Here is a 72,089-nt window from a genome sequence, read left to right as displayed (position 1 = left end):
TTACAAAGAGTGTCGAGAGCGGGAGCCACATTACAAAGAGTGCCGAGAGTGGGAGCCACATTACAAAGAGTGTCGAGAGCGGGAGCCGCATTACAAAGAGTGTCGAGAGCGGGAGCCACATTACAAAGAGTGTCGAGAGCGGGAGCCACATTACAAAGAGTGCCGAGAGCGGGAGCCACATTACAAAGAGTGTCGAGAGTGGGAGCCGCATTACAAAGAGTGCCGAGAGCGGGAGCCACATTACAAAGAGTGTCGAGAGCAGGAGCAGCATTACAAAGAGTGCCGAGAGTGGGAGCCACATTACAAAGAGTGTCGAGAGCGGGAGCCGCATTACAAAGAGTGTCGAGAGCGGGAGCCACATTACAAAGAGTGTCGAGAGCGGGAGCCACATTACAAAGAGTGTCGAGAGCGGGAGCCGCATTACAAAGAGTGTCGAGAGCGGGAGCCACATTACAAAGAGTGTCGAGAGCGGGAGCCACATTACAAAGAGTGCCGAGAGCGGGAGCCACATTACAAAGAGTGTCGAGAGTGGGAGCCGCATTACAAAGAGTGCCGAGAGCGGGAGCCACATTACAAAGAGTGTCGAGAGCAGGAGCAGCATTACAAAGAGTGCCGAGAGCGGGAGCCACATTACAAAGAGCGCCAAGAGCGGGAGCCGCATTACAAAGTGTGTCGAGAGCGGGAGCAGCATTACAAAGAGTGTCGAGAGTGGGAGCCACATTACAAAGAGCGCCAAGAGCGGGAGCCGCATTACAAAGTGTGTCGAGAGCAGGAGACGCATTACAAAGAGCGCTGAGAGCGGGAGCAGCGGAACAAAGAGTGTCGAGAGTGGGAGCAGCATTACAAAGAGTGCCGAGGGCGGGAGCAGCGGAACAAAGAGTACCGAGAGCGGGAGCCGCATTACAAAGAGTGCCGAGAGCGGGAGCCACATTACAAAGAGTGCCGAGAGCGGGAGCCACATTACAAAGAGTGCCGAGAGTGGGAGCCACATTACAAAGAGTGTCGAGAGCGGGAGCCACATTACAAAGAGTGTCGAGAGCGGGAGCCACATTACAAAGAGTGCCGAGAGTGGGAGCCACATTACAAAGAGTGTCGAGAGCGGGAGCCGCATTACAAAGAGTGTCGAGAGCGGGAGCCACATTACAAAGAGTGTCGAGAGCGGGAGCCACATTACAAAGAGTGCCGAGAGCGGGAGCCACATTACAAAGAGTGTCGAGAGTGGGAGCCGCATTACAAAGAGTGCCGAGAGCGGGAGCCACATTACAAAGAGTGTCGAGAGCAGGAGCAGCATTACAAAGAGTGCCGAGAGCGGGAGCCACATTACAAAGAGCGCCAAGAGCGGGAGCCGCATTACAAAGTGTGTCGAGAGCGGGAGCAGCATTACAAAGAGTGTCGAGAGTGGGAGCCACATTACAAAGAGCGCCAAGAGCGGGAGCCGCATTACAAAGTGTGTCGAGAGCAGGAGACGCATTACAAAGAGCGCTGAGAGCGGGAGCAGCGGAACAAAGAGTGTCGAGAGTGGGAGCAGCATTACAAAGAGTGCCGAGGGCGGGAGCAGCGGAACAAAGAGTACCGAGAGCGGGAGCCGCATTACAAAGAGTGCCGAGAGCGGGAGCCACATTACAAAGAGTGCCGAGAGCGGGAGCAGCATTACAAAGAGTGCCGAGAGTGGGAGCAGCATTACAAAGAGTGCCGAGAGTGGGAGCCACATTACAAAGAGTGCCGAGAGCGGGAGCCGCATTACAAAGAGTGCCGAGAGTGGGAGCAGCATTACAAAGTGTGCCGAGAGCGGGAGCCACATTACAAAGAGTGCCGAGAGCGGGAGCCGCATTACAAAGAGTGCCGAGAGCGGTAGCCACATTACAAAGAGTGCCGAGAGCGGGAGCCGCATTACAAAGAGTGCCGAGAGCGGGAGCCACATTACAAAGAGTGCCAAGAGCGGGAGCAGCATTACAAAGAGTGTCGAGAGCGGGAGCCGCATTACAAAGAGTGTCGAGAGCGGGAGCCACATTACAAAGAGTGTCGAGAGCGGGAGCAGCATTACAAAGAGTGCCGAGAGCGGGAGCCACATTACAAAGAGTGCCGAGAGCGGGAGCCACATTACAAAGAGTGCCGAGAGCGGGAGCCACATTACAAAGAGTGCCGAGAGAGGGAGCCGCATTACAAAGAGTGCCGAGAGCGGGAGCAGCATTACAAAGAATGTCGAGAGCGGGAGCCACATTACAAAGAGCGCCGAGAGCGGGAGCCACATTACAAAGAGTGCCGAGAGCGGGAGCCACATTACAAAGAGTGTCGAGAGCGGGAGCCGCATTACAAAGAGCGCCGAGAGCGGGAGCCACATTACAAAGAGTGCCGAGAGCGGGAGCAGCATTACAAAGAGTGCCGAGAGCGGGAGCCACATTACAAAGCGTGCCGAGAGCGGGAGCAGCATTACAAAGAGTGCCGAGAGTGGGAGCCACGTTACAAAGAGTGTCGAGAGCAGGAGCCACATTACAAAGAGTGCCGAGAGCGGGAGCCCCATTACAAAGAGTGTCGAGAGCGGGAGCCACATTACAAAGAGTGTCGAGAGCGGGAGACACATTACAAAGAGTGTCGAGAGCGGGAGCAGCATTACAAAGAGTGCCGAGAGCGGGAGCCACATTACAAAGAGTGCCGAGAGCGGGAGCCGCATTACAAAAAGCGCCGAGAGCGGGAGCCACATTACAAAGAGTGCTGAGAGCGGGAGCCACATTACAAAGAGTGCCGAGAGCGGGAGCCGCATTACAAAGAGTGTCGAGAGCGGGAGCCACATTACAAAGAGTGCCGAGAGCGGGAGCAACGGAACAAAGAGTGTCGAGAGCGGGAGCCGCATTACAAAGAGTGCCGAGAGCGGGAGCCACATTACAAAGAATGTCGAGAGTGGGAGCCGCATTACAAAGAGTGCCGAGAGCGGGAGCCACATTACAAAGAGTGTCGAGAGCAGGAGCAGCATTACAAAGAGTGCCGAGAGCGGGAGCCACATTACAAAGAGCGCCAAGAGCGGGAGCCGCGTTACAAAGTGTGTCGAGAGCGGGAGCAGCATTACAAAGAGTGTCGAGAGTGGGAGCCACATTACAAAGAGTGCCGAGAGCGGGAGCCGCATTACAAAGTGTGTCGAGAGCAGGAGCCGCATTACAAAGAGCGCTGAGAGCGGGAGCAGCGGAACAAAGAGTGTCGAGAGTGGGAGCAGCATTACAAAGAGTGCCGAGGGCGGGAGCAGCGGAACAAAGAGTACCGAGAGCGGGAGCCGCATTACAAAGAGTGCCGAGAGCGGGAGCCACATTACAAAGAGTGCCGAGAGCGGGAGCAGCATTACAAAGAGTGCCGAGAGTGGGAGCAGCATTACAAAGAGTGCCGAGAGTGGGAGCCACATTACAAAGAGTGCCGAGAGCGGGAGCCGCATTACAAAGAGTGCCGAGAGTGGGAGCAGCATTACAAAGTGTGCCGAGAGCGGGAGCCACATTACAAAGAGTGCCGAGAGCGGGAGCCGCATTACAAAGAGTGCCGAGAGCGGTAGCCACATTACAAAGAGTGCCGAGAGCGGGAGCCGCATTACAAAGAGTGCCGAGAGCGGGAGCCACATTACAAAGAGTGCCAAGAGCGGGATCAGCATTACAAAGAGTGTCGAGAGCGGGAGCCGCATTACAAAGAGTGTCGAGAGCGGGAGCCACATTACAAAGAGTGTCGAGAGCGGGAGCAGCATTACAAAGAGTGCCGAGAGCGGGAGCCACATTACAAAGAGTGCCGAGAGCGGGAGCCACATTACAAAGAGTGCCGAGAGCGGGAGCCACATTACAAAGAGTGCCGAGAGAGGGAGCCGCATTACAAAGAGTGCCGAGAGCGGGAGCAGCATTACAAAGAATGTCGAGAGCGGGAGCCACATTACAAAGAGCGCCGAGAGCGGGAGCCACATTACAAAGAGTGCCGAGAGCGGGAGCCACATTACAAAGAGTGTCGAGAGCGGGAGCCGCATTACAAAGAGCACCGAGAGCGGGAGCCACATTACAAAGAGTGCCGAGAGCGGGAGCAGCATTACAAAGAGTGCCGAGAGCGGGAGCCACATTACAAAGAGTGCCGAGAGCGGGAGCAGCATTACAAAGAGTGCCGAGAGTGGGAGCCACGTTACAAAGAGTGTCGAGAGCGGGAGCCACATTACAAAGAGTGCCGAGAGCGGGAGCCACATTACAAAGAGTGTCGAGAGCGGGAGCCACATTACAAAGAGTGTCGAGAGCGGGAGCCACATTACAAAGAGTGTCGAGAGCGGGAGCAGCATTACAAAGAGTGCCGAGAGCGGGAGCCACATTACAAAGAGTGCCGAGAGCGGGAGCCGCATTACAAAGAGCGCCGAGAGCGGGAGCCACATTACAAAGAGTGCTGAGAGCGGGAGCCACATTACAAAGAGTGCCGAGAGCGGGAGCCACATTACAAAGAGTGTCGAGAGCGGGAGCCCCATTACAAAGAGTGCTGAGAGCGGGAGCAGCATTACAAAGAGTGCCGAGAGCAGGAGTAGCATTACAAAGAGCGCCGAGAGCGGGAGCAACGGAACAAAGAGTGTCGAGAGCGGGAGCAGCATTACAAATAGTGTCGAGAGCGGGAGCAGCAGCACAAAGAGTGCCGAGAGCGGGAGCAGCGGAACAAAGAGTGTCGAGAGCGGGAGCCACGTTACAAAGAGTGCCGAGAGCGGGCGCCGCATTACAAAGAGTGCCGAGAGCGGGAGCCGCATTACAAAGCGTGCCGAGAGTGGGAGCCACATTACAAAGAGTGCCGAGAGCGGGAGCCACATTACAAAGAGTGCCGAGAGCGGGAGCCGCATTACAAAGAGTGCCGAGAGCGGGAGCCACATTACAAAGAGTGTCGAGAGCGGGAGCAGTGGAATAAAGGCCTAGAATTTCAGTATTGCCAGTTTTGGGGCGCTAACCTTAGCGCCTGCCCGTAAGTTGCGCCCCGTTGCCGGAAATTCAGTGGCTTCGCTCTAAGAGATTGGTGGAGCGCTAAAAGAGGTGTTCCACTCCAATCTTTAGGCGCTAAGCCGGCGGTCCAGAGGGATAGCGCCCAGGCGGGGCGCAGCGCAGGTGCGGTCATTTTTTGATTGACAGCAGACCCCGTGGCGCCGACCAGCTCTTAAAGGGGGAAGGGACGAATTGGTCTGCTGCCACGCCCTGCACACTGCAGCCTTGCAAAGAGGCCTCAACACTGCTGCTCAGCCCCAGGGAGTCATGGCAACGCCAGAGACGGCCCGTGAGCGTGCCCTGCGCTTCTCAGAGGGTGATCTGGAAATTATGGTCACAGCTCTGGAGCAGAGGTGCAGGATCTTGTTCCCAGAGACTGGGAGGAATCCGAACCACCACGAGTACACCAGAGCCTGGAAGCAGATCGCCCACAGGGTGACGTTCACCGGCGATGCCCCCAGGACCCACAAACAATGTCGTAAAAAATACAATGACCTGACCAGGATTGTCAGGGTGAGTACCCTTTCCAGTCTCCTCCTCATTCTTGCATGTACACCTGACATGATGGGCAAAGGGAGCTCAAAGTCCTCATGGCCAGCCCTCAGCCAGCAGCATTGGGACAGGCATGAGCATCAATTGGCCATTCTGCACTCTACACTCTGGCCAAGCTATTCCACCATGGGAGGCAGTGCACAGGACATCAGGGCTACACTCTGGCCAAGCTATTCCACCATGGGAGGCAGTGGACACTACATCAGTGCTACACTGCGCACTTACAGCCCGTCCTTTCTCTTGCAGGCTCAAGTTGCCTGTAATCACCAGGCCCGTGCCAGGGCCAGGGGAGGATGCACCAAGCTGCAGAAGCTCACTCGGCTGGAGGAGCGCGTGTGTGTGCTCATGGGAGCCCGGCTGATCATGCCCACAGCGTGCGGAGTAGCCGAGCATCCACTGCCCGGCAATGGTAAGGACCTCGCCTTTTGGCCCTCTCGCGTCGCACTTGCGCATCCGAGCTACCTCCTTTGCCACTGTCCCACCAATGCGCTGAATGCCACCAGTCCTAACTCCCTCGCTGACGCCGTCTCCTCACTCTGAAGCTACTCTTGTGCATTCCTGCTTTCAGCTGGTGACGACCAGGACCCTGAAGCTGCCAGTGACAGCCCCTCCGAGCAGGAGGAGGAGGAGGAGGAGGAGCAACAGCAAGCTGGACCATCCGGGGAACACTCAGGTCCCGCAGGAGAGGACGAAATGCTTGACACGTCCTCACTGGACGAGTGCCTGGACGAGCTGTCACAGGGGAATGCAGCTTCTGGGACCAGTGGCGTCCAGCCACCCAGGAGCCGTGCGCGTGGCCCGCGGCCTTCCCCCCAAAGGGGGGAAGGATCAGAGGGGAGTGCTGTTGATCGGCACACTCGCCGCCACCAACGTGGCAAGGTTCCCCTACTTCGGTCCCCTCCTCCCCAGCGGGAGAATCGCGAATCCAGTCCGGACAGCTTCACCTCGGAGGAGGCGCGGAAGCTGGATAAGATGGCTGAGGATTCGCACTGGCGCCACACGGAGCTCATGAGTGTGGTGGGGCGCATGCCTGAGGCCATCGAGTCGCTGGCGACCAGTGTGCGTGAGTTCGGGGCATCAACTTCCACGAGTGGCCGCATGCTGGCTGATGCCGTCAAGACCCTGGCGGGTGTGATGCGGGCACACACCAGGACAACAGGGGCACTCACTGCTGCCACACGCGCTGTCTCAGGCAGGCATCGCCAGGGCAGCCGCCGCGCTGGAGCATCCCAGCGAGCCGCCCCTCGGCTGATTGTTGTGGACCCTGTAGTGCGGGCCCGGCCGAGTGCCAGCGCGCCACAGCACCAGCCAGCGCATCCCAGACGCCAGCTGGCCCACATTGCGCCATCTGTCACCGCCATTCCCCCACTGGGGTGTCAAGGGCAAGCGGCTGGAGCTGATGTTGGCCAGGCTTAGGTGCGCCACTCAGCAGACGGCCCTTCGAGGCCCAAAGGCCGTGTAGGCCGCCCCCGAGCGGCATGTGGCGGAAGGACATCTGAGCCTCAGGCACCTTCCCCCAGCCTCGCAGCAGCCACTGGGCAGAGCTTGCGAAGGAGCAGCAGGCCGGGCAGGGGAGGCAAAAGGCTGGGCAAGGTCTCGCCCTCGCGGGCCACTCAGTAGAGGGTGTGGCCAGCTTTCATTTTATATGGCGGGGGCCATCTTTCTTTTGCCCATGGTTGTTTGGTTCGTGGGCTTATTTTTTGCGTTAGGCCGAGGTTGAGGCCCGGGTTGTTCAAATGTGGAGTGACTCCTCCCCAGTTTGTGGGAGTGAGTCATTTGTTGGGCTTTTTGTGGGGCCCGATGATTGTTTTTGGGGATTCATGTGGGAAGGGGTTTTCATTTTTGTGTAATAAATAGTTATCTTTATTCATGCAGTCTCCATGGTTGTTCTTCTTAGTGTTTGTTGGCTTCGCCGGCTGAGGGCTTGCGGAGCGGCTGCATTCATCTTCCCTCATGGCCCCAAGGCATTCCCTGACAGGGGGCTTAGAAGTACTGTGTAATAAGGTGGCGTCGCGCGGCCCTTGGCCCTGGTCGCTCCCTCCTGGGAACGTACTCCTGCTCCTCCTCCTCCTCCTCATGCTCCTCCTGCTCCTCCTCCTGAGGTGCTGCTCCAACGTCAGGTGGCAGTGCCTGAGTCCTGCAGATAGCCAGGTTGTGTAGCATGCAGCAAACCAGCACAAATTGGGAGACCCGGTCCGGCGAATACTGCAGAGCTCCTCTGGAGTGATCAAGGCAGCGGAACCGCTGCTTGAGGACCCCAATAGTTTGCTCGATGATGTTGCGGGTGGTTTGATGGCTCTCGTTGTAAGCCTCTTCAGCAGCGGTCCTGGGCGCTCGGAGCGGGGTCATGAGCCAGGTACACAAAGGATAGCCTTTGTCCCCGAGTAGCCATCCTCTTGGGGGAGGCTGTGCCTCGAACATGTCATGCACAGTACTCTGCCGCAGGATAAAGGCATCGTGGCTGCTGCCTGGGAAGCTCGCATTGACAGCCATGATGTGCTGCTTGTGGTCACAGACCAGCTGCACATTCAGAGAATGGTAGCCCTTCCTGTTGTGATACTGCTCGCCATGCTCCACAGGGGCCCGCAAAGCCACATGCGTACAGTCAATGGCGCCCTGCACCAAGGGGAAGTCCCCGAGTCTGGCAAATCCCAATGCGCGCTGATGCTGGCTCTCCAGTGCCATGGGGAAGGAGATGAATTGGCTTCTCCTTCTGAACAGTGCTTCGGTCACCTGGCAGATGCAGCGATGTGCGCCGTACTGGGAGATGTTTGCTATGTCCCCAGCAGCGGATTGGAAGGAGCCGGAGGCATAGAAGTTCAATGCCACCGTCACCTTCACTTCCACCGACAGAGACGTCCTGCACCTGAGCTTTGGCCGCAGATCTCGGCGAAGCAGGTGGCAGATCTCTGCAATCACCTCCTTTCGGAATCGGAGCCTTTTAACACATCGTGCGGCACTCATGTTTAGGTAGGAGCACTGCTGGCGGTATAGCCTGACTGGGTAAGGCCTACATGGCCGACGCCTGTAGCCCCCTCTGCCTCTAGCCAGGGCTGCCCCTCTCACAATGCGTCTGCGAGCCCTATCGACATGGAGCTGCAGCTCCGCGTTGGCACCCCATGCAACCCCCATCAAAACCTGGCAAACATTCAAATTTCCAAAAGGCCACTTGCAGCGCTCTGGCCTGAGTCCAAAAATACCTGAGCTCTTGCTGCTTGAAACCAGTTAGCTATCCTCCTTGTTGTGTCTCCAGAAATGCGTTGCACAAGAGTGTTTTCTGAAAAAAGGCTGGCCTTTATACTGGAGAGCACGTCCCCTTTAATTTGCGTCCCCCGGGGCCCGCGCTGGTTGTGTTGCGTTCCTTTTTCCAAATGCTCCGGCCGCCAGCCGCACAATGGGGCGGTCCGACTGAAGTTTGGAATCGGGGCGGCCAAAGGGCGTTGCACGAGGATGTGACGTCATTTTCTGCGCGCGCATCCGGGCGGGCGCTAAACTTTGCGCCGGCGCTAACGGGCAACTTAATTTGGGGCAGGGCGCAAACTGCGCTGCGCACGGGCGCTACACGCATAGCGCCCGAAAATCACTTCTCTTAAGGCGCTAACTGCTGGCGCTAGCAACTGAAAATCTAGCCCTTTGTGTTTAATTCGCGGTGCATTTGTAATAAGGTGAACGAATTGGCTGCGCAAATAGAGGTAAACGAATATGATTTGGTTGGGATTACGGAAACGTGGCTCAAGGATGGCCAAGACTGGGAACTCAACATCCAGGGGTACTCGATATTCAGGAAAGATAGGCAAAAAGTAAAGGGAGGTGGGGTAGCATTACTGGTTAAAGAAGGGATCAATACAATTTTAATGAAGGATATTAGCACTGATGATGTGGAATCTGTATGGGTAGAATTGAGAAATACTAAGGGGAAAAAAACATTAGTGGGAGTGGTAAATAGACCTCCCAACAGTAAGGCGGAGGTTGGGGATGGCATTAAAAGGGAAATTAAAGAAGCGTGCAATAAGGGCACAGCAGTCATCATGGGTGATGTTAATCTACATATAGATTGGGCCAACCAAATTAGTAACAATACTGTGGAGGAGGAATTCCTGGAGTGTTTACGGGATGGTTTCCTGAACCAATATGTCGAGGAACCAACCAGAGATCAGGCCATCTTAGACTGGGTATTATATAACGAAAAAGGATTAATTAGCAATCTTGTTGTACGAGGCCCCTTGGGTCTGAGCGATCATAATATGATCGCATTCTTCATTAAGATGGAGAATGAAGTAGTTGACTCGGAGACTAGGGTCCTCAATTTAAATAAAGGAAACTACGATGGTCTGAGGAGTGAGTTGGGTAGGATTGATTGGGGAATGGCACTCAAAGGGTTGACGGTGGATAGGCAATGGCAAACATTCAAAGACCGAATGGATGAGCTACAGAATTTGTTCATCCCAGTTTGGCATAAAAATAAAACAAAAAAGGTGACTCAACCGTGGCTAACAAGGGAAATTAGGGATAGCATAAGATCCAAGGAGACGACATATAAATTGGCCAGAAAAAACAATAATCCTGAGGATTGGGAGCAGTTTAGGATTCAACAATGGAGGACAAAGGGATTAATTAAGAAAGGGAAAATAGAATATGAGAGTAAGCTAGCTGGGAACATAAAAACTGACTGCAAAAGCTTTTATAGATATGTGAAGAGAAAAAGATTGGTGAAGTCAAGCGTAGGTCCCTTACAGTTAGAATCAGGCGGATTTATAACGGGAAACAAAGAAATGGCAGACCAACTAAATTCATACTTTGGTTCTGTCTTCACAAAGGAGGACACAAATAACCTCCCAGAGATGCCGGGGAACATATGGCCTGATGAAACGGTGGAACTGAAAGAAATCAGTATTTGTAGGGAAATGGTCTTAGGAAAATTGATGGAACTAAAGGCCGATACATCCCCAGTGCCTGATAATCTACATCCCAGGGTACTTAAGGACGTGGCCCTGGAAATAGTAGATGCATTGCTGGTCATCTTCCAAAACTCGATAGACTCTGGAACAGTACCCATGGATTGGAGGGTAGCTAATGTTATCCCACTATTCAAAAAAGGTGGTAGAGAAAAAGCGGGCAATTATAGCCTGTAAGCCTGACTGGTAAGCCTGACATCAATAGTGGGGAAAATGCTAGAATCTATTATAAAAGATGTAATAGCAGAGCACTTGGTAAGCAGTGACAGGATCGGACAAAATCAACATGGATTTACAAAAGGTGAATCATGCTTGACTAATCTACTGGAATTTTTTGAGGATGTAACTGGTAAAATAGATAAGGGAGAACCAGTGGATGTGGTGTATTTGGGCTTTCAGAAGGCTTTCGATAAGGTCCCACATAAAAGATTAGCGGGCAAAATTAAGGCACATGGGATTGGGGGCAAGTTATTGACTTGGAAAGAGAACTGGTTGGCGGACAGAAAGCAAAGAGTTGGAATAAACGGGTCGTTTTCCGAGTGGCAGACAGTGACAAGTGGGGTGCCGCAAGGATCGGTCCTAGGACCCCAGCTGTTCACAATATATATTAATGATCTGGACGAGGGAATTGGATGTAATATCTCCAAATTTGCAGACGACACAAAGCTGGGTGGGAGGGTAAGCAGTGAGGAGGATGTCGTGAAACTCCAGTACGATTTGGACAGATTGGGTGATTGGGCAGAAACATGGCAAATGCACTATAATGTATATAAATGTGAGGTTATCCACTTTGGCGGCAAAAACAGGAAGGCAGATTATTATTTGAATGGCAATAGATTGGGAGAAGGGGAAGTGCAAAGAGACCTGGGTGTACTTGTGCACCAGTCGCTGAAGGTAAGCATGCAGGTGCAGCAGGCGGTTAAGAAGGCAAATGGTATGTTGGCCTTCGTAGCATGAGGGTTCGAGTACAGGAACAAGGATGTCTTGCTACAGTTGTACAGGGCCTTGGTGAGACCGCACCTTGAGTACTGTGCGCAGTTTTGGTCGCCTTACCTGAGGAAGGACGTTCTTGCCATGGAAGGAGTGCAGCGAAGATTCACCAGGCTGATATCTGGGATGGCAGGAATGACGTATGAGGAGAGATTGTGTCGATTGGGCTTATATTCACTGGAGTTTAAAAGATTGAGAGGGGATCTCATCGAAACTTATAAAATTCTGTTAGGCCTGGACAGACTAGATGCAGGAAGGATGTATATGATGGCTGGTGAGTCCAGAACCAGGGGTCATAGTCTAAGGATAAGGGGTAAGCCATTTAGGACTGAAATGAGGAGGAATTTCTTCACCCAGAGAGTGGTGAACCTGTGGAATTCTCTGCCACAGAGGGCGGTGGAGGCCAGTTAATTAAATATATTCAAAAAAGAGTTGGATATATTTCTTAAGGCTAAAGGGATCAAGGGATATGGGGAGAAGGCAGGGGCAGGGTACTGAATTTGAATGATCAGCCATGATCTCATTGAATGTCGGAGCAGGCTCGAAGGGCCGAATGGCCTACTCCTGCTCCTATCTTCTAAGTTTCTATGTTTCTATGAACTGAAATAAATCAGTATTTGTAGGGAAATGGTGTTAGGGAAATTGACGGGTTGGAAGGCCGATAAATCCCCAGGGCCTGATAATCTACATCCTAGGGTATTTAAGGAAGTGGCCCTGGAGATAATGGATGCATTGCTGGTCAACTTCCAGAACGCGATAGATTCTGGGACAGTACCCATGGATTGGAGAGTAGCTAAAGTTACCCCACTATTCAAAAAAGGTGGTAGAGAAAAAGCGGGCAATTATAGACCAGTAAGCTGAACATCGGTAGTGGGGAAAATGTTAGTGTCCTTTATAAAAGATGTAATAGCAGAGCACTTGGAAAACAGTGACCGTATCGGACAAATTCAACATGGATTTACAAAAGGTAAATCGTGCTTTACTAATCTACTGGAATATTTGGAGGATATACCTGGTAAAATAGATAAGGGAGAACCAGTGGATGTGGTGTATTTGGACTTTCAGAAGGCTTTCGATAAGGTCCCGCAAAAGAGGTTTGCTTGCAAAATTAAGGCACATGGGATTGGGGGCAAGGTATTGACTTGGATAGAGAACTGGTTGGCAGAAGGAAAGGAAAGAGTTGGAATAAACGGGTCATTATCCGAGTGGCAGGCAGTGACTATTGGGGTACCACAAGGATCGGTCCTGGAACCCCAGCTGTTCAAAATATATAATAATGATCTGGAAGAGGGAATTGGATATAGTATCTCCAAATTTGCAGATGACACAAAGCTGGCTGGGTGGGTATGTTATGAGGAGGATGTCGTGAAACTCCAGTACGATTTGGACCGTTTGGGTGTTTGGGCAGAAACATGTGCAAATGCACTATAATGTGGATAAATGTGAGGTTTTCCACTTTGGTGGTAAAAACAGGAAGGCAGATTATTATTTGAATGGCAATAGATTGGGAGAATGGGAAGTGCAAAGAGACCTGGGTGTTCCTGTGCACCAGTCGCTGAAGGTAAGCATGCAGGTGCAGCAGGCGGTTAGGAAGGCAAATGCTATGTTGGCCTTCGTAGCAAGAGGGTTCGAGTACAGGAACAAGGATGTCTTGCTGCAGTTGTGCAGGGCCTTGGTGAGACCGCACCTTGAGTATTGTGTGCAGTATTGGTCGCCTTATCTGAGGAAGGACGTTCTTGCCATGGATGGAGTGCAGCGAAGATTCACCAGGCTGATACCTGGGATGGCAGGAATGACGTATGAGGAGAGATTGTGTCGATTGGGCTTGTACTCACTGGAGTTTAGTAGATTGAGAGGGGATCTCATCGAAACCTATAAAATTCTGTCAGGCCTGGAACAGACTAGATGCAGGAAGGATGTTCCCGATGGCCGGGGTGTCCAGGACTAGGGGTCATAGTCTAAGGATAAGGGGTAAGCCATTTAGGACTGAGATGAGGAGGAATTTCTTCACCCAGTGAGTGGTGAAGCTGTGGAATTCTCTGCCACAAAGGGCGGTGGAGGCCTGTTCATTAAATATATTCAAGAAGGAGTTGGATATATTTCTTAAGGATAAAGGGATCAAGGGATATGGGGAGAAGGCGGGGACAGGGTGCTGAATTTGATTGATCAGCCATGATCTCACTGAATGGTGGAGCAGGCTCGAGGGGCCGAATGGCCTACTCCTGCTCCAACCTTCTATGACCGTCTATGACCGTTACTGTGGCTGAGGCTGCTCCCTATTTTTCATGTAGTGCTGGTTAGTTTAAGATAATGATCTGAATAAAATTCGAGTTATTGAATGTAACTATCCTATTGTATTGTGAAAAGCAGAATTTTATTATCGTGAGAGAACCTCTATGTCCGTACATGAATCAACCACATTAACAATTGCTCAATAAAATTTCTGATCATTTTGATTGTCTGGTGGTGATTGTTTATTCGTCTTAGTGAATTTTAAGGGGACAATCTCATTTCATTTTGATAAGGTCCATTCGAAATTATTTTCGCTCAAACAATTTGTTAAGAGGGAATATTATTGGGGTAGACTGTTGCGTTAAAGATAACTAACATCCCTCAACTTGTAGACTGAATTGGTCTGTGGAATATTTTGAGGCACAGGAGGTCCAAAAGATATTAGAATGTCATGATCAAATTGTATTGGATGGTATATTTATCCAGGAATAATTAATGAGATGAAATGGTAATCAATGCGACTTTTCTAACATACTTTTACTTGGCGATTATGGGTGAATTTCAGGAACTCAAAAAGGGATTAGGAAAAGATCTGGGAGTGCATCACTGAGGACCAGGTTACCTGCAGAGATATCAATTGTTATCGAGGTACATTCCATTGAATATCAGGAAAGGTTAACTGTGAATCATTAATTGTAAGGTTTCTCTTGGAGATGCTTTTGTCTTTGCCTATGTATTTGATAGCCTGGCCGTTATCCTAGGCATTGGAACAATGCAAGTGGAGATGAGAAAGAATCCGACTTTTGATAAGGTAACATCAGAGCCCATGAATCTCTTGTATTTGATGTCAAGTGTTGTATGATATTAGAATAATGCTGTATGTGCAAACGTGGCAAGTAGCATGTAGACATGCATGGTGAAGGTGCAAAGAAGAACGGGTCTCAGACATGCTCAGTTATAGGACAACATGAAAAGGTTAATGTGGCTGAGGGAGGTGAGACACCTTTTAAAAGCACTGACACATACTCCATAGCGAAACTGACATTTTAATGAGACAATATAGAGCTACTTGTACGTGTACCTTTCAGAGGGGTTAAATGTAAGAAGAGATTTAGATTTCGGGTTTCTAAAATGCAGGGTTGCATTGCTTTGAGTTAATAATGAAATTGGGATGATTGAAAGCAAGCGGGATATGCTACATAGCAGGAAAATCCATAAGATGCATAATGGGAATGATAGCCAGAATCGCGAGCCTGCTCCACCATTCAGAATGGTCATTGCTGATTTTTTAACTCAACTCCACTTTCCTGCTCTATCCCCATATCCCTTGATTGCCTTAATATCCAAAAATCTATTGATCACTGTCTTGAATATACACAACAGCTGAGCCTACACAATTCTCTGGGGTAGAAAATTCCAAGGACTCCCCAACCTCTGGGTGAAGAAATTTCTCCTCATCTCAGTCGTAAACGACCGATCCATTATTCTGAGATTGTGACCACTGGTTCTAGACTCCCCAGCCAAGGGGAAACATCCTTCCTTCATCTTACCTGAGAAGCCCTCAAGAATTGAGTATTTACAATGAGATCACCTCTCATTCTTCTGATCTACAGAGGACATAGGCCTAATCTACACAATTTCTCCTCATAGAACAATCACCCCATCCCAGGAACCAGTCTGGTGAACCTGCGTTGCACTCCCTCTATGGGATGTATATCCACCCTTATGTAAGGAGAACAAAACTGTGAACAATACTCGAGTTGTAGTCTCACCAGGGCCCTATATAATTGCAGTAATTCTACTTTACTCTTATATTCAAATCCTCTTGCAAAAAAGGCGAAGATACCATTTGCTTTCTTAATTGCTTGTTGTACCTGCATGCTAACTTTCAGTGATTCATGTAACAGGACAGCCACATCAATCTGAACACGAACTTTTCACAATCTCTCATCATTTAAAAATATTCTGCTTTTCTATTTTCCTACCAAAGTGGATAACTTCACATTTATCACAGAATATCACAGAAACCCCACAGTGCAGATAGAGGCCATTTCGGCCCATCGAGCCTGCACTGACACACATCCCACCCGATCCCCGTAACCCCTACACCAACACATATCCCACCCTATCTCCGTAAACCCACGTATTTAATCCCCCTAACACTAAGGGTCAATTTATCATAGCCAATCAACCTAACTCGCACATCTTTGGACTGTGGGAGGAAACCAGAGCACCCGGAGGAAACCCACGCAAACACGGGGAGAATGTGCAAACTCCACACAGACAGTCGCCCGAGGCCGGATTCGAACCCGGGTCCTTGGCGCTGTGAGGCAACAGTGCTAACCACTATGCCACCGTGCTGCCCTCCGTATTAACTTCCACTTGCCATGTTCTTGCCCACTCCCTTCCGCTGTCTATATTCCCTTGAAGCCTCCTTGCATCCTCCTCACCACTTACATTCCCACCTAGCTATATATCATCAGCGAACTTGGTTATATTACATTAGGGCCCTGCATCCAAATCATTGATATAGATTGTGAATAGCTGAGGCCCAAGCAGTGATTCTTGCGGAACCCCACTAGTAAAAGCCTGCCAACCCAAAAATGTCCCGTTTATTCCTACTCTCTGCTTTTCACCCGTGAAGCAATCCTCAATCCATGCAACTATATTACACCCAATCCCATGATCCCTAATTTTGTTTAATAACCTCTTGTGCGGCATCTTATTGAATTGCTTCTGAAAATCCAAAAACAACACATCCACTGGTTCCCCCTTATCTATTCTGCTAGTTACAAACTCAAGCTGCTCTAGCAGAATCGTCCAGCATGATTTCCCTTTCATAAATCCGTGAGGACTGTGCCCAATCCTATTATTAATTTATAAGTGCCCTGTTATCATGTAATTCATGATAGATTCTAACATTTTCCTCCTGCCAATGCCAGGCGAACTGCTCTGTAGTTCCCATTGTTCTCTCTTCCTCTTTTCTTAAATAATAGGGTTACAATTGCTTCCTTCCAGTCAACGGGAAACATTGTAGAATCAATGGTGCTTTGGATGATGACAACCAATGTATTCACTATCTCCATATCCACATGTTTCTCAAATCCCTAAGATGTAAGCCATATGGTTGAGGGGGTTTATCGGCTTTAAGGCCTATTAATTTCTCCTGTATAATTTTCTGCTATTACTTATTTCTTTCTATTCCTCATTCTCGCTAGACCTTTGGTTCTCCATTATAGAGGGGAGGGTTTTTGCGTAATCTTCCATGAAGACAGACAGAGCGTTTGTTTAATTTCTCAGCCATTTCCTTTTTCCCCATTGTAATTTTGCCTGTCTCAGCTTGTAAGGGACCCACGTTTACTTTTGCTAATATGTATCCTTTTTACATAACTAAAGAAGCATTTCCAGTCTGTTTTATTGCACTTGCTAGTTTACTCTCATTCTAATATCTCTTTCTTAATTAATTTATTGGTCCTTGCTTAATTCAAATATCCTCCTGATCCTCAGCCATACTGCCTTTCTGACGACATTATAAACCTCTTCCTTCGAGCTAATACTATTTATAACTCCTCTTGTAAGTCACGGTTGTAGCACCTTTCCTGTGGCGCTTTTCTGCCTTAAAGGAATGTATATTTGTCATAAATTAAGTATTTTTAATGCGAGCCATTGCTTGTCTACCAGCTTAAAATTAAATGTAGTTTCCCAATTTACCTTAGCCAACTCGCCCCTCATACCTCCGTAGATGCTTTGTTCAGATTTAAGAATCCAGTTTCTGATTTAACTAAATTACTTTCAAACTTAGCATAAAATTATATAATATTGTGGTCACTCTTTCCTAAGGGCCCCTTCACCACAATATTGTTAATTAACCCTTTCTCGTTTCACAATACTAGATAAAAAATAGCCTGATTCCTATTTGCTTCCTCAACATTCAGATCTAGAAATCTATCATGCATATATTCCATGAATTCGGCCTTCACACTATTACTGCAAATGTGGTTTACCCAATCTACATGCAGATTAACAATAGTTACTGTAGTACCCTTGTTACGTATGCCCCTAATTTCCTGTTTGTTACTGTGCCCTACATTACTGTCGAGGGGCCTGTAAACAACTCCCAACAATGATTTCTGCCCCTTGCCTTTTCTCAGATACACCAAAACTGATTCCACGTCTCGATTTTCGGAGCTAAGATCATTTCTCTCTAATCGCTTGATCCCATCATTTTTTATCAGGGCTAACCCACGTCCTTTTCCATTTTGACTATCCCTTCCAAAATTTAAGTATCCTGGAATATTTAGTTCCCAAACTTGGCCATCTTGCAAACACATCTCCGTAATGGCTATTATAAAAATCTATCAATTTCTATCTGTGCTATTACTTCATCTATTTTGTTGTGAATGCTTTGTGCATTCAGATGTACCGCCTTTAACCTTGACTTTTTCAATTTTTCCCTGATGTAACCTTAGTTACTGATTACCTTTGTTACTCTCTCTGTCCCTTCCTGAACCACTCTTCGTATTTTAACCCAAAATTCTCCTCTGCCTTGACAGCTCGCTCACTGCTTTAATTTTTTTCCAAATCCAGAATTATCCCACACACCCACTTCATTAGATTAATTTCCTATCTACTACCATGGTTTTTCGCTTTGCCAGGACAATAGTCGAAGCCCAGTTTTAATTGGAGCCCTTCCCAATGGAACAGCCCCATCTTTTTCCAGGTCTGGTGTCAGTGCCCCATGAGCTGAAACCCTTTCCTCTCACACCACTCTTTCAGCCATGCATTTAAACCTCTAATCTGTTTGTAACTATGCCATTTTTAGCGTGGCTCAGTTAACGATTCAGAGATCATTACCTTTGAGGTTTTCCTTTTTAATGCGGAGATGAGCTCCTCGAACTCCCTCAGCAGAAACTAATTCCTGGTTCTCCCTATGTATTTGGTGCCTACGTGGACCACGGCAACTTGTTCCTCCCTCTCCCACTCCAAGTTTTCCTACTGCCACGAGGGGATGTCTTTAAATTTGGCACCATACAGGCAAAATAAACTTCGGAATTCTTGGTTGCGTCTGCAGATAACTGTATCTATCACCCTCAATATACTGTCCCCTACCACAAATAAGTTTCCTTTCACGCCCCCAATTGAATGGCCTCTCGCATCATGGTGCCATCTTCAGCTTGCTCATCCATCTTGCAGGCTTTTCCATCATCCACACAGACAGCAATAACCTCATACGTGTTGGACAAGTGCAACGTCTGAGGTTCATCCAGCACTGCACATATGGTCCCCTTACCCGCCTGAGTTGCAGTCAGACCCTCCTGTACCTGACCAATAGCCTGACCAGTTATGGTACATAACGTTAGGTGTGTGACTGCATCCTGGATGAAAGTGTGCATGTAACTCTCCCCATCCCTTATCTCCACAATATCTGCACCTTAGACTCCAGCTCAAAAACTCTGAGCTAAAGTTCCACAAGCTGAAGGCCCTTTCTGAAAATGTGGTTGCCCAGGTCACAATGCCATCCACAACGTTCCACTCGGGTGTGCTGTAGGGTTAGTGACTGAAAGGACGGAGTAGAGGAATCTTTAATCTGACTATAATCCATTCTGTACCTGCCCTGGGAGGTTTATATGGGACAAGGTAGAGGGAGCTTCACCCTGTATATAACCCAACCTGCATCTGCTCTGGGAGTGTTTGACAGAAAAGTGAAGTTGGAGCTTTACTCTTGAACTAACTTGTGTTATAACTGACCCTGCATATTTTGGTGGGACAGTATTCTGCATCTAACCCATGCTTTAATTGCTCTGGAAAGTGGGATAGGACATTGTAGACTGAACATTAATCAATATCTAACACGTGGTGCACCTGCCCTGGGAGTGCCTAATAGGACACTGTCAAAGTAACTTTACTTGTTATCTAATCTGTGCTCGACCTGCACTGGTTGTATTTGATGGGACAGTATAAAGGGAGCTTTACTCTGCATCTAACCCGCGCTTTCCTTGCTCTGGGAGTGTTTGATGGGACAGTTTAGAGGGAGCTTCACTCTGTATGTATACCGGGCTTTACCAGCCCTGGGAGTGTTGGATGTGATAGTATAGTGGGAGCTCTACTCTGTAATGAATCCGTGCTTTACCTGCCCTGGGATTTTTTGATGCGACATTGTAGACAGTGCTTTACACTCTATCTAATCCGTACTGTACCCGCCATTGTAGTGTGTGATCGGGCAGTGTAGAGGGAGCTTTATTCCATATTTCACACGTGCTCTTTCTGCCCTGGGATTATTTGATGGGGACAGTGTAGAGGTAGTTTTGCTTTGTGTATAACCAGTGCTGTCCCTGCCTTGGGAGTGTTTGATGAGACAATGTAGATGGAGCTTAACTCTGTATCTAACCCAAGCTGTACTTGTCCTGGGAGTGTTTGATGTAACACCGTGTCATTTTGAAATTAACACAGCACTGGAAGATTAATTGCATAGTCCGACACGCAATAAGAACCCGGAATACAAAAATAATACAGCTCTCATCTTTATTTTTAAATGCTGTTGCATTTTTTCAAATCTACCTTTGCCCACTTCCACGACCCTTCGTCACATTCTCTGTCTTACTACGTCCTGTATTTCTCAATCTCGGTCTCTCTGACCATGCTTATACCTCTCTCTCTTCTAACACTGTCGCTGTTCCCTGATCCCTTGTTCTCACTCTCAGTCTTTCTCCCACGTCTCTCGCTCTCTCTCTTCCATTCTCTCTGTCTCTGTCACCTTTCTCTCCATCGCTTACTCTTTCGCTCTCTCTCTCTCATGTATTTCTCTATCTCTTCCCTTATCTCACGGTCTGTTTCCCAATCATTATTTCTCGCTGACTGACTCTCCCTCACTCACCTCTGTTTCTAACTCTCACAACCCCTATGTTTCACACTCCCTATCTCTCACCTTGTCTGTCCATCTCTCTCACTCAATTGCTCATCTTATTTGCCTCTCTCTGTCATCCACTCTCCTTATCTCTTAACCCCTGTGTCTCTCTCTCACCCCCTGTTTCTTTCTTTCACTCTCCCTTTCTCTCACCCTAACTCACTCTTTCTCCAACACTGGAAATGTATCTCTGCAGCAATTACTGTGTATACAATACACAGCGGATAAAAGATACAGTGAGTGAGAAAGAGAGACCATGTGATTGAGGGTGTGAGAGAGAGTGAGCGAGAGAGAGAGAGAGAGAGACAGAGTGAAAAAGAGATAGCGTGAGATAGAGATAGATAGAGAGTGATGTGAGGCAGGCCAGGCGAGTGAGTGAGTGAAGCAGAGACGTGGGGCAGACCAGTACCCAGAGTGAGTAAGTTGTAGATAGAGAGATAAAGACAGAGAGGGGGTAAGTGATGTGAGGCATGCCAGGAGAGAGAGTGTGTCAGATTTTTCTACATGAAACCGATGACAGTCTGTGACTATGAGCAATATGTCTCTATACTGTGTTACTATTTATTGTGGGCTTGTTGGTCTAATGCCATTGCACAAAGAATGTCTCTGCTAGTCTTTTCATGTGTGCACGGTGTTCTGTGATTCACAAGCACAAGCGCTGCGTTAATATTTACAGGGGGTTTCTATCAATCTCATTGTAAATATGAGCACAGGTTCTGGGGCGTATTTTACTGATTATAACAGCATGGTCGGAGTGTGTCAGTAATTGCGTTAATATAAACCTGTAACCACTGTCAGTGAGTTTATATTTTTGAGGTCAGTGGGATTGACTTACAGTTCAAATGATGTCACTGGCGCTGAATTACGATGTACACAGTATGTCAGTGAGTGTGCTTATACTATCCTATCGATTTCTCACTCGAAATGGAGAGCGAAGAAATTGACTCAGAGACTAAGGTCCTGAATTTAAACAAGGGGAATTATGATGCCATGAGACGGGAACTGAGTAGGTCTGATTGGACAACGTTCCTGAGAGGACTGGAGGTAGATAAACAATGGCAAACATTTAAAGATAGAATGACAAAATTGCAAAAATTGTTTATACCAATCTGGCATAAAAGGAAATCTAAAAAGGTGACTCAACCGTGGATAACAGGGGAAATTAGAGACAGCATAAAATCCAAAGATAGGGCGTATAAAATAGCCAAAAAAAGCGCCAGAGCGGAAGATTGGGAACAGTTTAAGATAGAGCAAAGGAGGGCAAAGGGCATGATCAAGAGGGGCAAAATAGCTTACGAAAACAAGCTGGCGGAAAATATAAAAACTAACTCCAAAAGCTTTTATAAATATATCAAAAGGAAAAGACTGGTGAAAACCAAAGTTGGTCCATTGCAGTCAGATACGGGGGAATATATAATGGGAAATAAGGAAATGGCAGATCAACTAAATGCATACTTTGGGTCAGTCTTTACGAAGGAAGACACAAAAAACCTCCCTGGGATATCGGGAAAAATAGGGACATTGGCAAAGGAGGAACTGACGCAAATCAATATCTCTAAGGATATGGTGTTAAGGAAGCTAAAGGGATTGAAGGTGGACAAATCCCCAGGGCCTGATAACATGCATCCTAGGGTACTGAAGGAGGTGGCCCTAGAGATAGCGGATGCATTAAGGATGATTTTTCAGAATTCATTAGACTCGGGAACAGTGCCGATGGATTGGAGGGTAGCTAACGTTACCCCACTATTCAAAAAGGGGGGTAGGGAAAAAGCAGGTAATTACAGACCTGTAAGCCTTACATCAGTTGTGGGCAAAATGCTGGAGTCCATCATTAAGGATGAAATAGCGGAGCACTTAGCAAATGGGGACAGGATAGGACAGAGTCAACATGGATTTACAAAGGGTAAATCGTGCTTGACTAATCTATTGGAATTTTTTGAGGGAGTAACTGGTAGAATAGATGGGGAGAGCCAGTAGATGTGGTGTACCTGGACTTCCAAAAGGCCTTCGATAAGGTCCCACATAAAAGATTAGCATGGAAAATTGAGGCTCATGGGATAAAGGGGAAAGTTTTGGCGTGGATAGGGAACTGGCTGTCAGATAGAAAACAGAGAGTTGGAATAAACGGCTCATTTTGTGAATGGCAGGCAGTAACAAGTGGGGTACCACAGGGATCTGTCCTGGGCCCCCAGCTGTTCACAATTTACATTAATGACCTGGATCAGGGAGTCGGATGCAGCATTTCCAAATTTGCAGACGACACTAAACTAGGAGGTGGGGTGGGCTCAGAGGAAGAGACCAGGAAGCTCCAGAGCGATTTGGACAGACTGGGCGATTGGGCGGATAAATGGCAGATGCACTATAATGTGGACAAGTGCGAAGTTATCCACCTTGGGTGCAGGAACGGGAGGGCAAATTATTATTTAAATGGCAATAGATTGGGAGAGGGGGAAGTACAGAGAGACCTGGGTGTTCTTGTACACCAGTCACTGAAGGCGAGCATGCAGGTGCAACAGGCGGTCAAGAAGGCAAACGGTATGCTGGCCTTCATAGCAAAAGGGTTAGAATACAGGAACAGGGATACCTTGCTGCAGCTGTACAGGGCACTGGTGAGACCACACCTCGAGTACTGTGTACAGTTTTGGTCGCCTCATCTGAGGAAGGATGTTCTTGCCATGGAGGGGGTGCAGCGGCGATTCACCAGGCTGATACCAGGAATGGCGGGAATGACCTATGAGGAGAGACTATGTAGTTTAGGGATGTACACACTGGAGTTTAGAAGATTGAGAGGGGACCTCATAGAAGTGTATAAAATTCTGACAGGTCTAGACAGACTGGATGCAGAAGGAATGTTTCCCTTGGCGGGTGAGAACAGAACTAGAGGACATAATTTAAGGATAAGGGCTAAACCATTTAGGACAGAGATGAGGGGGAATTTCTTCACTCAGAGAGTGGTGAACCTGTGGAACTCATTGCCACAGAGGGCAGTGTACGCCAGCTCATTAAATATATTTAAGAGGGAATTAGATATATTTCTACGGGCAAAAGGGGTTAAGGGTTACGGAGAGAAGGCGGGGACGGGATACTGAATTAAAGGATCAGCCATGATCTCATTAAATGGCGGAGCAGGCACGAAGGGCCGAATGGCCTACTCCTGCTCCTATCTTCTATGTATCTATGTATCTATGTAAGACTGGCCCCACAGGCGAAACTGGGTCAGACAGAATATGAGGCAGGATTAAGTTCTGAAGCTGGAACTTCTTCAGTATTCTCATCCTTTAATTAATTTTACAATTAAATTAAAGGGATATTTCCCCACATTTATCAACTGCTGTTGAAACTAGTCTGTGTCACAGCATGAATAGAAGTGTCTGTGCAGCAATGCACGAGCTGGTGCATTTGACCAAAATCTGGTAAATATATAGGTAGAGATGCAAAATAATCTACCAATCACTGCACCTGGTTATATATAGAATACACCATAAGCACTGATCATAACAGGATGAAATTACACGAAAGAGCAAAGATTAAAATGATGGACTTCCTTCGGCTCACCATCTCTGTGTCTCTGGGACTCTCCCCACTGCTGGGACCACGGAGTCTCCAGCGGGCTCTGCTGGCCACTAAAATGTGCCTGACTGTGACAGCAGTGAGCAGCAGAATCCGAACAATTGGGACCCCCGGGGTGAGAATATGATGAAGGAACTCGATTGCTCCACAGACCGGTGAATACTGAACATCGATTGCAACATCACAAAACCAGGGGACGAGCACATCGCCATATACATCTGTTAAAATAAAATACCAGAAAACGTTTTTTAAACAGCTCAGCAGAATCACTGTTCTTAGAACCACAGCCCACGTTTTGTTGTTGAAGTCATTTTCTTTCAGCTTCTGTAAACAAATGGCCACAAAGCGATCAAAGGTGAAAGTTACAGTGTAACAGACAGAACAGTCTGGAACTGCATAAAGCAGGATGGCGTGGATATTACAGACGGGGATAGAATACACAGGATCAAGCGATTTATTATAAGATATCGAAATCTGCCTCAATATCAGGTCGAGGATAACGAACAGTAGATCCGCCGCTGCCATGGCCACAAGGTAGCGAGTGACACATGTGGAGAGACCACACTTTCCCCGAGACAGGATCGCAATGGTCAATAATTTAAATGTGTGCAAGGGAAATAAACAGGGAAGTTTTACATCAGGCTAGTAGCAAAAGCAGCAGTTTGATAGAATTCGGGTTGAAATCTGCAATTAATTACCGATATTCATTGATATAATGTAATTATGTTAATTTTGAAGCTGTAAATCTTTCTTGTAAGAATAATTAATCAATAAATGAAATGAGATTAAATACATGAAAGTAACAGATGTTTGCTCACTGAGAGATGAAATGATAGATCTACCATTTGCCCAGCACTTAAAAGCATCTGCTGAGGTACCAGTGATGCAAAGGACCAGAACATCTCAGGAATAGATTGGGATGAGCAGATTAGCAAATTTCAGAAATGTAGTGAACTTATTGATTGTGTCCAGGATAGTGTTCTGTTACAATTGGATCTATAACCAACAAGGGGCATGCCATGTTAGATTAATAATGAGTAATGAGCCAGATTTACTTAACAGCCTAACAGTGTGGAACATTTTTTTAATAGTCATCATAACATGATCGAGTTCAATGAATAGAAACACGAAACTGCTACTAAGTTTCTAGGTTTAGGTAAGGTGGACTTCAATGGGATGAATCAGACACTCTCCGCAGTAGACTGGTCAAACCTGTTAATGGATAAATCAATATACAATTATTGGGGATGTTCAAAAATGAATTTAAACTGATACAGAACCAGCTTATACCCCTGAGAGGCAAGAGCTCTATTTGTCAGCAACAGCCCTGGACGACTAATGAGCTACAGGCAGCATGGAAAAAAAAGATCAAATCTATCAAAATTCAAAAATAGCCCACATCCTGGCGAATGGGAAAGATAGAAAGAACAGCACAGTGTCACAAAACAGATATTAAGAGCTAGAAAAGGGAGAATGAAAAGAAAGTTGCAAGGGATATCAAAATCAACACAAATAATGTTAACAATTCTATTAGGAAAAATGTGTAGTCAGGATTATTGTTGAACACTTCACAACTGAACGCAGTGATACTGTCAATGATAATAAGGTAATGGCAGACAGAATGAATGCAGAATTTGTGTCAGTATTTACAGTACAGGAAGAGGATAGCATGCCAGAAATCCCTAGGAAACCAATATTGAATCAGTGACAGGGACTCAATAAAATTAACGTCAATAAAATAACAGTAATAAATAAAAGAATGACTCTAAAGTGTGACACATTCCCAGGAACAGATGGGATCTCAACTCTTTACATTTTTTATTAACGATGTAGATGATGGCATAGAAAGTAATTTAACAAATTTGCGGATGACACTAAGTTAGGCAGCAATGTAGTCAGTATAGGTGAATGCATGAAATTGCAAAGGGATTTCGATAGATTAAATGAATGGGCGAAGATGTGGCAAATGGATTTTAACCTTATCAATTGTGAGGTTTTACATTTAGTATGTAAAAAAGGATAGAAGAGTGTACTTTCTAAATGGTAAAAAGCTAAAAAGGGAGGTGGTCCAAAGAGACGGGGGTGCATCTACGAAGATCATTAAAATGCCACCGACAGGTGGAGAAAATAATCAAAAACGCTAATGGAATGCTGGCCTTTATATCTAAAGCACGAGCATACAATCATGTGGAAGTTATGCTGCAGCTATACAAAGCACGGGTTAGACAACACCTGGATTAATGTGAGCATTTCTGAGCACCACACATTAGGAAGGATATATTGTCTTGGAGGAAGTGCAGCGCATGTATACCAGAATGACACCCGGTCTCCGAAAGTAAAGTTATGGGGATAAATTACACGAATTAGGAATGAATTCCTTAGAATTTAGAAGGTTAATGGGTGATCTCATCGAAGTTTTCAAGATATTAAGATGGAAAGATTGGTAGCTAGGCAGAGACTATTTCCCTTGGTTGGGGATTCTAGAACTAGGGAGCATAGTCTAAAAATTCGAGCCAGACCTTTCAGGAGTGAAATCAGGAAACACTTCTCACACAAAGGGTGGTATAAGTTTGGAACAGTCTTCCACAAATGGAAGTTGATGATAAATCAATTTTTAATTTTAAACCTGAGATTGATAGATTTTTATTAACCAACGTTATTAGGCCTATGGGGCAAAGTCGGGTATATGGAATTGGTCGCAGATCAGCCATGATCTCATTAAATGTCAAAACAGGCTTTAAGGCCAAAATGGATTACTCCTATTCCTATGTTCCGATGTTCTTAGAAAACCTCGTGCCCCGGGTTCAGTCAGCAATTTGAGCAGTGCAGATCGTTTCTGTGCTCTGTGTTGGGGGTGATGAAATCCCGCTTGTTTTCCTGATATATGTTTCCACATTATTTTTTATATAGATCAATAAATGATTGCAACAGCAACATGCAGAAACTGCAAACCTGGCGTGCAATAATTACAGGCAATTGTATTTAATATGTACGATCTAATACGACAAAGTTAAGATAAATACAAGTAAATTGCAGTTATAAAGACAACTAGGCTGTCAGAAGTGCTTTGACGATTGAGTTTTACCTAATTTTTGTTGAAATATACAAATTGTAGCTCATTGAAAGGAAGATTTTACAAATAACATTGCATAGAATGGACTCTGAATTATAATAAATAGTTATCATTGACAGTGAATGCCTCAGTAAATGTATTTATCAACATCGAATTCAGTTAAATTATTCCACAGGCAATGTGCTGCCAAACGCTTTTGTTAAGTATCTGAACACAAACGGATAAAAGTCATCCTGGTATTTCACATGATGGTTTCCAACTTTGTGCAGAGAATATTAGATGAGAAAATATCAAAGGATTGTCTTAACCTCAGCTGGGATTGTTTTTCATGAAGTACAGCAGGAGGCAATAGAGAACCACTCGGGTTCTCACTGAGAGATCGACTGAACTGTCACAGACAGGTATGTGACTCAATTGTAAATTCAAAACAATAATTGCAACTAACTATTGAAATCTGGCTGAATGAACATTTTAGGAGAATCTAAATAACCCTTGTAATTCTATTAGAACTTATAGAATCAGAGCAAATAATGCAGAACTGGAGCTGGTGGAAAAGGAGACAATGATTGGAACTGAATGATCAGCGGATATTTCAGCCATTTAAAGATATGTACATGACCTGCCAGGATTTCCTTCCTATGACTTTGTTTAAATAACCATACCGAGTAATAGACGAATATAAAAGCAAAATACTGCGAATCTGAAATTAAAGCAAAAACATGTTGCAGATTCTCAGCAGGCGAGACACCATCTGTGGAGAGGGAGAAACAGAGTTAACGTTACAGGTCGATGACCTTTGCCTTTAGGTGCTAAGTCTCCTAAACCATGAAAATATTCTTTTGATCTGTTAGATATGTTCAGTGTAGATAGCAGATGGAAATTAATTAAATAAAGTGCCTGAGTCCAATATCTTTACTTGAACACCACATAGAATATTGCAATCTCGGTAACACCATATCACATTCAGAATCAGCAGCTGACAGCGGCGCCGAATGCATGGGGAATGACAAAGAATACGTGAAGAAGGAGAGAAATACAGTTAAGCGTTATTTACAGAATTAACAGATGGATGCTGAGACTAACCGGGGACACCAACAGCAGCGAATGCAGACGGGGTGGGAGACTAAATTAAAAGAACAGTAAATCTGTTAAACCTAATTTACAGAACTAGTTATTAGATATAGATGCCTTAACAGGAGTACCAAATGTAGCGAGGCTGTTCGTGTATTTTTATACAACAACCCATGCATTAACAACAATAAAACAAAAGAAAGATTTGCATTTATACGATTTAGACAACGGAAAAAATTGAAACACAGAATATCATTAATAACTGAGTAACACACTGTAAATATCAAGCATCATATTAAAGTGTAACTAGGTTTATTGAATTCATAACTGGGCATTGATGCTTACTCGGAAGACCAACAATAGCGAGGAGGGGATAGTAAATTTTTCATATTTCATAAAATAAGTATTTTAATCACAAATCTTCACGCCAATTATCAGTAAGGGGCGGGGGAGGGGGCACAAACATGCCTTCCCTTCAGTGTGTCGCTGGTAGTCTTCGTGCTGGAATGTGAGAGGTGACACAGTGAAGGCTCCTTCTTTATAGCAGAGGAAAATCCCTGAGTGTCATCATTAGGCCTCACTGTAACTGGCATCAATTACAGTCATTGAACAAACAGACTCATTGACCCACTGTCATCACAATACTTTACTGCAATACAATCTAGCTAACCATATTGTACACAGTTTTAAATTAAAAGTGAGTGAATGTGAAATAGTTCACCCGAGCATAAAATATCAAGAGAGAACAATTAGAACGGTGTTTCTCTTCCTGTATTGAACAAATCTTGACACCATAAGATGAGAAAGTAACAGACAACATGATGAGTAAAAGAGGAAAGAAAGCTGGATTGCCCCATTCTATTTATCTGATTTATTCAAACCCAGATCATGAGGTTAAAAATAGTCGCCATCAATAAAAATTCTTAAACGGCAGGTTTTTAGAGGTGAACCCAGTGATGGAAAGATCCTAATCGCACAAAACACTGTACTGGCCTCAATCCAGGAATTACATTCCCAGGGCTGACGAGATTACACTGCTCCTGCTTCAATCCAGGAAACATTCTCTGGACCGCCGGGATTACACTGTTGCTGCCTCAGTCCAAGAATATCACTCCCAGGCCGGCTACATTGTTCCCTCCTCAGTCCAAGAATGTTTGCCCTGGGCAGCCTAGATTATACGGCAGCCACTTCATTTCAGGATTTTAAATCTCTGCACCGCCTAGATTACACTGCCAAGCCTCAGTCCGGGAATTTCTTTGCCAGGGAGGCCTACATTACACTGCTCCTATCTGAGTTCAGGAATTTTTTTCTCTGGACCAACTGGATTGTACTGCTCCCGCCTCAATCCAGGAGGTTACTTCTCGGGCCTCCTTGATTACACAGATAACTCGTGATTCAAGGAATTCAATAAACAGGGCAGCCTACATTACACTGCTCCCGCCTCAATACAGTTTTTTTTTAATTTAAAGTCCACCCAGATTAAACAATTCCCATCTGAAACCAGTATTATAATTCTATGGACCACCTGGATTTCGCTGCTCCCGCCTCAGTCAAGTTATGTTTTCAGGGTCCATAGCCTTCGCTATATCCAGTGCGCTCAGCCATTTCTTGACACCACGGGGACTGAATCGAATTGGCTGAAGAATGGCTTCTGTGATAGTGGGGACCTCAGGAGCAGGCCGATATGGATCATCCCCTCGGCTCTTCTGGCTGAAGATGGTTGCAAATGCTTCAGCTTTGTCTTTTGCACTCACTGCTGCGCTCTACCATCATTGAGGATGAGGATATTCATGGAGCCTCCTCCTCCCGTTAGTTGTTTTATCATCCACCACTATTCACGACTGGATTTGGCAGGACTGCAGAACTTTGATCTGATCCGCTGATTGTGGCCTCGCTTAGCCGTGTCAAAAGCATGCTGCTTCTGCTTTTTAGCATGCATGCAGTCCTGCATTGCAGCCTCCCAAGGTTGAACCTCATTTTGACGTACGACTGGTGCTGCTCCTGGCCTGCTCTTCTATGATTCTTATTGAACCAGGGTTGGTCCCCTGGCTTGATGCTATTGGTAGAGTGAGGGATATGCCGGGCCATGAGGTTACAGATTTTGTTGCTGGAGGTGTATCTCTGTAGGAACAGCCTGGGTCAATTTAAGTATGAGTTCTCAGGGTCATTGATAGGAACCTTCTGGGTTAATCTACGACCAGTCTGGTTCTGTTTGGAAGCCGAATAGACCTGTGTAGCAGCTGCTGGGTGTGTGTAGGAGCTCCCTGTTCCTGTGTTGCAGCTCCGTGTGGGCCGCTTGTATCTCACTTGGTCAGTTTAGGAGCTTCATCTCTCTGTGTCGGTGCTTACTGGGTTTGTGTAGGAGCTGCCTGGGTGTGTGGAGGTGCTGAATGGGTCTGTGCAAGAGCTGTCTGGAACAGTGACATTACATGTCTGGGACTATGTTGCAGCTACGGGGTCTGTGTAGGAGCTGTCTGGGTCTCTTTTGGGCCTGTCTGGGCTGTGTAGGAGCTGTATGCGATTGGAAAGCTGAGCTCTCAGTATGTTTAGGGGCTGTCTGGGCGAGGTTTGGGTCTGTCTGATAGCAAAATACTGCAGATGTTGGAAATCCGAAATAACAACAGAAAATGCTGGAAAAACTCAGCAGGTCAGGCAACATCCGTGGAGAGAAATTTGAGTTGACGTTTCGGGTTTGACCCTTCTTCAAAACTGGAGAGAAAAGGAACTAGATCGAAGGCAGGGCTGCGATCGGACAAAAAAAAAGGCAGCCCTGCCTTCGATCTAGTTCCTTTTCTCTCCAGTTTTGAAGAAGGGTCAAACCCGAAACGTCAACTCAAATTTCTCTCCACGGATGTTGCCTGACCTGCTGAGTTTTTCCAGCATTTTCTGTTGTTATTTGGGTCTGCCTGATTCTGATTAGGAGCCATCTAGGTCCATGAAGCAGCTGCTAAAGCTCCATCTGTCTCCAATATAAGCTATCTGTGTTTGTGTAGGTCCCTTCTGTGTCTATGACCCAATTGTCTGTGTCTGTGTTGGAGCGTGTGTGTCTGTGAACGAAGTGTCTGGATGCAATTCAGAACTGCCAGCGTCGTTATATGAGGTTCTAGATCTGTGTACATGCAGCCAATGTCTGCAAAAGTAGCTTTCTGGGCGTGCATAAGCGCAGTCTGGATCTGTGTAGGAGCTATGTAACTGTGCAAAAGTTGTCTGGGTCGTTGTTGCAGCGGTCTGACTCTGTGTTGGAGCTTCCGTGTCATTGTATGATCTCTCTGGGTCAGTGATAAGAACTGGCTGGGTCAATATAGGAACAGCCTGTCTTTGCCTACAACTAATCTTAACTGCCCTCTGAAATGACCTAGCGAGCCAATCAGTTGTAATACACCGCTACAAAACAAAATAATAGGAATAAAACTGGACGGACCTCCCAGCATCAAACTTGGCACCAGCTGCGGACAAGACAACAGCACACCCAGCCCTGTCGAACCTGCAAAGTTCTCCTCACCAACATCTGGGGATTTGTGCCAAAATTGGGAGAGCTCTCCCATAGCCTAGTGAAGCAACAGCCTGACATCGTCCGAGGTGGCTCCTAATGAAAAGCATTTCTTTCATTTACTCATGGATTCAGGTCAATCATGGGCATGGAAACCTCCTGCAGATTACCACCTACCGCCCTCTCTCAGAAGCTGTCTCAGTACTCCTCCATGTTCAACACTACTTGGAAGAAGCACTGAGGGCCGCAAGGGCACAGAATGCATTCAGGCTGTGGAACTTCAATGTCCAGCTACAAGAGCAGGCTCGTTATCACCAGTACTGACCGAGCTGGCCGAGTCCTGAAGGACATAGCGGCCAGTCTGGGCCTGCGACAGGGGGTGAGAGAACCAACATGAGGGAAAATCTTCTTGACCTTGTCTTCACCAATCTAGCAGTCACAGATGCCTCTGTCCATGAGAGTATTGGTAGCAGGCGCCACTGCGTTTATTGTGGAGACAAAGTCCCTTCACACTGAGGACACTCTCCATCGTGTTGTGTGGTGCTACCCCCGTGCTAAATGGGATAGATTCAGAACAGATCGAGCAGCTCAAATCTAGGCTTCCACGAGGCGTTGTGGGCCATCATCATCAGCAGCAGATATGTATTCCACCTCCGTCTGTGGCCTCATGGCCCGGCATATCCCTCACTCCTCCATTACCACCAAGCCAGGGGACCAACCCTGCTTCAATAAGGAGTGTAGAAGAGCACGCCAGAAGCAGCACCAGGCATACCTCAAATTAGGTTCCAACCTGGGGTAGCTGCAACACAGGACTACATGCATGCTAAACAGCAGAAGCAGCATGCTATAGACGGGGCTAAGCAATCTCACAATCAATGGATCAAATCAAAGCCCTGCATTCCTGCCACATCCAGTCGTGAATGTTGGTGGATCATTAAACATCTAACGGGAGCAAGGAGCTTCATGAAGATCCCTATCCTCAAATATTGTGTAGCCCAGTACGCGAGTGTAAAACACAATGCTGAAGCGTTTCCAATCATCTTCAGCCAAAAGTGCCGAGTGGATGATTCATATCGGCATACTCCTGAGGTCGCAACCATCACAGAAGTCAGTCTTTAGCCAATTCGATACACACCACGTGATATCAAGATACGGCTAAGTGAACTGGATACAGCAAAGGCTATGGTGCCAGACAACATTCTGTCTATCGTGCTGTGGGCTTGCGCTCAAGAAATAGCCGCGCCAACAGCAACTGTTCCTGTACAGCTATAATACTGGCATATATCCGAGAATGTGGAAAACTGACTGGGTATGGGCTGTCCACAAAAAGCTGGACAAATCCAACACGGCCAATTACCGCCCCATCAGTCTACTCTCAATCATCAGCAATGTGATGTAAGGTGTCGTCGACAGTCCTATCAAGCAGCACTTACTCACCAATAACCAGTTTGGGTTCCGCCATGAACTTTCGGCTCCTTACCTCATTACAGCCTTGTTACAAACATGGACAAAGGAGCTGAATTCCAGCGGTGAGGTGAGAGTGACTGCACTGAACATCATGGCAGCATTTGAACGATTGCGAAATCAAAGAGCCCTAGTAAAGCTGAAGTCAATGGGAATCTGGGGGAAAAATCTCCTCTGTCTGGAATTATAACTAGCACAATGGAAAATGGTTGTAGTGGTTAAAGATCAATCGTCACAATCCCAGGGCATTGCTGCAGGAGTTCATCAGTGCATTGTCCTCGGCCCAACGATCTTCTGTTGGTTTAGCAATGAACTTCCCTCCTTCATAAGGGCAGAAATGGGGATGATCGCTGAAGACAGCACAGTGTTCAGTGTCACTCCGAACTCTTCAGATAATGACGTAGTCCATGCCCACATGCAACAAGACATGGACGACGTTCAGGCTTGAGCTTTTAAGTGGCTGGTAACATTCACACCACAGAAGTGCCAGGCAATGACTATCTCCTACAAGCGAGAGTATAACCACCACCCCTTGATATTCAATGGCATTGCCATCACTGAATCCCCCGCCATCAGCTTCATGGGGGTCACCATTGACCAGAAACTTAACTGGACCAGCCACATATAGCTGTGGCAACAATTGCATATCAGGGGCTAGGTATTCTGCAGCGAGTCTCTTACCTCCTGACTCCCGAATGCCTTTCCACCATCTGCAAGGCACAATTACTGAGTGTTTTGGAATTCTTTCCACTTGTCTTGATGCAGCTCCAAAAAACTCAGTAATCTCGACACTATCCAGACATCTGCTTAATTGGTGCCCCCTCCACCAGTTTAAACATTCACCCCCTCCAACACCATCGTATCATGTCTGCAGTATGTGCCATCTATTCGCATGTCAGCAATGCGCACAACCCGTGAACAAAAATAAAGGTTATAGATGCTGGATCCATATGCCGGAGTTGGTAGAAGTCAAATAATGCATACAGAAATTCGTGGGGAACCAATGGACCAATGGTCAATGGTATAATGAGGATGACAAATCCATATAATTAGAGAAAAAGTATCGTAGAAACTAATGGGACTAAAAGTTGACAGCTCCCCTGGACCTGATGGCCTACATTCTAGAGTTCTACAAGAGGTGGGTGCAGAGATAGTGGATGCATTGGTTTTGATCTTCCAAAATTTCCTAGATTCTAGAAAGATCACAGCAGATTGGAAGGTCGCAAATGTAACACCGCTTTCCAAGACAGGAGCTAGAATGAAAACAGGGAACTGCAGACATCAGTTGTCGGGAAAATGCTGAAATCCATTGATAAGAAAGTAGTGTGAGGGCTCTTAGAAACATGATTTGACAGCATCAACAAGTTTTTATGAATGGGAAATCGTGTTTGACAAATTTATTCCAGTGCTTTGAGGATGTAACTAGCAGGGTTTATAATGGGGAACAAGTGGATGTAGTTTATGTGGAATTCCAAAAGGCATTCAAAAAGGTGCCACGTAACGGTTATTACACAAGATAAGGGCTCATGCTGTTGGGGTTAACATAATAGCATGGATACCGGATTGTTTAATGGACAGAATTAGAGTATTGGGATAAACAGGTATTTTTCAGGTTGGCAGGCTGTAACTAGTGGGGTGCTGCAAGGATCAGTGCTTGGGCCTCAGCTACTTACAATCTATATTAATGACCTAGATGAAGGTTCCGAGTGTAATGTATCCAATTTTGCTGATGATACAAAGCAAGGTGGGACAGTAAGCTGTGAGGGGAACACAGAGTCTGCAAAGAGATATAGATCGACTAAGTGAGTGGGCATTAAGGTGGCAGATGGAATACTATGTAGGGACATGTGAGGTTATTCACTTTGGTAGGAAGAATAGGAAAACAAAACATTTTTACAATGCTAAGAACATTTTTAAAGTTTGTGTTCAGGGAGTTTTGGATGTCCTCGTGCAAGGAGCACAGAAATCTAGCATGCAGGTACAGCAAGCAATAAGGAAGGCAAATGGCATTTTGGTCTTCACTGCAAGTGAGTAAGGAAGTCTTGCTACAAGTGTACAGGGCCTTGGTGAGACCATACCTGGAGTACTGTGCACAGTTTCGCTCTCCTTATCTAAGGAAAGATATATTTGCCTTGGAGGTGGTGAAGCGAAGGTTCACTAGATTGCTTCCTAGGATGAGAGGGCTGTCCTATGATGAGGGATTGTGTGGAATGGGTCTATATTCACTGAAGTTTAAAAGAATGAGTGGTGATCTCATTGAACTGACAAGGTTCTGAAGGAGATTGACAGGGTAGATGCTGATACGTTGTCTCCTCTGGCTGGAGTGTCTAGAACTACGGGGCATAGTCTCAGTATAAATGCTGGGTCGGTTCATTGGAGCTAGTTTAGTTTATAGATGCTGGTTCAGTTCATTGGGGCTCATTATGTTTATAGATGCTGGGTCAGTTTATTGTTGCTTGTTAGTGTATAGATGTGGGGTCAAATTATTTAAGCTGGTTTAATTTATAGATGCTGTGCCAGTTTATAGATGCTGTGCCAATTTATTGGCGCTGGTTTCCTTTATATAATTCTTGATCAATTTATTTGAGCTAATTTAGATTATAAATTCTGGTTTAGTTTATTGGAACTACTTTACTTTGTATTAACGGTGTCAGTTAAATCTTGCTTGCTAAGGTTATTCGACGTTTCAATTAATATACTGGGTCAGATTTTCTTTGCTGCATCAGGTGATTTAATTTATAGATGCACCCAGTGAGTTAATAAGCACAAGTAACGTTACCGAGCATCTAAAATCTGTAGAGTCTGTAAGTACAGTTCAGTTATGTGACTCGCCTTGTGGAGTCTATGCAAACACTGCCCACCTTGTGACTCCTCTTTTGAAGTCATTGTAAATACACACTCACTCCGGGACTCTCCTCTGTGGAACCTTTCTACCTACAGACCCACTCAGTGACTCATCTAGTGTGGACTCCGTAAGTCCATTCTACAAATTATTTTCCTTGAGACTTGAAAATTATTTTCTGAGATTTAAAGAGATTAATTGCACATCTAGTTAAACATTTGTTATGACACAAAACGTGTTGGTTTGAAATGTGTTATTGGAAATGTTATTTCATTGACTGTAATTAGTGTCAGTCTCCATGGAACCTAATTGTGTCACTGAAGGCTTTCCTTCTTCTATTAATAAGGGAGTCCTTTCAATGCGTCATTACAAAGTGTCAGTGTGAGCAACACCTCCGGTACTGACAGGGACCAGCGGCTGCACGTAGAGGAAGAGAATGCACGAGAGATATCCATTAAAGTTGCAGATATTATTTTTCCTATTTAAAGCACAGAAGTTTTACTATCCTCTGCTCGCTGCTGTTGGTGTTCCTGGTAAGACTCTGTATCTACCTATTGTATAAAGCATGTTTCACTATAATACTGTTTCTGTTAGTTTAAGTCGGTAGATCTAGCTACTACTTTTATTCAGTGACATTCTTTGGTTCCGTGGGTGACGATGCTTTAATTTTCCATCGTATGATTATTACCAAGTAGCCCATTTCCTCCTCTGAATTCAATGAATGGCACGGCTTCACTTTCACCATTTCTCCCACATGATGTATTCTTCTTAAGATTAAAATATTCTTCGTGTGTCCAATAGAGATTAGAAATCAGAAATCACTCATTATCTAACACAACCATCCAGCTCACTTTCCACCGGCATCACCTCAATGGTTCTTTTCCTGGATGGTTTGATATTAAAACAAGTATGAATTATCTTCCAACAATAAGTTGATTTTTTCTTTGATTTTCAGTGCACTCATTTCCAAGCATTGTTTTGAAATAATTGAATTCCTTGCTGCCTGTCACAGGTGAGGGAATCTCAGTCAGTCCAAAATTGAACTTTCTCTCATGTCCTTCTCTCATTTACTGTAAATGTTTCTAACTGCCGTATCGTGAACGCTGCTCACTTTGATATTTTACTGTCTATATCCGTTTGGAAAACTATCCAATTATGAATGAACGGAGACCTCAGTGTCATTTGTCTTGGACGCTAGCGAGAAATGGATGGTGTCGCATCGGCCGCCTGTTATAGGCTGTTTTTAAATTGTGGGAGTGGAGTCATGTTACTTCAGCATCAACATAGCCGATAGAAGCCACCTGCATTAGAAATCCACACACACACTCTTTCCAAAGTTGCAACCGAACAATGACAGTCAGCTTAATCCGGGACTGATATCCCTTCATTACACAGAGTCGCCGAGCAGAGATCAGAAGGGGAGAATTCAGCTGATTCTTTCCATAAACTAGGTTGACCGGGAAATAATCAGCAGCAGGAACTTGGGCTGATTCCCCCGTATGATTTATTAACAGCCATCACTACCTGTCCTGCCACCTTCAAAGGTTTGTTTAAGCACAACTCAGGTCTATCTGATCATGCACCCGCTTTGAAATTGTACCGTTTAGTTTATATTACCTCTGCTCTTGCTTCCTATCGACATGTATCACTTCACACTTCTCTGCGTTAAATTGTATCTGCCATGTGGCTGCCGATTTCACTAGTCTGTCTATGTCCCCCTGAGGTCTGTTACTATCATTCTTACTGTTTATTAACATTTCTGCGTTTCCTGCCATCTTCAAACTTTAAAATTATGTGCTGTGAACCCATGTCCATGGCATTGATATAAATAAAATGAGCAATGGTCCCAGCACCGACATCTGAGGAATACCTTTGTATACTGTGCCTGAAAAACAACCGTTTACCTCCAATCTCTGCTTTCTGTCTCTAAGCCAATTTCCGAGCCATGTTGCCAATGCCACTTTAATCCCATGGGCTTCAATTTTGGTATTATGTGGTACTATGCAAATACCTTTATAAAGCATAGTGCAATTGGGAAAGTATGGGCCGTAACAATCATTGAATCTTAGAATTGGTGAACCAAGTTGTGAGACAATTTGTTTAGCGGATCATGACGCCCTGCTCTGATCACAGGCCTTGCCTGGGTTCAATCAGTGAATTACAAGATCATTGATTTTATTATTTCTGTCATTTGTTCTCAGGATATGGGTGATGCTGTCATGGCCGGTATTACTTGCCCATCCCTAGTCAGCCGTGAGAAAATGGTGGGCCTTCAACTTGAGCCACTGCAGTGCCTGTGGTGAAGGTGCTCCCACTATAGTGTGATGGAAGGAATTTCAGGCTTTTGACCCAGTGACAATGAAGGAACGGTGATATATTTGAAGGGTACGGTAGCATAGTGGTTATGTTGCTTGACTAGCAAACCCGATGCCCGAACAAATGGTCAAGAGTGCAAATCCCACCAGCTGAGGAACTTAAGTTCAAATAATTAAACAAATCTGGATTGAAAAGCTTGTAGCAGGAATGGTGACCATGAAACTACCGGATTGTTGTAAAAACACATCTGGTTCACTACTGTCCTCTATGGAAGGAAACCCACTACCCTTACCCGGTCTGGCCTAAATTTGTCATCAGACACAGAGCAATGAGTTTAACTCTTAACTGCCCAGTGAAATGGCCTAGCAAGCCACTTAGTTTATAAGGCAGCTTACTACCACGTTCTCTGGGGCAATTAGGGAAGGGCAATAAATGCTGGCATTGTCAGCGACGCCCACATTCCTTGAATGAATAAAACATGTCCAAGTCTGTAAAGTGTGTGAATTGAAGCGGAAAATTGGTGGTGATGGTGTTTTGTGGTAGAGTCAGAGACGAATTATAGCCCCTCCCCTGTGCCACTTGTCCCATTGATGTAAATTGTAGAAATCCACCTGTGGCCCTGGGGGTGAAACGTTACTACATTAAAATAATAAACACAACCAAATTAACTTTTGCCATTTTCAGGATGCAAATCCTTTAGTGGACACTTGGCAATGAGTTGGGGCTGAGCACGAGGATGAACATTTTAAAATCGAGGCATTGCCAGACCAGAGCCAGTGTAGGTCAGTAATCACAGGAATGATGGGTGAACGGGACTTGGTGCGATTTAGGGCACGGACAGCAGAGTTTTGGATGCGACTGAAATGCTTGTACTTAACTCCAGATATAACTCTTATAACTCCCGCCCCCCCCCCGGAGCAATCTGCCTCAGATGATAACAAATGACTCTGAATGGGTTCAAGCCAAGCATTTGAGAGACAACGTCTTAGTCGAATACTTCAGCACATTTGATATCTGCTGATTTTGCAGACAAGGTCCGAGAAATTCATCTCTGGCGGTAGTGCTAAATGGGCGGGATCGGATCGTGTGCCCATTACGCGCAGCGCCTGATATTCAGTTCCACTGCAGTCAATGACGGAATTCTAGGCCTAGGGCGTCAATTCTTAACGCTACTTTTCCAGGTTTCTCCGTAACTCAGTGAATTCACTTCAGTGACAAAGAGCTAGTCTCAGTAACCCTGCACCATCAACACCCTTGTGGTCCCAAAATCCATGGTCCCCTGTTTAAAAAACAGCTCCATTCTGGCTCGTAATTGTATAACATGCAATGAACACTTTAACAACAGGACGGAGCCACAGCCAGTGACTAGAAAAATTCACCAGGCTTTTTAAAGAGGTAGGACTAGTCCGGGGCGCTACTTTGGGGCGGGCGCTAACTTCGGGCGGGCGCTTAGGTTAGCGCCCCAAAACTGTCTATACTGAAAATCTAGCCCACTGTCTCTTAAAGAGGCAGGACTAGTCATCCTGGCCTAGAAATTGGGATTTGGCTTAGCCAGGGCTTTAGCGCCGGAAGTTAGTGCCGGCGCTAAGTCCCCTGTGCGCGCCAAAAATTCAGTAGCGCCGCGCCCAAACGGCTGCCGGTGCTACTGAAGCGTCTTAGCGCCTGGAAAAGGGCGCTAACTGCCGTTTCGCGCCGCAATTCCGGCGCTGCGGCACCCGATGCGGTGCGGCAGGCTGGGGAAGTGCAGGCCTCCTCCTTCCGTTAAGGAGGAGCTGCCTGCACCCGGCCGCGGCCCGCGCAAATCTGCTTAAAAATGAGCCCGGCACCTCGGACAAGTGCCGGGCTTGCATCTGTTCCGGGGGGGGGGAGAGAAGTCCGGGGAGGGAGCTGCGGGCAGGCGGCCGGCGGGAAAGCGGCCGGCCGCCGCGGGGCCTTTAATGCGCCGGCGCTAACTGCAGTAAGGCACCTCTGACAAAACGCTGGTTGCGGCTGCCACGGGCGAGGCGGCCGCAACACAATTTCGGAGTTCGGGCGGGTTACCACGGCAACCGGGACGCTGCGCACACCGATGACATCATCGGTGCCGGCGCAGCGCTACCGGAGCAACGCCGATTTAGGGCCCCAGGGAATTTCACTACTGGCCATAACTCTGGCACAAGGCCCTCTAGCGCCTCAAATGAGGCGCTAAGGCTACGGAATTTTCAGCCGACTGGGCTAGATTTTCAGTATAGACAGTTTTGGGGTGCTAACCTTAGCACCCGCCCCAAAGTAGCGCCCCGTTGCCGGAAATTCAGTGGCTTCGCCCTAAGAGGTTGGTGGAGCGCTAAAAGAGGCGTTCCACTACTATCTTTAGGCGCTAAGCCGGCGGTGCCGAGCGCAACACCCGAGCTCGGGCGCAGCGCACGGCAGACACTCTGGTGCCAGTGAGCTATTAAAGGGGAAGGGTGCATGTGTTTTTTTCAAAAGCAGAGTCTGGGGGGGAAAACAGGAGGAGGAGGAGGAGGAGGAGGAGGAGGAGGGGGAGGGGGAGGGGGAGGAGGACGAGGAGGAGGCGGAGGAGGAGGCCGGAAACATAAATACACCGTTCACAACAACACACTGGATCCTTCCACACAGCACATGCAGACTGCCTTTTATAGTGCAGGAGGAGTGCCCTTTAATTTGCGCTCCCCAGGGTGTGTTGCGTTCCATTTTAGAAACGCTCTGGACGCCAGCCGCCCAATGGGGCGGTCCGACTGAAGTTTGTATTCGGGGCGGCCAAAGGGCGTTGCACGAGGATGTGGCGTCATTTTCTGCGTGCGCATCCGGGCGGCCGCTAAACTTTGCGCCGGGGCTAACGGGCAACTTAATTTGGGGCGGGGCGCAAACATTGCTGTGCCCGGGCGCTACACGCATAGTGCCCGAAATTCACTTCTCTTAAGGTGCTAACTGCTGGCGCAAGCAACTGAAAATCTAGCCCACTGTCTTTTAAAGAGGCAGGGCTAGTCATACAGGCTTAGAAATTGGGTTTTGGCGCAGCGACGGCTTTAGCGCCGGAAGTTAGTGCCGGAGCTAAGTCGCGCTGGGCGGGCCAAAAATTCACTAGTTCTGCGCCCAAACGGCTGCCGGCGCTGCTGAAAGCTGTTTGCACCTGAAAACTGGCGCTACGCGCTGAATTGCGGCGCTATTCCGGCGCTGCGGCGCCCGCTGCGGTGCGGCAGGTTCGGGAGTGCAGGCCTCCTCCTTCCGGAGCTGCCTGCACCCGGCCGCGGCCCGCGAAAATCATTGTAAAAATGAGCCCGGCACCTCGGACAAGTGCCGGACTTGCATCTGTCGCGGGGCGGGAGGGGGGAGAAGTCTGTGGAGGGAGCTGCGGCCAGGCGGCCGGCGGGAAAGCGGCCGGCCGCCGCGGGGCCTTTAATGCGCCGGCGCAAAGTCCAGTAAGGCACCTCTGCCAGAATGTTTCTTGCGGCTGCCACGGGCGAGGCGGCCGCAGGTCAATTTCGGAGTTCGGGCGGGTTACCATGGCAACCGGGACGCTGCGCACACCGATGACTTCATCGGTGCTGGCGCAGCGCTAACGGCCTAACGCCGATTTAGGGACCCACTCAATTTCCAAACTGGCCATAGCTCTGGCGCTAGGCCCTCTAGCGCCTCAAAAGCGGCGCTAAGCCTACCGAATTTCTAGGCCACAGGCCTAGAAATTCAGTGCCCTTAGCACCGGTTTTGCGGCGCTAGAGGGCCTAGCGCTGCAATTGGCGCCGGTTCCAAAATTGCCTGGGGCCCTTCCGCGGCGGTAGACCGGTAGCGCTGCGCCGGCACCGATGACGTCATCGGTGTGCGCAGCGTCCCGGTTGCCATGGTAACCCGGCCCCAAGCCGAAATTCAGTTGCGGCCGCCTCGCCAGTGGCAGCCACAACTAAGACTCCGGCAAACGAATGCTGCCGGAGTCTGCGCCGGCGCTTTAAGGAGGCGCAGCGGCCGGCCGCTTTCCCGCCGGCCGCCTGCCCGCAGCTCCCTCCCCGGACTTCTCCCCACGCCCCCCCCGGAACAGATGCAAGCCCGGCACTTGTCCGAGGTGCCGGGCTCATTTTTGAGGAGATTTGCGCGGGCCGCGGCCGGGTGCAGGCAGCTCCTCCTTAACGGAAGGAGGCGGCCTGCACTTCCCCAGCCTGCCGCACCGCATCGGGTGCCGCAGCGCTGAAATTGCGGCGCGAAACGGCAGTTAGCGCCCTTTTCCAGGCGCTAAGACCCTTCAGTAGCGCCGGCAGCCGATTGGGCGCGGCGCCACTGAATTTTTGGCGCGCGCAGGGGACTTAGCGCCGGCACAATTTCCGGCGCTAAAGCCCTGGCTAAGCCAAAACCCAATTTCTAGGCCACAGCCTTTATAAAAAGGCAGGACTAGACACAATGGCCTAGAAATTAGGTTTGCCTCCGCCAGGGCTTTTGCGCCCGAAATTTTGCGCCCGCGATAATTGCCGCTGCGCACGCCAAACATTCAGCTGCCCCGCGCCCAGATGGCTGCGGGCGCTAATGGAGGGTTTCAGCGCCTCGCTATGGGCGCTGAATGCAGGTTTGCGGCGCTAATCCCCCGCTGCGGCACCCGATGCGGTGCGGCAGGCTGGGGTACTGCAGGCCACCTCCTTCTGTTAAGGAGGAGCTGCCTGCAGCCGACCGCTGACCGGTCGATTCGCCCGACAAATGAGCCCGGCACCTCGGAGAAGTGCCGGGCTCGCGGGCCACACACATCAGTGCCGCGGGGGGGTGGTGGAGGAGTCCGGGGAGGGAGGTGCGGGCAGGCGGCCGCCGGGAAAGCGGCCGGCCGCCGCTCCACCTTAATGCGCCGGCGCTACATGCTGCAACATCCCATTGAACAATCGTTGGTTGCGGCTGCCACGGGCGAGGCGGCCGCAACTGAATTTGGGCGTCCGGCCATGTTACCACGGCAACCGGGATGCTGCGCACACCGATGACGTCATCGGTGCTGGCGCAGCGCTACCGGCTAATGCCGATGGTAGGGCCCAACGCAATTTCGATCGTGGCTACAATTCCGACGCAAGGCCCTCTAACGCCTCTAATTGGGCGCTATCCCCACCGAATATCTAGGCCACTGTCTTTTAAAGAGGCAGGGCTAGTTACACAGTCTTCTTAAAGAGAAAAGACAGGTCACACAGGCTTTTTAATCAGACATGACCAGTCACACACGCTTTTTAAAGAGACAGGATCAGACACACAGACTTTTTAAAGAGACAAGACTAGTCACACAGTGTTTTAAAAGAGACAGAACCAGACACACTGCTTTTTAAAGAGATAGGGCCAGTCACACAGGCTTTTTAAAGAGACAAGACCACTCACACCAGTTTTTTTTAAGTGAGGCGACCAGTCACACAGGCTTTTTAAAGAGACAGGACGAGACACACATACTTTTTAACGAGGCAGGACCAGACACACAGGTTTCATAAAGAGACAGGATCAGACACACATACTTTTTAAAGAGACAGGACCAGACACACAGACATTTTAAGGAGGCAGGACCGGTCACACATGTTTTTTAAAGAGACAGGACCAGACACACAGACTTTGTAACGAGACAGGACCAGACACACAGGTTTCATAAAGAGACAGGATCAGACACACTGGCTTTTTAAAGAGAGAGGACCAGACACACAGACATTTTAAGGAGGCAGGACCGGTCACACATGTTTTTTAAAGAGACAGGACCAGACACACAGACTTTGTAACGAGACAGGACCAGACACACAGGCTATGTAAAGAGACAGGACCAGACACACAGGCTATGTAAAGAGACAGGACCAGACAGACAGAGACTTTTTAAAGAGACAATACGCTGCAACAAAGAAACCTAGAAATTCCTCTTTGGCAGTGGCACAAAGCGGGCGGTGTCGGATCTGAAATTCCGCGTGGATATTCTCGGCCCTCATATCTGTCCTTACAGATAATCAGTCCATTAATGTTCGCTCACAGATTCTAATCTTGTCGTGAATATGACTGCATAGAAGCTGCTTATTTTGCAGGCATTCAATTTTAATATTTGTACATGTCACATGTCATCCTTCTGTCTACAGACAGTAATCTATAACATGTGCCTTGTGCCTTGTAGGTTTGGAGCTGCTTTGGGGAGTCAGAACGTGAGCTACTCACTGCAGAACACCCAGCGTCTGACCTGCTGTAGTAGCCACGGCATTTTTGTGGCTGGTCCATTTGAGTTTCAGCCCAATGGCGACCACTAGCATTTAGTAGTGGAGGATTCGGTGATGGAAATGCCATTGACTGTAAAGTGGAAGAGGTTTGATTCCCTCTTGTTGGAGTTGGTCATCGTCTGCCACTTGTCTGGTGAGAATGTACCATAATGACACCAGGGATGAGGGATTTCAGTTATGTGGAAAGATGAGAGAAGCTGGGATTGTTCTCCTTATAGCAGAAAAGTTACGGGGGAGATTGAATAGAAGTGTTCAAAATGATGAGGTATTTTGATACAATACGAAAGAAGACACTGTTTCCACTCCTTGCCTTGTCATTATCAAAAGGGCACAGATATAATTTAACTGGTAAAAGAAACAGAGGCTAGATGAGTAGAACCTAGGTCGCAGAGTGAGTTTTGATGATCTGCAATGAACTCTGAACTTCTGGTGGAAGCAGATTCAGTAGGCTCAGGTCATAGCTCTCGGCTCTCAGTAAGAAGTTTGTAGGTTCAAGTTCCAGTCCAGCGACTTGAGTACACAAATCTCGGCTACGACTGCAGTGCAGTACTGAGGAAGTGCTGCAGTGTTGGAGGGGCAGTACTGAGGGAGCACTCTGCCTTCCGAGTGGAGGTCTTTTGGAAGAGGTGTTGAACGTAAAAATCCCATGGAATTATGTCGAAGAAGAGCAGATTAGTTAACCCCGGTGTTCTGGACAATATTTATCTCAATCAACATCAATAAAGCCGTTTATCTGGTCATTATCACATTGCTGTTTGTGGGAACTTGCTGTGAGCAAATTCGCTGCCTTGTTTCCTACAGTACAACAGTGATTACACTTCAAATGTACTTCTTTGGCTGTTTTGCGCTTTGGTGTATCACAGCGTCATGAAAAGCGCTATATCAATGCAATTCTTTCTTTCTTAATTGTAACTTCCAAAAGATGATTGGATATATAATTGAAAAGAAGAAATTTTCAGGGCTATGGGGAAACTGTTTAATTGCTGACTCATTCACGACAGGATATGACAGATTTGAAATAGTCTGATCTGTTAGTTTTGGAATCGCTTGAGTCTGTCTAATTTCATCGCATTGATCAACATGGTAGTGACACAGGATACGATGGAGAGTGGCCTAAGGGTGAAGGCGAGAATTATTCTCTACAAATATTGTGCAGTGGTCAGTCATACCAATATCATCATGAACATGAAATACATAGGTTGGAGTGTGTGCTGTGAGGAGGATGGAACTCGTAAAATAGATAAGGGAGAACCAGTGGATGATGTGAATTTGGACTTTCAGAAGGCTTTCGATAAGGTCCCGCATAAGAGATTAGCGTGTAAAGTTAAGGCACATGGGATTGGAGGAAAGGTATTGACTTGGATAGAGAACTGACTGGCAGACAGAAAGCAAAGAGTTGGAATAAACGGGTCTTTTCCAGAGTGGCAGGCAGTGACTAGCAGGGTACCACAGGGATTGGTCCAGCTATTCCAAATATATATTAATGATATAGACAAGGGAACTAGATGAAATATCTCCAAATTTGCAGATGTCACAAAGCTGCGTGGCGTGTGTGCTGTGAGGAGGATGCCGAGAAACTCCAGGATGATTTGCACAGGTTGGGTGATTGGGCAAAAGCATGGCAGATGCAATATAACGTGGAGAAATGTGAGGTTATCCACTTTGGTGGCAAAAAGAGGAAGGCAGATTATTATCTGAATGGCAATAGGTTGGGAGAAAGGGAAGTGCAACGAGACCTGGGTGTTCTTGTGCACCAGTACTGAAAGTAAGCATGCAGGTGCAGCAGGCGGTTAAGAAGTCAAATGGTATGTTGGCCTCCGTAGCGAGAGGATTTGAGTACAGGAACAAGGATGTCTTGCTGCAGTAATAAGGGCCTTGCTGAGACCACATCTTGCGTATTGTGTGCAGTTTTGGTCACCTTATCTGAGGAAGGATGTTCTTGCCATGGAAGGAGTTCAGCAAAGATTCACCAGACTGATACCTGGGATGGCAGGAATGACGTATGAGGAGAGATTGGGTCGATTGGGCTTCTACTTGCTGGAGTTGAGAAGAAAGAGAGGGGATCTCATTGAAACTTATAAAATTCTGACAGGACTGGACAGACTAGATGCAGGAAGGATGTTCCCGATGGTCGGGGAGTCCAGAACCAGGGGTCACAGTCTAAGGATAAGGGGTAGGCCATTTAGGGCAGAAATGATGTGGAATTTCTTCACCCAGAGAGTGGTGAACCTGTGGAATTCCCTACCGCAGAAGGCAGTAGAGGCCAATACATTAAATATATTCAAGAAGCAGTTGGATATATTTCTTAAGGCTAAAATGATCAAGGGGTATGGGGAGAAAGCAGGGACCAGGTACTGAGTTTTGAAGATCAGCCATGATCGCATTGAATGGTGGAGCAGGCTCGAGGGGCCGAATGACGTACTCCTGTTCCCATCTTCTATGTTTCTATGGGTTGAACTTAACAACAAAAAGGGGGCTAGCACTTTGCTGGGAGTGTACTATAGGCCCCCAAACAGCCAGGGGGAGATAGAGGAACAGATATGTAGGCAATTCTCAGAGAAGTGTGCAAATAATAGGGTAATTATAGTGGGGGATTTCAACTTCCCCAATATTAACTGGGATAGTCAGAGTGTGAAAGGCTCAGAGGGTGCAGAATTCTTAAAGTGCATCCAGGAGAGCTTTTTGAGCCAGCATGTAGAAACTCCTACAAGAGAGGGGGTGGTACTGGACCTAATTCTAGGGAATGTGGCCGGGCAAATGGTAGAAGTATTAGTAGGTGAGCACTTTGGAGACAGTGACCATAATTCACTGAGATTTAAGGTAGTCATGGAAAAGGACAAGGATGGACCGGAAATAAAGGTTCTAAATTGGGGGAAGCCCGATTTTAATATGATAAGGCAGGATCTCGCCAATGTGGACTGGGATCAGCTACTTGAAGGAAAATCCACATCGGAGCAATGGGAGTCTTTCAGAAAGGAAATTGAGAGAGTACAATGGCAACATGTTCCCGTAAAGGTCAAGGATGGGACCAACAAGCCCAGGGAACCTTGGATGTCAAGGGATATACGTGAATGGATTAGGAAAAAAAGGGGGGCTTTTGGCAGATACAAAGGACTAAAGACAGAGGAAGCCCTAGAGGAGTATAAAAAGTGCAGGGGGATATTTAAAAAAGAAATGAGGAGAGCGAGGAGGGGCCATGAAATAACACTGGCGAGCAAAATAAAGGAAAATCCTAACGTGTTTTGTAAGTATATTGAGGGCAAGAGGATAACTAGGGAAAGAGTAGGGCCCATTACGGACCAAAGTGGCAAAATGTGTGTAGAGCCAGAGGATGTAGGTGGGGTTTTAAATCAATTTTTTGCAGCTGTGTTCACTATGGAGAAGGACGATGTGGACATAGAAATCGGGCAGGGGGTCTGTGATATACTTGAACATATTAGCATCGAGAGGGAGGAGGTACTAGCGGTTTTAGCAGGCTTAAAAGTGGATAAATCCCCAGGCCCGGACGAGATGTATCCCAGGCTACTATGTGAGGCAAAGGAGGAGATTGCAGGGGCTCTGACACACATTTTGAGAACCTCTCTGGCCACAGAGGATGTGCCAGAGGACTGGAGAACAGCTAATGTAGTACCATTATTCAAGAAGGGTAGTATGGATAAACCAGGGAATTACAGGCCAGTGAGCCTAACATCAGTGGTAGGGAAATTATTGGATAAAATTTTGAGGGACAGAATTGGTCTCCACTTGGCGAGGCAGGGATTAATTAGGAATAGCCAGCATGGCTTTGTCAAGGGAAGATCATGTCTGACCAATTTGATTCAATTTTTCGAGGGGTGACTAGTTGTGTGGATGAGGGTAGTGCAGTGGATGTGGTTTACATGGATTTCAGTAAGGCTTTTGATAAAGTCCCGCATAGGAGACTGGTCAGGAAGGTAAGAGCCCATGGGATTCAGGGTGCCTTGGCACATTGGATCCAAAACTAGCTCAGTGGCAGATGGCAGAGGGTGATGGTCGAAGGTTGTTTTTGTGACTGGAAGCCTGTGTCCAGTGGGCTGCCGCAGGGATCGGTGCTGGGTCCCTTGCTGTTTGTGGTCTACATTAATGATTTGGATGTGAATGTAAAAGGTATGATCAGTAAGTTCGCAGATGACACGACAATTGGTGGGGTGGTAAATAGCGAGGCGGGCAGCCTCAGGCTACATGACGATATAGATGGGTTCGTCAGATGGGCAGAACAGTGGCAATTGGAATTTAACCCTGAAAAGTTTGAGGTGATGCATTTTGAACAGACTAACAAGCCAAGGGAATACACAATGAATGGTAAGACCCTAGGAAAGACAAAGGATCAGAGGGACCTTGGTGTGCATGTACATAGATCCCTGAAGGCAGCAGAACAGGTGGATAATGTGGTTAAAAAGGCATGTGGGATACTTGCCTTCATTAGCCGAGGCATAGAATACAAGAGCAGGGAGGTTATGATGGAGCTGTACAAAACGCTGGTAACGCCACAGCTGGTGTACTGTGTGCAGTTCTGGTCACCTCACTATAGGAAGGATGCGATTGCTTTGGAGAGGGTGCAGAGCAGATTTACCAGGATGTTACCTGGGCTGGAGCACTTCAGCTATGAAGAAAGACTGGGCAGATTGGGTTTGTTTTCCTTGGAGCAGAGAAGGCTGAGGGGGGAACCTGATTGAGGTATACAAAATTATGAGGGGCATAGATAGGGTGGATAGAAAAGAACTTGTCCCCTTAGTAGAAGGGTCAATAACAAGGGTGCATAGATTCAAGGTAAGGGGCAGGAGGTTTAGAGGGGATTTGAGGAAATGCTTTTTCATCCAGAGGGTGGTTGGAATCTGGAACTCACTGCCTGAAAGGGTGGTAGAGGCAGGAACCCTCACAACATTCAAGAAGCATTTGGATGAGCAATTGAAATGCCATAGCATACAAGGCTATGGACCAAATGCTGGAAAATGGGATTAGATTAGACAGGGCTTGATGGCCAGCGCGGACGCAATGGGCCAAAGGGCCTCTTACTGTGCTGTATGATACTATGACTCTAGGACGAGGTCAAGCACGCTATTCTCTCATGATTATTCTCCCAACACCTGCCGCAATCCCCTTCTGGCAGCTGTGTTCTTCAGGGCTTGATTACTTCTGTGCCGCTCTTGGTGATGGACAGTGAGGTTTTCCCCTTCGGACCCAAAGTATAATTTGGGCGCTTCCTTCTCTCGGTGCTCCCAACAACTGGTGTTTAGCATGAAGATCTGCCGATTCAACAGCTGAGAGAGAGACAGTTAGTGGTAATCAGCAGAAAGCTACCTTGCCCTTGTCTGACTGGAATCCACGAGACTTCATTATATCGTTAGGCAATGTTGAGGACTCGCAGGGTCTCACCCACGCGACTGTGTATCACTGTGCCCCTACCTGTGGTGTGTCTCTGCAGACCCTGGGATGCTGATGGAGGATTCGGGAATGTTGACTGATAGGTATGATTCTGTGAGTATGAATATGAGGGAATTCAATGTTTCCAGCGTGTTCGTGGGGTATTGAGGTGCTTACAGGTATTTATCTCATCGGTTAATATTTTAAGCATTTTCCTTTGATTCCTTGGTATCAACACTTTGCTCCTTTTAATTATTCTTCCCCTCGATCAAACACCACGACATGTCTGTCTGGGTAAGGTCAATCTTTAGAAATATGTAGTTCGGGTTCCTGTTCTATTTTCAGGCAATAGAGAAATGAATTGGGATTGAAATTCCTAGACTGAGGCGAGAATAGTGTAACCTAGCCAGCCCTTGGAATGAAATTCCTGGATTGAGGCTGGAGAAATGTCATGTAGGTGAGTCATTTCTTTCCATCACTGGGATCATCTCACTGATCCTGCCGTTTAGGATCATTTATTTATTGTTATTTTATTTATCCTGATGGACTGGTATGGAAGAAATCAGAGAATAAGTGTGGGGAAATCCATTTTTTTCAGTGGTCTGCGCAGATTGATCCTGAAAGGAGTCTTTCTAAGCAGAGTGCTACGGTTGCGAATTTGCTGAGAGTATGAAATAGGAGCAGAGGGGGAAGGAGGAGAGAGCGAGAGGAGCGGCTGGAGATAAAGTTAGGCCAGAGAACCCGGAGAGCAAGGAGTGAGGTAAGTGAAGTCAGCACAAGGGATGTCGTTGAAAAGCCTTGAGCTTAATTCCGTTATGTTAGTTAATAGTCTATTAAATAGCGGCATGGCAGGACAACTGAATCCCGTGGAATGCACATCTTGTGCAATGTGGGAACTCCAGGACACTTCCCAAGTGTTTCTGAGCTTGAGCAGCAGCTGGCATCACTGCAGTGCATCCGTGAGGCTGAGAGCTCCGTGGATAGTACGTTTCATGATGTGGTCACCCCACAGCATAAGAGTGTGCAGGCAAAGCGGGAATGGGTGACCGCCAGACAGACAAGGATGACCAGGCAGGTAATGCAGGAGTCCCCTGAGTGCAACTCACTCTCTAAATAGTATTCGATGGCTCCTTTGGGCAGTACATCCAGCGCCAAGTCCACGGCACCACTGGGGACTCTGCTGTACATGGGGGAGGAGGAAGATCGGGCAAACAACAGTGATAGGATATTCGATAGTTAGGGGAAAAGACAGAGCTGGGTCCAATATCCTCGTGGGGGCAGGGAAGTTTGCTAGTGCTGTTGGGGTGGGTTTAAAATAAGCTGCCAGGGAGTGGGCACCAGGATGTGGCATTAGAAAGGAGAAACAAGGTGCACTAGGATTGGACGAGATAGATAGCCATTGATTAAGGAAAAGTACCGTGTTAGGTGGGGTCAGCATAAAAGAGAATCCAAGAAGGCCTAAGATTGAAACAGAAAATGAGGGAAACACTCAGCATGTCGGGCAGCATCCGTTGAGAGAGGAACAGAGTTAACCTTTCAGGTCGATGAACCTTCATCAGAACCGGAAAAAGTTAGAGATGTAACAGATTGTAAGCAGGGGCAGGGAAAGCGGGGAGGGGAGGCAATAATAAAGGGACGGTCTGTGATAGGATGTGAGGCAGGAGTGGTTAAATGTTGCAAATGGGGATGGCAGAATCATCAACAGCTGCCGCCTGAGCTGCAGTCACAGTGGGAGTGGAGCAGAGAATTAAAGGGACAAGCGCTCCGCTCCCACTCTGTATTCTGCCCTGGGCCTCTTACAACGTAAGATCGAGGAACAGCTCCGCATCTTTCTATTAGGCATTTTGCAGCCTTCTGGACTCAACTTTGAATTCAACAATTTCAGACCATATCCTCTGCCCCTATTTTTTCAGGCGGCAGCTGTTGGTGATTCTGCCATTCCAATTTGCAACATTTAACAACTCCTGCCTCCCAAGCCCGTCCCTTTAGCTATTTCCTCCCCTACCCCGTTTCCATGCTTCTACTACTGCTTAAAGCCTGTTATATCTCTAACATTTTTCCAGTTCTGACGAAGGGTCACAGACCTGAAACGATTACTCTGTTTCTCTCGCCACAGATGCTGCCTGACCAGCATTTTCTGTTGTTATTCCAGATTTCCAGAATCCGCATATTTTGCTATTGTAAGGTCCAAGATAATAGAATAAGAAAGACTTACATTTATAGGATGCCTTTCACGACCAACGGACGCCTCTAAGCGTTTTGCAGCCAATGCATACATTTGGAGTGTAGTCACCATTGTAACGTAACAAATGCGGCAGGCAACTTGTGCACAGCAAGCTCCCACAAACAGCAATAAGATAATGATCAGATAAGCTGTTTTTGTTTTGTTGATTGAGGGATAAATATTGGCCAGGACACCGTGGATATCTCCACTAGTCTTCATTGAACTAGTGCAATGGGATCTTTTACGACCACTTGGGAGAGCAGACGGGGACTCGGTTTAACATCTCATCTGAAAGACAGCACCTCCAACAGTGCAGCACTCCCTCAGTACTACACTGGAGTGTAAGCGTAGATTGTTGGACTCCAGTCCCTGGATGGGACTTAGAACCCACAACCATCTGACTGAGAGGCAGGTGTGCTACCTACTGATCCACAACTGACACTGTCAGATAGGGTTAAAGTGCATATGTGTAAATGCACGAAGCCTGGTAAATAAGTTTGGTGGGCTGCAGGCTCAAATAACCAGATATGAAAATGATGTCGTGATATATCAAAGGCCTGGCTCAAAAATGGCAGGATTGGGTACTAAATATTCCTGGATATAAGCTTGGCCCACAAATTCGGGTCTCCACGGGTGAGTACGCATGGGGTACAAAGCCGTGGGCCCAGTGGAAGTGCCAGTTTCCTGCATGCACTGCGCATGTGTGGGAAACCGGCATTTCCATTCCTCTGAACGAAGAGGTTGAGAGGTCGAACGCATGCGCGGGGGAGGCTGCACGTGCGCATCTAACTTAGGATTTTTTTTACATGTTTTCAAGCGAGGGTAAGCCTGCAGGATTTAGAAATGTAAAAAGCAGGCGTAGGGCCTGCTTTTTAGAAGGTAAGTGGTGAATTAATTAAAATTAAAACATTTTTTCCACATGTTTATTATTTTTAAATACTTTAAAGCAAGGTAAGTTTATTTTTATCCCCATTAGAATATAAAATTACTTTATTCAAAAATGTAAATCATTGTTTAAATAGTTATTTAATGTAATTTATAGTTTATTTTCAAAATGTGATGTTTTTTTAAAATTTATTTGAAGGTTTAGTGCTATCTTGGGGCCGTAGTATTTATAAGTCTTGACAGCACTTCCTGTGAAGAATTAAGAATGGAGCATTCCCTGCTCTGATTGGCTGGCCATGGCCCACGTGATCCCAGGGGATGCATCGAACAAACTGCACCCCTGTGATGCGAAAGCACTGCGCGCTGGTAGCTGGACCAGGTCCCGGATCAGAATTCCACAGGGCCCTACAGCTCAATGGCCAGCGCGCAAGCTAAGTGCAGGTCGGGGGCTTGCACCCGCAGGAAGCCCCCGACCCGGATTTCTGGGCCAAGATGTTCGGCCAAGATAGGGTAGGAAAGAAAGGAAGTGGGGTATCCGTATTGATTAAGGAGAATATTAGTGCTGGAGAGAGAGGATGCCCTGGAGGGGTCAAAGACAATCTATTAGGTTAGAGTTAAGGTACAATGTCCCAGAAATTCAGGTCAGAGGCTTCCCGAGGGTGCAAGCCCCCGACCTGCAATTAACTAGCGCACTGGCCATTGAGATGTGGGCCCGCATGGGATTCTGATCCTGGGACTCCTCCAACTGCCGGTGCGCAGTGCTTGCGTATCCCAAGGGCGCAGTTAGTTTGATGCTTCCCCTGTGATCACGTGGGCCATGGCGTGCCAATGGTAGCAGGGAAAGCTTCATTCATAAGTTGGAAAGGAAGAGCTGCCAAACCTATGAATGCTATAAGCCCCAAAACATCACTAAAACCTCAAATAAATTTTTTAAAAATCACATTTTGTAACAAACTATGAATTGCATGAAATAACTAGTTTAAACAATAATTCACATTTTTGAAAAGCTTAATTACATTTTCTAACGGTGCTAAAAATAAACTTAACTTTCTTTAAAATAATTAAAAATAATGAACCTGTAGAAAAAATGTTTTAATTTTAATTATTTCACCACTTACCTTTCTCAATGCAGGCCTTGCAACTGCTTTTTAAATATGTAACTCCTGGAGACTTACCCTCCCAGAAAAACCTGGAAAAAAAAACGTAAGTTCAATACGTATGCGCTGCCTCTCCTGCGCACACATTCTATCTCTTAACCCCTTCTTTCAGCGTAACGGAATTGCCAGTTTCCTGCGCATATGCAGTGCATGCACGAAACCAGCACTTCCTTTGGGCCTACTCATGAGTACCCCGTATGTAATCACGTGTTGGGATCCGAATTGAGGTACCATTACACTGCTGGGTGTATTCTATAGGCCACCAACGGATGGGAAGTATAAAGAGGAGCAAATTTGCAGGGAAATGATGGAGAGGTGGAAGAAATATAGAGTAGTAATAATGGAGGACTTGAGATATCCTGATATAGACTGGGATATGAATATTATAAAAGGCAGAGAGGGGGAGAATTTCTGATGTGTGTTCAAGAGAACTTTCTTGATTGGTGCATTTCCAGCCAAAGAGGGAGGTGACATTGCTGGATCTGATTCTGGGGAATGAGGTAGGTAAAGTGAAGCAAGTCTCAGTAAGGGAACATTTAGAGAACGTTGATCCTAGTATCATAAAGTCTAGATTAACTATGGAAAAGGACAGGGAACAATCTAGAGTAAAACAACTTAATTCGGGAGGGCCAATTTCAGTGGGTTGAGAACGGAACTGGCTTGTGTGAATTTGAATCAAAGATCGGCTGCCTTTAAAGAAGAGATGAGTCAGGTACAATCGATGTACATTCACACTAAGAGAAAAGGTAGGGCAACCAAAGCCAGAGCTCCCTGGATGACGAAATAGATAGATCGTAAGAGGAAGCAGAGAAATGGGTCGTATGACAGATGTCAAGTTCAGGATACAAGTGAGAACCAGGCTGCATATAGAAAGTTCAGAGAGGAAATGAAAAATGAAATAAGAGGGACCAAGAGCGGGTATTAGAATACATTGGCAGCTGACATAAAATGGAATCCAAAAGTATTCTTATGGCATAAACGGGCCGAATAAGGGCCAAAAAGGAGTACTACGAATGGAGGCAGAGGGCATGTCTGACATACTAAATGAATACATTGCCTCTGTCATTACCAAGGAAGAAGCTGCTGCCAAAGTCATAGGGAAAGAGGAGGTAGTTGAGATACTGGATGGGATCAAAATTGATTAAGACGAGGTAATAGAAAGGCTGGCTGTACTTAAAGTAAATAAGTCACCAGGAGCAGATGGAATGCATCCTCAGATGCTGCGGGAAGTAATTGTGGAAACCGCGAAGGTACTGGCCATTATCTTCCAAACTTCCTTAGGTACAGTGTGGAGAATTGCAAATGTTACACCCGTGTTCCAAACAGGTGTCAGCATAAACCCGGCATCTATAATCCAGCCAGTTTAACCTTGATGGTTGGGAAGCATTTAGAAAGAATAATCTGGAACAAAATGACCAGGCACTTGGACAAGTGTTGATTAATTAAAGAAATCCAGCACTGTTTTGTCAAAAGCAAATCGTGTTTTGACAAACTTGATCCTGGCTTTTGATGTTTCAACAGAAAGGGTTGATGAGGGCAATGCAGTTGATGTCGTGTACATGGAGTTCAAAAAGACGTGGATAAAGTGCCACATAAATGTCTTGCGAGCAAACATAGAAACATAGAAGATAGGAGCAGGAGTAGGCCATTCGGCCCCTCGAGCCTTCTCTGCCATTTACTGAGACCATGGCTGATCATCCAAATTCAGTACCCTGTCCCTGCTTTCTCCCCAAATCCCTTGATCCCTTTAGCCTTAAGAAATATATCTAACTACTTCTTAAATATATTTATTGAATTGGCCTCAGCTGCCTTCTGTGGTAGCGAATTTCACAGGTTCATCACTAAATGCACCAATCAAGAAATTCATCCTCATCTCAGTCCTAAATGTCTTACCCCTTATCCTTAGCCTGTGATCCCTGGTTCTGGACTCTCCCGCCATTGGGAACATCCTTCCTGCATCTAGACTGTCTCGCCCTTTTAGAATTTTACAAGATTCAATGAGATCCCCTCTCATACTTCTAAGCACTAGCGAATATAAGTCTAATCGATGCAATCATTCTTGATACGTCAGTCCTGCCATCCGAGGTTTCATTCTGGTGAATCTTCGCTGCACTCCCTCCAGGGCAAGAACATCCTTCCTCAGATAAGGCGACCCAAACTGCACACAATACTCAAGGTGTGGTCAAACCAAGGCTCTGCACAACTGCAGCAAGACATCATTGCTCCTGCACACAAATCCTCTCGCTATGAAGACCAACATACCAATTGCCTTCTTAACCATCTGCTGCACCTGCATGCTTGCGTTCAGTGACTGGTGCACAAGACACACAAGATTCGTTGCACTTCCCCTTTTCCCAATCTATTGCCGTTCAGATAATAATCTGCCTTCTTGTTTTGGCCACAAAAATATATAACCTCGCATTTATGCACATTATACTGCATCTGCCATGCAGCTGCCCAATCACACAATCTGTCAATCATACTGGCGTTTCTCTGCATCCTCCTCACAGCACGCGTGCCCACCCAGCTTTGTGTCATCTGCAAACTTGGAGATATTACATCTAGTTCCCTAGTCAAGATCATGAATATATATTGTGAATAGCTGGGGTTCTAGCACCGATCCTTACGGTACCCCACTAGTTAGTGCCTGCCACTCGAAAAAACACCCGTTTATTCCAAATCTTTGCTTCCTGTCTGCCAACCAGTTCTCTCTCCACGTCAGTACCTTACCCCAAATCCCATGTACTTTAAGTTCGCATGCTAATCTGTTATGCGGGACCTTATCGAAAGCCTTCTGCAAGTCCAAATACATGATATCCACTGGATCTCCATTATCTACTCTACCAGTCACATCCTGAAAAATTTACAGTAGATTAGTCAGCAGGAACATACCTTTTGTAAATCCATGGTGACTTTGTCCGTTCCTGTCGTTGTTATCCAAGTGCTCTGCTATTACATCTTTTATAATGGACTGTAGCATCTTCCCCATTACCGATGTCAGGCTAACCGGTTTACTATAATTCCCCGTTTTCTCTCTACCACCTTTTTCAATTAGTGTGGTTACACTAGCTACACTCCAATCCATGGGAACTGTTCCAGTGTCTATAGAATTTTGCAAGATGACCAGCAATGTATCTATTATTTCTAGGGTCACTTCCTTAAGTACCGTAGGATGTAGATTATCAGGCCGTGGGGATTTGTCGGCCAACAATCCCGTCAATGTCCCTAACACCATTTCCCTACAAATATTGATTTAATTCAGTTCCTCCCTCTCATTAGACCCTATGTTCCCCAACATCTCTGGGAGGTTATTTGTGTACTCCTTTGTGAAGACACAAGCATCGTACATATTTAATTGGTCAGCCATTTCTTTGTTCCCCATTATAAATTCCCTTGATTCTGACTGCAAAGGACCTAAGCTTGACTTCACCAATCGTTTACTCTTCACATATCTATAGAAGCATTTACAGTCAGGTTTTATGTTCACTGCAAGATTACTCTCCCCCCTCTTATTAAATCCCTTTGTCCTCCTTTGCTGAATCCTAAACTGCACCCAATCCTCAGGTTTGCTGCTTTTTCTTGCCAATTTCTATGTCCTCTCCTTGGATATTATGCTATCCCTAATTTCCCTTGTTAGCCACTGTTGAGTCACCTTTTTGGTTTCATTTCTATGCCAAACAGGCATGAAGAAATGCTGTAGTTCATCCATGCGATCTTTAAATGGTTGCCATTGCCTATGCACCGCCAACCATTTAAGTAACGTTCCCCAATCCATCCTAGCCAAATCGCGCCTCATACTATCGTACTTTCCTTTATTTAAATTCAGGACCCTAGTCTCTGAGTCAACTACTTCACTCTCCATCGTAATGAAGCATTCCATCATATTATGAATGCTGCTCCCCAAGGGGCCTGGCACAACAAGATTGCTAATCAATAATTTCTCATTATATAATTCCCAGTCTAAGATGGCCTGATCTCTAGTTGGTTCCTCAACATATGGGTCCAGGAAACCATCCCGTATACAATATAGGAATTCCTCCTCCACGTTATTGTTATTATTTTGCTTATTCCAATTTATATTCAAATTAAAGTCACCCTAGAAAACTGCTGTGCCCTTATTGCACGTGCCTCTACTTTCCCGTTTAATGCCACCCTCTACATCAGCATTACTCTTTGGGGGCCTGTGTGCATCTCCCAATAACTTTTTCTGCCGCTTGGTTTTTCTCAGCTCTACCCATACAGATTCCACATCAGCAGAGCTAATATCCTTCCTTACTATTGTGATAATCTCCTCTTTAAGCAGCAGTATTTCCCCATGTCCTTTTCCTTTTTGCCTGTCCTTCCTGAATATTTAATACCACTGGAGGTTGAATTCCCAGTCTTGGTCACCCTGGAGCCATATCTCCATAATCCTAATTATATCACATCCGTTTACATCTATTTGCGCAGCTAATTCAATAACCTTATTACGAATGCTCCTCGCATTACAACAGAAAGCCTTCAGACTTGTTTTTTTAAGTTGAAGCCCATGGAATAAAAGTGACAGTGGCAGCATGGATACGAAATTGGCTACGTGACAGGAAACAGAGAGTTGTGCTGAACGATTGTTTTCCAGATTTAAGGAAGTTATACAGTGGTGTTTCTCCGTAGTAGGACCACTGCTTTCTTGATATATTTTAATGACTTGGACTTGGGTGTACAGGGCAAAATTTCGAAATTTGCAGCTGACACAAATCTTGGATGTCTAGTAAACAGTTATAAAAGGGCTGCATTAGCAGAGAGACCTGGGGGTGTATGTGCAAAAATCGTTGAATTTTGTAGCGCAGGTTGAGAAAGTGGTTAGAAAGGCATACAGGATCATGGGCTTCATAAATAGAGGCATAGAGTACAGAAACAAAGAAGTTGTGATTAACCTGTATAAAATATTGTTTCTGCCTCTACTGGAGTATTGTGTCCAATTCTGGGCACCGAACCTTAGGAAGGATTTGAGTGCATTAGAGACGGAGCAGAAACGATTTACAAGAATGATTCCAGGGATTAGGGACTTCAGTTACGTGGATAGATGGGAGAAGATGGGGTTGTTATCGTTAGAGCAGAGAAGTTTGAGAGGAGATGTGATAGAGCTGTTCAAAATTATGAGGGGTCTGGACAGAGTAGATAGACATAAACTGTTCCCATTGGTGGAAAGGACAAGAATCAGGGGACACAGATTCAAGGTGATTGGCAGAATAACCAAAGGGGACATAAGAAAAAACCTTTTTTAACGCAGCGAGTGGTTAGGATCTGGAATGCACTGCCTTAAAGGGTGGAGGAGGCAGATTCAATCTTGGCTTTCAAAAGGGAATTGGATAAGTACCTGCAGGAAAAATATTGCAATGCTACGGGGAATGAGCGTGGGAGTGGGACTTGCTGAAGTGTACTTGCAGAGAGCCGGCATGTGCTCGACGGGCCAAATTGTCTCCTTCTGCGTTGTAACTATTCTATCTTTTAAGAAAGAAAGACTTGTATTTATATAGCAAATTTCACGACCATCTGAAATCTCAAAACACTTTACAGCAAATGAAGTACTTTTGTATTTTTAATCACTGTTGCAGTGTACATAACGCGCCAGCCAGTTAGTGCACAGCAAGCTCCCATAAACAGCAATGTGACAATGACCAGATAAGCTGTTCCTGTTATATTGATTGTGGGATAAATATTGACCATGCTACCGGGGATAACTAACCTACTCCTCTTAGAAATAGTGCCATGTGATCTTTTACATCCACCTGAGAGCACATACAGGGCCTTGACTTAATGTCTCATCCGAAAGATGGCACCTCTGACATTACAGCACTCCCTCAGCACTGCACTGGAGTGTCAGCCTAGATTTATGTGCTACAAGTCCCTGCAGTGGGACTTGAACACAAACTTTCATGAAGCCAGAGGCGAGTGTGCTACCCACTGAGCCACAGTTAGCACGTTATTCCTTCCTTCCTTCTGTCACTTTCTCGTCTTTTGTTCTCAGCTTTAGAACAATACAGGAAGAGAAACTTTCTCTTCTCTATTCTATTCTCAGTGTATTTGGCCTCTACAGGAATCAAGGGATATGAAGATGAGGATGGAGCGGCTTTGGGGCCAATGTGGATTTGAGGTCGACGATCAGCCATGATGTTATTCAGTGAAGGGCTTGAAGGGCCATATGGCCTACTCCTGCTCCTAATTCTCATATTCTTAGGTATATGGGCGGGTGAAATATTGCGTATTCGCTCACTTTTAATTTAAAACTGTTTACAATAAGGTGAGCTAGATTGTGTTGCAGTAAGGTGTTGTGGTGATAGTGGTTGCATGAGTCTGTTTGTTCAGTGACGGTGATTAATATCAGTTACAGTGAGGCCCAATGACATCACTCGGGGATTTCCTTCTGCTCTAAATAAGGTGCTCCCTTCACTGTGTCACCTCACACAGTCAGTGCGCTGCCTCCAGCAAAAAGACCACCAGTCACTCACAGTAGGGAAGGCATGGATTGGGATGATGTGTTTAGGATATTAGGAATATGTTATGAACAAAATATGTACTATCCCCATCTCACCGCTGTTGGTGTTCCTATAAGGGTTTATGTCCAGTTATTAATTCTAAGTAATGGAGAGGTCCAGAGAAAGACCTTCAGTGAGGAGGCATTGGTGTCTCTCCTTGGCTCAGTGGAAATGTGATGGGCAATGCTGTTCCCTTAGAGTGGCAGGAGGCCATTACCCCGGGAGGTTAGAAGGGTGTGGAGGGAGGTGGCTCAGCATGTCTCCTCGAGGGCCTTGGTGCCGAGGACCCACACCCAATGTCTGAAGAAGTTCAATGACCTCACTCGGGTGGTCAGGGTGAGTACCTCCTTTTCAATACATCTACATCCCTCCATTTCAAGTAAACTCTGTGCCCAGAGGGAACACAAACCCAAATGCCCAACACTCACCCAAGGCCTATGGCCACTTCATAAAACATACATTCACATCCCACACCTTGCACACAAAAAACGGCTATTCAACTACGGGAGACACATCTGCCAAACAAATGGCTGCACACAATACTGTCTATTCACCTGTGGTAGTCACATCTGGTAAACTCATGGCTGCACACAATAAAGGCTCTTCAACGATGGTAGGCACATCTGCTAAACACATGGCTGCAGACAGTAACGGCTAAACAAACAATGGTATGCAAATCAGCCAATATCTTGCCTGCACATAATAACGTCTATTCAACTATGGTAGGCACATCTTCCAAACCCATGGCTGCACGCTTCAACAGCTATTCAACTGTGGTAGGCTCATTTGCTAATCACATGGCTGCACACAGTAACGGCTATTCAGCTACGGTAGGCACATCTGCCACACCCATGGCTGCACACAATAACGTCTATTCAAATATGGTAGGCACATCTGCCAACACATGGCAGCAAACTCAGTCACACGCTGTCCTTTTTCTTGCAGGCTAAGTTCTCTCATAACAGAAGGGAGTGGCAAAGCACCGGTGGAGGACCGGTTGTGAACCACCAGCTGACCAGCCTGTCCCTCAGCTGGCCAGTGGCAGCGCCGCGCCAGTCTAGGAGGAAGAGCATGCCGGCTCCTCACCGCCTGTGTGTCCCGAGGATGACACATCAGCAACTGGGGCCAGTCCATGCCTGGAGGGAGCAGAATGTTAGGCTCAGATGAGGGTGAAGCTCCTGGACCCAGTGGTCGGCAGCAACGTCATGGGTGTAGGGAAGCTCAGGAGCCATCTCAACGGTGGGTGAGTAGTGGCAATAGTTATGTGCTACAGGACTCAGATGAGAACTTCGATATAACGGCCATGAATACACAGTCATTGAGCATACACACTGATCTGATGGGTGCAATGGCTAGGGTGGCAGGCAGCATGGATGATCTGGCTAGGAGTGTGCAGGAGTCCGCAGCTAGCACAGCTGTCATCCTTGTGCAAACCCTTAAACCCATCCTTGCCTCGTTGAAGAAGATGGTTGAACTGCAGGGCGAACGTGCGGAACCAGAGGCCATGTCATGTGCAATGGGTGAGGAGGCAGGATTCATTGCAGCATAGGCTGATTCATTGCAATGGCTTAGTGCTGCAACTGTGTCATTGCTTGGTGCCATCCATTCTCAGACTGGTCTCATGCAGTCTCAGATAGATGTCATGCAATCGCTGACTGCTGCCATCCTCACTGGGTCACCCACAGTCCTTCTGGCATCTCACAGTACTGCAGCAGTCCAGCAAACTGTGCTCCAGCAGATTGCTCTGGCTGCTACGGTTCTGCCCTGGGGGAGTGGCAGTGTGATGGTCGAGCAGGATGGTGCTGTCCCCTCTCAGGTTGGCAGCATTCCTCCTCCCACCACTGCCACTGCCCCATTGCACTTGTCAAGGCCTGCAACACAGGCAGCCCAGTCTGCTGCTGCCCATGCAGATTTGGTGCAGTCTGCAGCCGGGCCTTCCAGACCCAGAGGTGGTCGGAGACGTCCTTCAAGGCAAACTCTGGATCCAGCTTTCATCACCTTCTGCCAGCCTTGCTGTGGCCACTGGTGCCACATTAGGAGGAGCAGTAAAGTGGGAAGGGAGGAAGTATGCAGGGAATGCAGGTCACCCTCGAAGGCCCAAAGGTAGAATGTGTTAATAAATCGGTGGAATGTTTGTGGAGAAATTTCGAGGTTGTTGATATTATATTTTTTTACTGTTTTGCCGTTAATCTCCATGTTGTGAGTACGAGTTTTGTTAGATCATGAATTGATGGGTTTGTTTCTAATTGTCGGTCCTGCATAAATGACAGAGTTCTTAACATAAATATTTTTTATTGTTAATTTACATCTTTCCTGATTTGACTTATTGCAGCTTTGCCCAGAAATAGCGGGTGCGGGATGCTTTCAATAATGTGCTTCTTCATTCCAGAAGCCATCTTCTCAGTAAGGGTTAGAATCGGTGTTGTATGAGCCATTCACGGACGGCCCTTGCAGTGGCAACATTTTGCGCCTCCCTCCAACATTGGTGCTGCTGAACCTCCTCTTCATCCTCATCCTCCTCCAATGTTGCACCAATCCCTGGTAACAATGGCTTGATCCTCATGAGTGCAATGTTATGAAGCATGCAGCTCACAACAATGAAGAGGGAGACTCGCTCGGGAGAGTAATTTCGGGCACCACCTAAGTGATCCAGACACCGGAACCATTGTTGCAAGATCATCTGCTCTATGAGGTTTCTGGTGGCGCTATGGCTCTCATTGTATTGCAGCACGGCTGGCGTGTTGGTGTTATAGAGCGGCGCCATCAGCTAGGTGCAGAGTGCATAACACTTGTCCACGAGGACATATCCAATAGTTTGATGCGGTGGTTGGAAAAGGTCTGCACCACCGGTCTCCACAGGATATAAGCATTGTGGCTGCTTCCAGGATAGCACGCACTGCTGGCGAATATGAGCAGTCTGTGGACATTCAGAGAGTGGAAGCCCTTGTTTTTTCAGAAGACCTCTGCATTTCCATGAGGTGTCCATAATGCCACAGGCGTGCAGTCAATGGCGCCCTGAACCATGGGGAAGCCCTTGATCCTACCAAAGCCACATGCGCATTCATGCTGTTTGTCCTGTGCCATGGGGAGAGATGTACTGGCGTCTCCATTTCTACAAAGCTTTTGTCACCTCCCAGGTGCAACAACGAAGAGTGAACTGGGACGTATTCACTAAGTCCCCAGTAGAAGCCTGAAAATAACCGCTGGATTGAAATTCAGAGCCACTGTCACCTTCACTGCCACCGAAAGTAACGTCCTGGTTTGAGCTGAGGCTGCAGATCTGGTTGCAGCAGGTGGCAGAGCTCAGTGACCACCTCCTTGCTGGAGCGCAGCCTTTGGAAACACTGCTCCTCAGACAAATGGATATAGGAGGAGAATTGCTCGCTGAATACACTGGGAGGGTGTGATCTCCTGTGCAGAGGCCTGTTGGCCCTCCTCCTTCTGGCCACGTTTGCCACTGTCTCTCTGAGCCTCTGCTGCCTCAGGAGATGAAGCTGAACGACGACCCCCCAAATTAGTGCAGCACCACCGAAGCTTCAAAATATCGTTAGAAGGAAGGTGAAATAAAAATGAACCTTCAAAGTGGTTCAGGACCCAAAACTCCTTCCGTCAGCATCGAAACTCTCTGGACGTCTCTCTCCCTCTCAATCTGAGTGTACCAAAAATTTGGCCGACAAGAAAAGGCAGGGAGCAGCAGCCTTTAAATAGCATTCTGCTCTACCTGTCGTTCCCAGTGGCAGGCGGAAAGGCACGGGACACAACTCAATATCCGGTCTGGGGCATGATATAATGATCTGCGGGTGCAGGAGATGGTGGCGGTAGTCTTTAGTGCCGTTGCAAAACAACTGGCCATTTTCATGAGCGGCGCTAAAGTAGCCGCACTCGGGCGCTATGTATCCAGCGTCAAGTTGGCGCCCCCAGAAGGCACTAATGGGAGGTGCTAACCAACCCACTTTTCCACTGCATGTTTAACTGTGTTTCTCTCTTTGTCATTACCGATCCCATCCGCTGTCAGCTGTTGATTCTGAAGTTGATATCGTGTTACCAAGTTTCACATTTTCTATATTCAACTCCAGCAAATTTATTGGAGTTGCCACTTTATTTAACGAATTTCAGTCGACTATCTACACTGAACATTTGCATCAGATCAGAAGAATGCTGTCTTGGCTTAGGAGACTTTTCACCTAATGTTGAAATGTTAATGACCTGAAACTAAAGCTGTTTCTCTCTCTCCACAGATGTTGCCTGACCAGCTGATTATTTCCATAAATTTCTCTTTTAATTTCTGCTTTCCAGTATCCGCAGTATTTTGCCTTTGTTTTCACCTAATGCTCGGTATTGTTGCTTACAGATTCACAGGAACAAATCTTGGCAGATCACATCCACATCTTTAAATGCCTGAAATATCCGTTAATCACTCAGTTCCAGTCAATGTCTCCTTTCCCACCCTCTCCAGTTCTGCATTAGTGGCACTGCTTCTGAAGGTTAAAGTAGGGTTACAAGGATAATTTATACTCTCATAAAATGTTCATTCAGCCCGATTTCAATACATTTATTTCCAATCATTGAGTTGAATTCACCATTGGATCCCATGCCCGTCTGGCACGGTTCAGTGGATTTCTCAGTGTGACCCAGAGTTATTTTCTATTCTTGCTGCACTTCAGGATAAACAATTCCAGCTGATTGTAACTGAAAGTCTGAGCATAAGAACATCCTTTGATGTCTTCTCGTCTAATATTGTATGCACAAGTTGGAAACAACAGTTGAATAAGTACAAGGAAAATTCTCTTCCATTTTTGGTTCAGATATTTTGCAAAAGCATTCGGTGGCACTTTGTCTGAGGGATAAGCTGCCTGATTCGGATGCTGATAAATGCATTTAGTGGGAATTTACCTGGTCAATCATCACTGTTTACTTCAATTCAGAATCCATTATTTGCAAAGTTAATTGGTAAATCTTCCTTTCAATGAGCTACAATTGTGAACAAAAATGCAGTAATCTCAATCTTCAAAACACATCTGACAGCCCATTTATATCATTATATAACTGCACTGTACTTGTATGTATTATCTTAGCAATGTCATATTACATCCGTACATTTTACATACAATTGCCTGTAATTATTGAATGGCAAGTTTGCAGTTTCTGTATTTTACATTTGCATTCATTTTCAGTTCTCAATATAATGGATATTCTAACCAGGAGCAGGAATCCAAGCGGGATTTTGCGGTCCCCTAACATGGGGGCACATAAGCGAATTGCAAAACTCCAAATGCTGACTGATCCCGGGACATGAAGGCTTCCTGAGAGGTTCTGGCCCTTTGTGTCCCTGGTACCTCGGGCGGTGCTTTTGTCTTCTGGGCTAAATTTAGATTGATCATGTTAGCTCTCCTTGATCAAACATCTGTTACTTTTATGTTGTATTTATTCCCATTTGAGTCAACAAATTTTTCCAATTATACTTACAATAAACGCTGTATTCAGCTTCACAGGTAAAATAATTAGATTATATCATTGAATGTCGGTAATGAGTTGCAGATTTCAGCCCGAATTCCATCAAACTGCTGATTTTGCTCCCAGCCTGATGTACAACTTCTGTTTATTTCCATTCCTCACAGTTAACTTAGTGACCATTGTGGTACTGTCTCGGGGAAAGTGCGGTCTCTCCAAATGTGTGACTCGCTACCTGGTGGCCATGGCAGCGGCGGATCTACTGGTTGTTATCATTGACCTGATATTGAGGCACATTCCGATTGTATACTGGGAAGAGTTTAATTTCGTGGGGTCCATACCCTTGTGTAATATCCACGCCGTCCTGCTGTTTGCAGCCACAGACTGTTCTGTCTGGTTCACCGTCACTTTCACCTTTGATCGATTTCTGGCCATTTGTTGCCAGAAGCTGAAAACTAAATATTGCACTGAGAAAACGGCGGCTGTGGTTCTGGGAGCAGTGACTGTGATGAGCGGTTTAAAGAACATTTTCTGGTATTTTATGTTCACTGGTCGGTATTTGCTTGCGAACAGCCCCTGGTTTTGTGATGTCACAGATGGTGTTCTGTTTTCACGGGTCTGGGGAACAATCGAGTTCCTTCATTATATTCTCACACCGGGGGTCCCATTTGTGGTGATTCTGCTGCTGAATGCTGTCACCGTCAGACACATTTTAGTGTCCAACAGAGCCCGCAGGAGACTCCGGGGTCCCAGCAGTGGGGAGAGTCCCAGAGACCCAGAGATGGAGAGCCGCAGGAAATCCATCATTTTACTGCTTGTTATCTCCAGTAATTTCATCCTGTTATGGGCAATGTTTATGGTGTATTCTATATGGTACCGGATGTTCTGGATGGGGTATGAATCTGTAATTCTACCTAAGTATGTAAAGGAACTGGGGTTCATGCTGCAGCTGTTGAGTTGCTGCACAAACACGGGAATTTATGCCGTGACCCAGACTAAGTTCAGAGAGCAGTTGAAGAATGTGGGAAAATATCCCTTTACTCTGATTGTAAAATTCATTAAAGGATGAGCAGAAACGGAGATTTTGTAGCCCGAGAGTTGAGAATTCACTGGGCCTGATATTGTGGTGCCCATCAAAAAGATGGCGGCTCCGTGGCGCCGCAGAAAGATGGTGGATGCGTGGCACCCACAAAGATGGTGGCACCCACGCCCCTTACAAATATGTCGGCTCTGCGGCACAGCATAAAATTGGCAGCTGAGGTGCACCGCAGAAAGATGTATGCTCTGGGTCTCCGCACAATGATGGCGGCTCCGGCGTCCCGTACAAAGATGGCGGCTCCGGTGCCCTGCATAAAGATGGTGGCCCCTGCAGCAAGCACAAAGATGGCGGCACCTGCGCCCAGCACAAATTTGGTGTGTCCGGGAACTGCACAAATATTGCGGTTCCGGGGCCCGGCACAAAGCTGGTGGCTCCAGGGTCCATACAAAGATAGCGACACCCACGTCCAACACAAAGATGGTGGCACTGCGCCCAGTACAAAGATGGTGGTGCCGGGGCCCCGCACATAGTTGGCGGCACTCACGTGCTGCACAGAAATATCGGCTCTGGGGCCCAGCACAAAGGTGACTGTTCTGGGTCTCTGCTCAAAAATGGCGGCTCTGGTGCCACCCGCAAAGATGGCGCCACCAGCGCCCCCCACAAAGATGCTGGCTCCGGGGCCCCGCACAAAGATGGCGGCTCCGAGGCCAGACACAAATATGGTGACAGCCACGCCCGGCACAAAGATGGCGGCAACCGTGGCCAGCACAAAGATGGCAGCTCCGTGGAACCGATCAAAGATGGCGGCAGCCGCACTCTGCAAAAAGATGACTCCACTGGGGCACAGCACAAATATTGGGGCACCCGCGCCCCACAGAAAGATTTAGCCATAGTGGACTGCAAATAGCTACTTGAAGGTAAATCAGTGTCAGAGCAGTGGGAGCCATTCAAGGACAACATCCGATGGGTTCAGAGCAAACATGTGCCATTAAAGAAAAAAGGAGGGAATAACAAATGTAGCGTCCCCTGGATGTCTAGAGATATGCAGGATAGGATATCGAAAAAAAGGGAAGCGTATGACATATACCAATGGCGAAATGCTCCAGAATCTTTGGAGGAATACAGAAATTGCAGGAGTGCTATTGAAAATGATATTTGGACAGCCAAGAGGGAGCATGAAAAATTATTGGCAAGTAAAATCAAGGAAAACACAAAGATATTATATAAATATATTAAAAGTATGTGGATAACCAAAAAAAGGGAATGGCCTATTAGGGTTCATGACGGTAATCTGTGTGTTGGTATGGCTCTTAATGAATACTTTGCTTCTGTTTTCACAAACGAGAGGGGCGAAGCAGACATTGCTATGGTGGGGGAGGAGTGTGAAATATTAGATGAACTAAGCAAAGTGAGAGAGGATGTATTAAGGGGCTTAGCAGATTTAAAAGTGGATAAATCCCGAGGCACGGATGAAAATTATCCCAGGCTGTTAAACGAAGCCAAAGAGTAAATAGTTGTGGCCTTAACAATCATTTTTCAATCCTCTCTGGCTTCAGGTGTGGTGCCGGAGGACTGCAGGCCTGCTAATGTTTTATTTTAAATGGAAGAAAAGGAAAGATGGAGTAATTACAGGCCAGTCAGCCTAAGTGGTGGGAAAATTATTGGAAAGAATTCTGAAGGACAGGATAAATCAACATTTAGAAAGGCATGGGTTAATCAACGATATTCAGCACGGATTTGTTAAGGGATGGTCGTGTCTGACAAAAATGATTGAATTTTTTGAGGAGGTATCAAGGAGGGTAAATGAGTGTAGTTTGTTTGATTTAGTGTATAGAGACTTTAGCAAGGCTTTTGATAATTTTCCAGATGGCAGACTGGCCAGGAAGTTAAAAGGCCATGCGATCCAAAACTGGCTCGGAGACCAGAGGGTAATGGCTGATGCATGTTATTGTGACTGCAAGGCTGTTTCCAGTGGGGTTCCGCAGGTCTCATTACTACGTCCCTTGTTTTTTGTGGTATATATCAACGATGTTGACTTGAATATAAGGGTTATGCTTAAGAAGTTTGGAGATGATATTAAAATCGGCTTTGTGGTTAATACTGAAGTAGGAAGCTGTAGACTGCAGCAAGATTTTAATACATTGGTCAGGTGGGCAGAACAGTGGCAAATGGAATTCTATCCGGAGAAGTGTGAGTAATGCATTTGGGGAAGGCTAACAAGGACAGGGAATATACATTAAATGGTAGGACACTGTGTAATGTAGTGGAACAAAGGGACCTTGGAGTATATGTCGAGAGATCCCTGAAGGGAGCAGGCCAGGTAGATAAGGTTGCTAAGAAGGCATACAGAATGCTTGCCTGTATTAGCCGTGGCATAGAATACAAGAGCAGGGGTTTATGCTTCAACTGTAAAAAACACTAGTTAGGCCTCAGCTAGAGTACTGCATTTGTTCTGGTCACCACTTTTCAGGAAATATGTGACTGCACTAGAGAGGATTCAAAGGAGATTTACAAGGATTTTGCCGAGAGTAGAGGTTCTTAGCCTATATTTCCTGAGGAGGCTGAAGGGAAGCAACCTGTCACGCCGGATCCTCTCTAACTTTTACTGCTGCACAATAGAGAGCATCCTGACGAACTGTATCACAGTGTGGTATAGCAGCTGTACCTCCTATGAATGGAAAGCCCTGCAGCGGGTAGTCAAAACTGCTTAACGCATTACCGGCACCCAGCTACCGACCATTGAGAACATCTACCAGAAGCGCTGTCTACGGAGGTCACTGACCATCATCAAAGACCGTACCCATTGTGGTAAACCACTGTTACCGTTCACAACCGTTCACTATTGTTACACTGTTGTTATCACTGTTTACACTGTTGTTATCGATACACAAGGTTACCTCTTGCCATGCACACTGCTATACCTGGGCTTACCTCAGCTGACTCCGCCCATGGCTCCGCCTGCTTGCCCAGGTATAAAGGTGACCGCTTGGCTAGTATTCTCCCTTGTTGGAACCGATCGCCCACGAGGGTGGGCTCTGTTATTTATCCAATAAAAACCTATAGTTACTATCTTAACTCGTCGCTTTTCATTGGATGAATTGATAGGTATATCAATTTTATTGGCTAAATTTTGAAATGAGTGGATCGGAGCAGCCAAACGACCAGCCAAACGGCCAGCTACAACAGACACAGCAGCCGGCCTGGCTGCGAGCCCTCCGACCGCCGTACCTGGATCTAAACCCACAGGTAGCGAACTCAGCCCTCGACTTCGAACACTGGCTGAGCTGTTTCGAATCCTACCTGGGAGAATCCGGCGTGCCTCCGGGATCCAAACTAAGAGTTCTGACCGCCCAGGTGAGCCCTAAAGTATTTGCATTCATCCGGGACCGTGCCACATACGAGGACGCCCTCAACCTGCTGAAAGAGCAGTACCGGAGCCCTGTAAATTCTATGTATGCCTGACATCTCCTAAGATCCAACTCGCAACAGCCAGGAGAGTCTGTAGATGAATTTTTATGGGCGCTACAAACACTCGGCAGGGACTGTGACTTTAAAGCTGTAACGGCTGCAGAAAATACTGAAGGGAACATCCGCGATGCCTTCGTGAAAGGCCTTCGGTCCGTCTACTCACGGCAAAGACTGCTCGAATCAAAGGACCTCGACTTGAATACAACTGCAGCCCTCGCTCGCTCTCTGGAAGTGGCCCATCGGGACCTCGAGGCGTACTCCAGGTACTGTGCTGCGCGACCCTGGGACTCGGGCCCGACTCAGGCCGCAATTCCCCTCGCACTGCCACCCCTGGGACCCACCACGGCGTCGGTGTCCCGGAATCGATCGGGACCGCCACCCCCGGGTCCCGCTGTGGCAGCGGACCTCCGCGATCGGGCCACCAGCTGCTTCTTCTGTGGCCAGGCGAGACATCAAAGAGCGCGCTGCCCTGCAAGGAATGCGACCAGCTCCAGCTGTAAAAAGAAAGGCCACTTTGTAAACGCCTGCAGGGGGAAAGCCACAGACGCCAGCATTGCCTCATGTGAGTTGTGGGGGCGGCCATCTTTGATCAAGGCCACAGACGCCAGCATTGCCTCAGGTGGGTCGTGGGGGCAGCCATCTTTGATCAAGGCCACAGACGCCAGCAGTGCCTCATGTGAGTTGTGGGGGCGGCCATCTTCTCCGCCATTTTGTCCAACTTCGTGGGGACCCGCGTCATGGGCACCGCCATTTTGTTCACCGCACTCGGCCGCCGTTCTGTCTCCAGACCCGACCACCGCCTCGCCTGCAGACTACAGCAGCTCGCTCAGCCATACACTGGCCTCCGTCATGCTTGACCAAGCTCTCCCGCATCATCTGTCCAAGTCCATGATGGACATCGAAGTAAACGGCCACGCCACGTCCCGCCTGTTCGACAGCGGAAGCATGGAGAGTTTTATTCATCCAGACACGGTGAGCTGCTACTCCCTCACTGTCCGGCCAGCGCGCCAGCGGATCTCGATGGTGGCGAAGTCCCATTCAACAGACATTAGCGGCTACGGTGTAGTGACCCTGTTGGTTAGGGGCACGGAATATAAAAATTTTAAACTTCTCGTCCTGCCCCAGCTCTGCGCTGCGTCCTACTAAGGCTGGATTTCCAATGCCACCTTCAAAGTGTCACTTTGGCGTACGGTTGACCCCTCCCCCCACTCACAGTCTACAACCAGCAAATTTTAAACCGCCCACCGCGTACCACCTGCGGCCTCTCCACCCTCAAAGTCCAGCCCCCCTCCTTGTTCGCTAACCTCACCCGTGACTGTAAACCTGTCACTACCAAGAGCAG

At 46.9% G+C, this 72,089-nt stretch overlaps 1 protein-coding gene across 1 annotated transcript; it reads left to right on the top strand.

Moving 5' to 3' along the window:
• The first annotated feature begins 36,493 nt into the window (after positions 1 to 36,493).
• LOC147091388 (putative G protein-coupled receptor 139) lies at positions 36,494 to 67,309 on the top strand. Its single transcript, XM_085976585.1, has 2 exons — positions 36,494 to 36,643; positions 66,408 to 67,309. Exons 1-2 carry the CDS (start codon positions 36,547 to 36,549, stop codon positions 67,307 to 67,309), a joined length of 999 nt encoding a protein of 332 aa, XP_085832711.1. The 5' UTR covers positions 36,494 to 36,546.
• The last annotated feature ends 4,780 nt before the right edge of the window (positions 67,310 to 72,089 follow it).

This window comes from Somniosus microcephalus, unplaced genomic scaffold, assembly GCF_052327205.1.
Source record: "Somniosus microcephalus isolate GS21.2 unplaced genomic scaffold, FLI_Smic_1.0 unresolved_chr3, whole genome shotgun sequence".
In the NCBI taxonomy this organism is placed as follows: Eukaryota; Metazoa; Chordata; class Chondrichthyes; order Squaliformes; family Somniosidae; genus Somniosus; species Somniosus microcephalus.
Note: the sequence above shows the minus strand (reverse complement) of the source record. Positions and strands in the feature narration are given on the sequence as shown.

Coding starts and splice junctions, on each gene's coding strand:
- LOC147091388 (XM_085976585.1), top strand. CDS start 36,547: ATGCACGAGAGATATCCATTAAAGTTGCAGATATTATTTTTCCTATTT. Junction 36,644..66,407: donor CGCTGCTGTTGGTGTTCCTG/GTAAGACTCTGT, acceptor CATTCCTCACAG/TTAACTTAGTGACCATTGTG.